The 72,089-nt window shown below is 39.3% G+C and overlaps 1 protein-coding gene and 1 long non-coding RNA gene across 2 annotated transcripts; one reads left to right on the top strand and one right to left on the bottom strand.

The window, feature by feature from the left end:
* Positions 1-6,364: 6,364 nt before the first annotated feature.
* On the bottom strand, positions 6,365-6,616 carry LOC121972434. Its single transcript, XR_006109344.1, has 2 exons — positions 6,512-6,616; positions 6,365-6,422 (listed from the first exon to the last, which is right to left on the bottom strand). It is a non-coding gene; the product is annotated as an uncharacterized LOC121972434 (long non-coding RNA).
* Positions 6,617-40,889: 34,273 nt separating this feature from the next.
* LOC121967954 (probable gamma-secretase subunit PEN-2) lies at positions 40,890-54,863 on the top strand. Its single transcript, XM_042518492.1, has 2 exons — positions 40,890-41,242; positions 54,545-54,863. Exons 1-2 carry the CDS (start codon positions 40,978-40,980, stop codon positions 54,703-54,705), a joined length of 426 nt encoding a protein of 141 aa, XP_042374426.1. The 5' UTR covers positions 40,890-40,977; the 3' UTR covers positions 54,706-54,863.
* Positions 54,864-72,089: the final 17,226 nt, after the last annotated feature.

Genomic DNA, 72,089 nt, shown 5'->3' with positions numbered 1-72,089 from the left:
GATTTCATGATACGCTATGTGCTTATTTTATGATATGCTGTGTGCTTGATTTCATGATATGCTATGTGTTTATTTTCATAATATGTTGTGTGCTTAATTTCATGATATGCTATGTGCTCAAGTTCATGATATGCTGTGTGCTTAAACTCATTATATGCTATGTGCTCAAATTCATGATATGCTATGTGCTTAAACTCATGATATGCTATGTGCTCAAATTCATGATATGCTATGTGCCTAAACTCATGATATGCTATGTGCTCAAATTCATGATATGCTGTGTGCTTAAACTCATGATAGGTTGTATGCTTAATTATGCATGTGTTCATGATATGCTGTGTGCTCAAAATCATGATATGTTGTGTGCTCAAATATACATGCTTTAAGCTATGCCTAAAAGAGTTGCTTCCCTATAAGTGGGATCAAGAGCACTCTTCATGACATGAATATGACATGAGTGATATGGACTATGTAAATATGACATGCTATTTTACTTTTAAGGCTTGTACCAAGGGTGGGCTCCATAAGCGCCCCGGGGTCGATGGACTAAGAAACAGGCCTCGTTAGGGATGGGCTCCTAAGTGCCCCTAGGTCGATGGACTAAGAAACGGGCCTAGTATATGCCTTGTAGGGTTCAAGACTTGCTACCTTGGACCTACTAGGACGCGCGCATTTATGTACGTGGTACAAGCCGGGATCCCCTCTTATGTTGAGATTATGTTTAAGTATCTATACTATACGTTTTAACAAGACATGATGCATGTTTTAAAAGTTCACCTTGCATACACTTTATGAATGTGCCATGATGAGTATGATGATCATGTTATGATATGCCATGCTACCTTGTGTTTATGCCATGATTATGCCATGATATCTATGATTGTGCTCATGATACGTATGATGATCATGTATGATATGCTATGATACTTTATGCTTTGATATATGCTTTGTGATTGTTGACATGCTATACGGATTTTGTGAGTAGGAAAGGAACTTACTGAGCCATGAGTGCTCACAGCTTACTTTCTTGTACCACAGATAAGGGCAAAGGTTGGATGAACTGGGGGTGCAACAGGAGGGGCTAGCAGGATGTGTGTGGTAGTGACTGGCTAAAGAAGAAAAGACCTGCTTTCATTAAATATGAATTGTGCTTAGTTGATATTTTTATAATTGTAACTCCATGACATTTTATCATGTTAATTCCTATATGTCTTGAAATAATGTAAAGTATGACATATGGATTCTGTGTTTCAAAAATTTACAAGTAAGACTTCCGCTGTAATAAGTTAATAAGTTGTTAAGTAGGGTAAAGTAACCCCCCGTGGCCTTAGCAGGAGGGGCGGGGCGCTACAAGGGCTGTGACAACCGTGCACTCTGCCGTCACTGCTCCTGATGAGTGACCGAGTGGACGGGATGCTGTCGGAGTACACCTATCCTCCTACTCCAAATCATAAATGGGGGAGCGCAATGCTCTCATCTCCCGGTACACCATGACGGGGAGGGATCCCTGACGTGCTACCACACTGCGTCACACTACCCATGAGCGGACCAACGGAGCACCGAACAGAGCAAAACTGACGTGCTACCACGCTACGTCACGCTACCCATGAGCGGACCAACGGAGCACCGACAGAGATGAAACTGGCGATGTGCTCAACAATAATGGAGCAGACGATCGCGCAGCATGCAATCATGCGAATGGTGCATGACACTAAGCATGGCTAAAATCCTGAACAGCATAACAATATCCATACATAAATATAAAATGTGTACCATAGGAAAATGAATCAAATCAAGGTACACAGACCAGATAAGGTATAAAAAAAACCCTAGGTCCTGAACATGATAAATAACATGGTTATGTCACTACCTCTATAAATATGCACAATCAGGTAAATACTAACATGAGGTGCATGGCAAATAACAAACAAGCATGTAACAGGTCAGGTAGTGATCAACCAAAGCAAATGAGAAACATAATCATTGCTATATGTTAAAAACATTATTATGCATATCAAATGACATAAAGTCAAAGTACCCGCCTCCAATAGAAAGGTCCAAATCCGACATCGAGATGCTCGTCTCGCGTCAAAGTCTTGTGGTATCAAACATAATGTCTAGTTTAGCTAATTCTATCATACAACAATTAGCCCAACTAAATTCTAATCCAATTAATCAATTAGGGTTAACTTCATTAACCCTAATCATTCCACCTTCTAATTAGGACTTACTATAACATAATCCATCATAGATTCAACACAAAAACTCACCTAAATCTGTACTTACCCACTGCTAGAGAAGGTTATAGCCAGATCCAGTGGCTGCAACAAGGTGAAATTGCTTATCAACAACACACTTATTTTATTTCATCAACAACATGAATCACTTACCCTAACCCTTACCTAAATCACAGATCTCTGCTATTGATCCACAGCCAAAGAGGTGCTGTCGGAACCAAGACAACCAACAGTACAAACCTACCCTGCCGGAACAGTGTTGTGGTGGTGACTAGGGCAGAGGGTAAATTGCCCGACACTTGGCTGAGGAGGAGTGGCACCCAGCGATCTCTTGCTCCGAATCGATGTCTTCTCTGTGGAGGAGACCAAGCACAAGAGAGATAAGCAAAAAGGGTAGAAGAGCAAGGACAGGGTTCAAGCAACCTACCTCAGTCGCCTACCCACGCTCTCCGCTGTGATGATCTAGGGCACAGCCAAGTGGAGGCTCGGATATGGCTGTGGTGACTCTGTGCCGGTGATGAAGAGCCTCGGCAGTGGCACGCAGAGGAAGAACTAAGACTCACAGAAGGACGGCGATGTCGCGAGCCGAGGGAGGAGGAAGTCGGTCGGATGTGGACCCAACCTAGGGCACCGGAAACTGGCCGAATCGGGCGGCGGTGGCTCGGTGGACCTGGTGGTCGGCGCTCGAAGAAGAGGAGAAGGAAAGGTCGGCGCTAGGGCTCGGATCCGGATCGGAGTGGCAGCGGCTCTTGATGCGATTTGGGGATCTCCACTGCGACGAGGGGCGACGAACAGTGGCGAGCGGAAGAGGCAAAACCCTTGGCCGAGTGGTTTTGTACGCGGAGAGGGAGAGAAACTGCCGCGACATCGGTTAGGGCACGCGAGGAGAAGGCGCGGGCGGCTCGGCACGCAGGGAGGAGAAACAGAGGAAAAAGAAAAAAAATGATTAAAATAAAAATGAAATAGGAAAAGAATAAAAGAAAATCAAACTTCTCCTCGCTTAAATAGGTAGCCTAAACAAGCCTTTTCGGGACCCACTTTTATCCTCGTAAATTCGGCCATAAGAGCTCCGAAAAATTCCCGAAAAATTTTCAAAAATTATGAAAAATTTCCTTATTATTATTCTCTATTTTTCGGTATTTTACAGATGGTGATAGTAACTCAAGCAAGGTCGAAAAAGAAAATTCTAATGAGGAAAGAGGCATCATCAAATGAATCATCGTGATCAAGTGATGACGAGGTAACCTCCCCTAAATTGGACATTGTATTCAACTATTTCATGTCTCACAAATGCATTAGCTAAATAAAAAAATAAAGTAAAACCACTGGAAAAGGAATTAAAAATCATTAGTGAGGAGAACATATTATCCTCCACTTGCAAACATCAAGAGATATGTTCTACTCAAGTTTCAAAGATAAGGAAGAAAAATCTTCCTTTTTTTATAAGTAGAAAATTATATAGCATAAGTCAAGAGTACAAGAGCTGACCTTTAGGAGTAACTTATGTCTAACAAAGTGTTAGATCAGAGTACACTCCCAAGGACCAATATGTTGACGCCAAATTCGAAATTCAGATATCGTATTTCTACACTCCTATGCACAGTGAAAATTTAAAATTTTATTTATGATTTAACAATTAAATCAAATGAGTGTTCGTATGATTTTTAAAGCAAACATAAGCATGATCTTTATCTAAGTATGCATTACAATCTAATCGTATAAGTAAGATCCTAAAAATATAACAAAGATAAACTATCAATTGATTGATTCATCTAATGCTCATTTAATCATTTTATTTAGACATGCTAAACTATATAAAATAAACATATTAGATCATTTAAGCATAACCTAAATAAAACTATTAACACATACATCAATATACATATGAATCATAGTACAAGTATAAACATACCTTTCAAACAACTTGTGTTTGGGGATGACTCCAACTATTCCGGTTGTAGCAAAATAACTCCTCGTTGTTGCCACGAGCGCGTACTTCCTTCATCTAATCCGGTCCATGATTAGAGTCCTCTTTCCAATACTTGATCGCATTAGAGATCAAGTGTCATTTTTTATCGAGACGGTCGAAACGTCTTCCTCAAAGATGAGGAAGGGGCTACCCAATTATCCCTTCACAAGGGGTTGTCTAATAGCCCTCAAAAAGGGGCTTTGCCTTCTAAAATTCTGCAAAAAGATGGGCAGTGACAATGCTTTTCGAAGAGAAGAAGCAACAATAAGGAGAAGTGACTTTTTGATGGAAGAGAAGAAAAAAATCTCTATCTTCTTTCTTTAAAAAGAGGGCTACCTAAATCCTCCAAGGGAAGAATAGGTATCCGAATTTTCAAAGAAAAGAGAAGAAGCTTCTTTCTTCGAATTCTTCTAAGGAAAAATGTAGAGGTTGCCCAAGTAACAATTCTTCATGGGAGAGTGAGAGATCTACTAGAATTAAGGTCTTTAAGGATACACATAAACGCCTTTATAGTATACTTTTAGTGACACTAAAGGTATGGTGACATCACCAAAAAATGTATTGAAATACGGTGTTAGCATAGACCCTCTAGTATTCCTGACATTTGTATAATGTCATTATAAAATATTTATGCTAACTACAAAAGTATTTAAATATAGGAATATAATGACAATCGAAAATGTCACGAAAAAATATTTCATGGACATTTATGCATGTCTTTTTATTATCTAAATAAGGACAAATATAAATGTCACTTAAACTAATTTATATTGACAATTATAAATATTTTAAATTTTTATATAAGGACAATAAAATATGTTAGTAGTGATAATTTATAAGGGTATTTTAAACTGTTATCTTATATAATCTATAATGACATTATTAAATGTCAATTATAATATTTTATAAACACATTAAATAGAAACATTTAGAATACACCACAATAAATTATTAATATTTATTCAGAATACAAAACATTCATTACATAATAGAAAAAATTACACATCATCATAATTTAACCATCATCACAATTCACCACAATAAGAATAGAAACGTTTTACATCCAAAATATCCAATTCATTCACCATATCATCACAATTCATCCCATCATCACAAAAATACAAATGCAATACTAATGTAAAAGTATTGAATCCAATGCTAACTAAATACTAACAAATCATTGAGTTTTAAAACTAACAAAGTCTTATAAAATAAAAACCCAACTAATTTACTATCAACCATCTACAACCATTATATGAAAAATCCAAGTACCTGTCACCTACAAATATAATCAATAAATTTGTATAAGTAAATTAAACAATGAAAATATAAACCTAATAAACATAATTTAAAAGATTAAAAATTATACCAAACGAGAAGCATATAAAGTATTATTCTATATGCACTAATAGAAATCTTTGCTTATTGCCAACTGCAAATATATTTTATATTTATTTAAAATTTTAATAACATGATAAATATAAAAAATTAATAATATTTCACTAAAATCTTTAAATCATACCAAATGATAAGGCCAAGCTATCAGTCCTCCAAGTGTATCCTCAAACCTTTATAAAAGATTATAAGGTCTAATTAAATTTTCTTCGGGTTCTAGGACGACTAGTACTTGTACTTCACACCAATTTGGTCCTAGTTTTTTGTCTCCCTACTATATTATTTGGATTCATATTGAGGAGCACTCCTTTTGCCACAATTTTTATTGAATTAAATAAACTTTTGATCAAGACAGAACTTCCAATCTACATGAAAGTGAAAAATATAGCAAAAATTTTTCAAGATGTGTGGAATATATAATAAAATAGAAATTAAAAAAATCTTACCCGTAAGGTTGGATGAGATGGAATAGAACCTTGTGGATTACTACTCGATGAAGTGTGTTGACTATTATTACAATTTGAAAGTGGATTTGTGCTTGATTGTTCAGAAATCTTTGTTTCTAACATTGTAATATGTTGACCTTGCTTTTTGATTTGTTTATTCATCTGTTCTAACTTTGCATTCTGTTCCATAACTAGTCGATTGCATGTGCCACGACTAGAAACTACTCCCCATAAATCAGATGGGCTAATACCATCACCAAGCATACGTACTCGACCAGGTCTATCTGGTCTCATGATTTGAGCAAATATATCATTCGGGCTCACTTGATCATTGTAATCTTCAGGAAGTTGATTTTCTAGTTCTTTCATTGCAGCCTTCAAGACATGTTAATACTTAGTTAATACATAATGATAATTAAAAAATACTTTAAAATAAAATAAATGAAGAGTATAAAGTATCTTACCAATCTTTCTTTTACAATATTACTTGAGGGACTTCCATTAGCATGAGTAAAACAGACATGAAATAATTCAACTCGTGTTGGAGGATGTCCCTTTTTTTTCTGAAAATATATTTGGCTACTAATTTCTATAATCAAATGTACATAAAATTATAATATGATAAAAAGATCTACCAATGTTTGTTGCATTTGAGAAAAAGATGTCCTTCCCATGGTCATTATCCTTTGCTTTCTAGCATTTTTATTATTTTCACTTCTTTCCTAATATATTAAATTACACATAATACATAAAATAAAAGTCTAGTAACATTATATTCTAAATAAATAAAATACATACCTTTGATTTTTATATGATCCAAAAAGTAACTAGTCTCATATATTATTCTACTTGAGCTCTTTCATCTCTTTGGTGAGGTGTAAGTGTGAACACAAATCCGCATGTTGGAATTGTGTTTGCACGTTGGTTATTTTGTTGTGATGATGGCTGGTATCTTGCATGCTCTCATGTTGCATGCAAGTGAGTGTGGAGTTTTACCTCAACTGTTGAGGAATCAACTCCCATAATTTTGTATGTTTTGACAATTTTCTTTGAGAGTTTCTTGCCTCTCAAAGTATATTTATACATCATGTATCTATTTTCCGAAAAAAAAAAGTAGATGACTAAATAATGGACTAAAGTGGTGTCTAACGAAAATGAACTATAAAACCTTAAAATTTACTATGGACACCACATCATATAAAGCCTTAAAATCATATACACTTGAAATCTTCTACCTAGTACTTAGTTGTCATTGCTTTATGTCTTTCTTCAATATTAACAAGATATAGGTTCCATGATTTCACCCAACTTGATAATAATGGTCTAAAAGAAAACCAACTTGACCCTATTGAAGTTGAATGCTTGTAGGAATATTTGAACAAAACTAACAACTCAAGTTAATTGGAAGATGATGTTTTTTATCCAAGGATATAGTTGAACTATTTTTCTAATTTAGGATGAGTAGAAAAGTAACTTAGTAGAAGTCTCCAACTCAGCCATAATAATAAGGTAATTTCATAGAACTAACACCTCTAGGTTGAGCTTGATGTTGAGAAGTAGAAGTATTGAGAATAAACATGAGATGTAGAGGTGATCAAGTTGAAGAAATTAAGAATCTCTAAAAGTCTTACAAGATCAAACATTTGTACTCTTCTTGTGCAAAGAAACTAAATTATGATTACAACTACAAGCAATACAACCACTCCATGGCTCTATTGTCAAACCTTCCAAAGGATGTCTTTAAGCTAGTTATGTTTTGTGCAAAGCACAAGATATAAGGGTGAATTTGGTAATGAAGTGTACCTTTAGGTGATGAGCAGGGGCATAGTTGACATCATTAGCCAAGTGGAGCAAACTAAAGAATCCCTAGATCTCATAACACTCACTAACATTGAACACGTTACATAAGAAATTACATAAGAAAGAAACATATCCATCAAAATTCAAAGAAAATAAACCAACCACACATACAAGTGAAGCTTGTTAGATATGGACTGAAACTTAAAAACTATTATTATATATACCTGTTTGATTCTGTAGAAAGGAGCAAGGTGACTATCAAAACTTCCAATCCACAACCTAAAAAAAACAAGAAATGAATAAGAAATGAGTTAGGAGCATAAACAAAACAACACTTCCAATCCACAACATAAAAAAAAAATTTACAAATCACAGTGAGAGCATATTAGGGAGCCGCGATGACGAGAATGGGTTTGGGAGGAGACAGGCAGAATCACGGCGTGTAGGCGGTGCTATGGAGGAATCGTGGTGGCGACACACGATGGAGGTCGGTGGTGGCACAGGTATGTGTGAGTGCAAGAGCAGATTAGGGAGGAAAAAGGGAGAGGAGCGGCAACGACGAGAGCAGATTAGGGGGGAGAAAGGGAGAGGAGCGGCGATGACGAGAGTAGATTAGGGAGGAGCAAGGGAGAGAAGCAGCAACGACGAGAGCAGATTAGGGAAGAGAAAGGGAGAGGAGCGGCACTTGAGCGTGGGTGAGCGGCGAGATAGCGAGAACAGAGAAGAAGAAGGAAATCAATCGGTGCGTGAGGGAAGTGTGAGGGCTTAGCGTTAGGTTAGGGCAAAAACAAAAAGATGGCTTAATTATTAAGTTATTATTAGGATGATATATGGTGACATTGATGAAATCTGTCACTATATATTGTCTAAAATGATATTTTTATATTTAAAATAATCCTTTTTGATAAATATCATTAAAAAATATTTATAGTGACATTTAAAATTAAATGTCATGAAGAAAGTGTCGTAATATGTTATATTTCTAGTAGTGAAAGCTCTTAATTTTAATTTCTTAAAGAGCAAGCCAAAAAAAAAACATAGAGTGAGTGGAGAGAATGAGTGGGGGAAAAAGATAACATGGAGAGTGGGAAAATGGAAAAAAAAAAATTCTTTTTCTCATGTTACATTGACCATGAAATCTTTTTTATTATTTTTTTATTTTCTCATGATGCAATTTTAATTGTAATTGCATTTTCTTTTGGGCTTAAACTTTCAAGGTCCCATATATTTTCCATCTTTATCTATTAGATTTTTAGAACTTTTTTAAAACCTAATACTGCGAGTCTATTGTAATCATATCAACGATCCAATATCGTTGATGTGACAAACACACTTGCTCGCTATTATAATAATATAAATTTAATTTATAGACTTTGTGTGGAACTCTTCCACTCTCCTTATTTTCATTGACTAGATGTCATTTTAACATTTGATCATATCAAACTTTATTTATCAATACACAGTTTGATCACATCAAACTTTATTTGTCAAATTCAACTGCTTGAATTTGACTTTCTCAACGAAAAATAGGGAAACCAATACTTGTGTGACCCTTAATTGTTCAGGGATACAGCTAGTCGTGGGTTTACAACTCTTTATGATTCATGACAATACTTGTCTTTTATTCGGACATACCCTTAATAGCCTCATCCTATGATCAACTACTTAATTATAGGATGTCAGAACTAATTATGATTAACACCGAATGAATCATGGTAAGAGTGTCAAGTAGCACAGCCTCATGATTCCCTAGGTATCACTGAATAGTGCCGGTAAGAACTAGTCGATTATGGTTAACATATAGTCCGGTCTCTTCATCTCATATATCCTGGTCAAATATACAATCATTGATATATCGAGGATTATATAATGATTTGACAACCATATGATATATCTTATAGTGATATCGCATATGTAACTAGGAAACTCCTTTTTTAAAGTACACCTTACAGCTCTGATCAGAGACTTTATATGCTATAAAAATAATATATTACATAGGATATTCACACCTGTGGGCATGTGATGAATCCCTGACTACAATACACTAACTCCTTTATGTTTCGTTACTACACCCAATCTCACTACCTGATGACCCTAATAGAGTCAGTAAATGAGTCAAAGTGCAGCCTCAGCAAATAGAGTCTCAGTATTATCTCGGGTTATAAGGACTACTAGTGTACAATCACCACCAAAGACTTATCCACTCGATAAATGATAACCACTTGGAAAGTCTGTGTGAGGAATGTTCAATGAACTTATCATATGATTACCCATCTGTATGTTTGAATATCTCTATGTCCTTACCAATGAAACATCATACACTACATCACAGATGCTAGTTTCTAGCTCAAGCAGCCTTTTATCCTTATTTATTAGGTGGCCCAATTGACTAGGAACATATTTAGAATATATAGTAAATATTGATATATTTCATGATGACCATCATATGTACCACCATATCTCACTATAGTATATTCAATAACTTTATCTATGCATATAGCATGGGTATAAAGATAAAGTAATGCCAACTTGAATTGAATTATATTAAAATAAATGTTATTTATTTATAAGAGTTATAAAGCCCTAGCCAATAGTTGGCTTTACAGGGCACCTTCTCTAACACAATATACTTGACTAATGAACTACTCACAAATTTAAACCCATCATTCCTATGTTTTTCCTTCCACTACCTTAGCAGTCCCCTAGTGTCGGCTTCGCGGATATGGAGAGAGGTAAATACAGGTATACAGGTCATAGGCGCATGATGGGGCAAACCCTAGGTCGCCAATTCCTAAGAATCAGTCCCTAGTCATTACGCCAGAGATGTTATGTACTCACCGTCTGTGCTATGCCCTGGGGGCCATACTGTATCATAGAAGACAAGGCATGGTGATGAGCCTTTATCAACATTCTACTTCCATGATAATATCTCCCATAGACTCATCATCCTCTAGTAGGTGGGCATCTCAGGTTGGATATGAAGCCAGCCTCTAATCCTCCTACATAGTCTGCGACATGAGGAAAATGAAAAATATATAGATGCTCTTGTGTCTCCAACACCTATCTGCAAAAGATGCATTGCCAATCCTCCAAATACTCATGTCTATCTCTGGTGGGACGACATCTTTGTGCCAACATCCAAAAGGAAACTGCATGACTTGGCTGTAGGTAAGTCTTTCACACTATCACGGTCCAAGACTTCTTAGGATTATAATGCCTAAAGAAGTCACATGCCCGGGCTACCCCTCCATCCTACACAAACCAAGATGCTAGCCACTGTCTAATGTCCTCTAGTACCCTAATAACCGAAACTATAAGATCTTGTATCTGTAGCAATCACTTTATCAAAGGGGAATATAAGTGGGCTGCCTCCCAGTCCATATAAACTCTCCATTAAGATTACAAGTTGAGGATTTAAGAAAGACTTTAGGAAAGTTCACTTTCATCTCTAAATATTGGATATGTGAAGCCTGATCCAACTAAGATCAAGGGATGGGTTGTTTCTGTTGGTGTGGTTAGCACTAACGGTCTAACTCAAGTTTTGATGAATAACAAAATATGTTAAGTTAGTTTCATTGTGATCTCATATTTTGACTAAGTGTGTAGGAGAAGCTTAGCTAGGTCGACAGGCTGACTAGATAGCTGGCACGAAGCCCGACTAGGTCAACGGGTCGACCGGATAGTTGGCATAAAGCCCAGCTAGGTCAACGGGCCGACCGGATAGCTGACATGAAGTTCATCTAGGTCGACAGGCCGACCGGATAGCTGGCATGAAGTCTAGATAGGTCGATGGGTTGACCGAATGTTTGACACAAAGTCCAGCTAGGTCGACAGGCCGACCGGGTAGCTGGTACGAAGTCTAGATGGGTCGACGAACTGACCGAACATCTGGCAGGTAAGTTAAGGTAAGTCACTGGAGGAGAGTGACTTGGTGAGGACTCGTTCTCCATTTGAGGGAACAGTAGGCGTTGATCCAACTTAGAACTATTTTGGGAATCTAAGTCGAGATCGCGACTAGATTCCGGTCTCGGTGAGACGGAATCTAATTATTATCTTGTTTTATTATATTTGTGCTAATTTTTGTTTTGCAGGGTAGTTTAATCTTTGTTTTTCCTCAGACTAACATTTTCTTGCAGGAAAAGGAATTTTTGGAAAATGGTGGTTCGGGCACCCAGAAGGGATCCGGGTGCCCGGAGTTGGTCCGGTGCCCGGAACTGGTCCGGGGGTCTGGAAGGCAAAAACTTATCCTGTCGCAAATATAGAGCGTGCTGATTGGCCGGGCCTACACCACGGTCCGGGCGTCCGGAAGGGGTTCTGGCGCCCGGAGCACTCCTATATAAGGAGCCTACCTCCAGAGTTGAAATACAACAACTTCTTCCTACGACTATTACATTGCGCACTGCTCCTACGACGCTGCGAGGCTGCTCTGACAACCTATAATTCGATCTTATTATTTTTCTATTGTCGGTATTTCATGTTTATTCCTGTACTTAACTTTGTAATCAATTTTTGAACTGCTAGTGAATTGCCCAACGAAAGCACTCGACAAGTGCGGACCTTGGAGAAGGAGTCGACGAAGGCTCTGAACCAAGTAAAAATAGTTCGTGTTAACGTTGTGTTTTGTCTTTCCTTTCCACTACTTACTCTAATTCGATAACGAATTTTCGATCGCTATTCATCCCCCCTCTAGCAACTTCTACGATCCAACAGTTTCCTCGGTGTATCCATAGCCAAGTTCTTTTGGTAGGTCAAATGTGTGTCAGGTCAGATCCTCTTGGGTCGTCAATTGTCGGGTTGGGCTTTTAGCTGGTCGATGGTTGTCCAACCAAGCAACACAAGGACTTTAATGAAGGTCTCCAGCGACTTGGCAAGGGAAACTGAAAGTACTGGAAAAAGGTTAGAAGGGAGGGAAAGACAAACCTTAGCCAGACCTCTCAGACGCTCAAGTCAAATTATGAATTACCTTGGTTGGATCCTCTCAAGTCAAATTATGTAGTCATTTGATTTATTTTGTCAACTCATCTAGTCTTCCCTTGCCTAATATCCATTTCACTTGATCTATTAAGACTTTCTCTTCTGCCTAGTGTCCGGTACTCCTGACCTAATTGGGTTTTTCTTATTAAGTGACATGTATACTCAACACCCAAGTTAGATTCATAATGCCTAAGTTTAAACTCTTTATCATACATCAAAACACAAGTTCAATCATCTAGTATTACCTGTACCAATAGATGGTGCATCCACTACTGTAAACTAAGCATATGGATCCTCCTCAGAGGCTCCTCCCTAGAGACGATGATAGAATGATTTGACCCAATGATTGTACCGAGTGCCCTATGAACCATAATAAATACCATTGGATTTCACATTTCACCCATAAACCTTGGCTGAAGCACTTGGTTGCCTTCATAGATTTGGAGGGATGTTTTTTATCCATGACCTGGTGAGAGTAGTGGCATGATACAAAGTAGTGGGCAATCCACCCATGGGAAGACACAACATGAGATATCATTACCTATTTCCCTTGCTTCCTTGCCAATTGGCCCCCTTCTCGGTGGCTTTGTATTCTCACTAGATGTGTGATATGATGCAAGATTGATGCAAGAGGATCCGAGTTTCAATAAAGTCATAACTTTTGACTCGAATATCAAAATGAGACAATTTTGGTTTGAATTGAAGCTCATTCAGAGACATAGATTTGTTACTTGGTGGAACCCATAATCGACTAAATTTTAGATCCAAAAAATGTCATTTAGGGCATTTTTAGAGGTCCCAAACATCTTTTTTACTATTTTTAATCATTTCTATTTTTTGATCTTTAGGGTATTTTTGGTATTTTCATCTTACAATTAGGGTTTTGGATATATATAAACATCTTGTTTAGTTATTTAAAAATAATCTTTGTTATTAAATAAAATTTCTATTTTTGGTAAAAAATCTAGAGATGATAGTTTCTCTTTGTTTTTTGATTTTTCTTTTTATTTTCTCTACAAATTCTTTTTCTCTTTAGCCCATAGAATAATCGTTATTTTGTCTGGCATCAACATGTTGCACCTCCTTAACATTAATATACTTCTTAGTTCATCCCAAAAGCTCATCATACCCAATTGGAGGTTTATTCACTAGTGATTAAAAGAAATCCCTATCCTTCAACTCCTATGAGAGGGCACTAATTAATTTTCGGGTAGTGAAAGGAACATCCAAGATGATTTTGATAAATTGTTGTATATACTTCTCGTAATATCTTCAATTATTGTTGTTTTAGATTAAACAAACTGAGCGGTGTTTGTTGATACTTCTTGCAACTCGTAAAGTGGTGCAAGAAAGATGAATAAAATTCCTCAAATGATCGAACAGTGGGTTGTTTGAGAGCGTTAAACCATTATTGGGCTAGACCAACTAAGGTTGTTAGAAAGGCTCGATATTTGATTGTGTTGGAATATTAATGAAGTAAGACCACATTCTCAAAATGACACAAATGCTCCTTGGGATTAGTTAATCTATTATAGTCCCTGACTTGAGGAGAACTGAAATGGGGAGAAAAGATTAAGAGAATAGTTAAATTTTTGACTCAGCCCCTATTCAAGGCTACTATATATGATATACCTTTTCTTTAATAACCGTTAACTTGCTTTTGGTAAACGTTGCTACGTAATGGTTGTAACTGTCACCTCATAATTGCATTCCCCACCTTTCCTCCTTTCATTATTGATCCTACCCATGTCGAGCCTCATTTGCCCCTAGGACAATGTCCTCTAACTTTCTTACCTCCTCTAAGGCTTGAATTTCAATGACATTCAAACTTGGGTTCTCATTATAAAACACTTGATTTCCTAGGAGCAATCCTTAGGGGTACTAGGATCTAGGACATAATGAGTCCTCGGGGTGCTCGAGCTTTGGATCAATCCTTCAGGTAATTGAGCTCGGGTAAGTGTTTGGGGTGCTCGGACTCGAGATCGAACACTGGGGTATCAAACTACAGTGCTATTTGGATGAGAGGTCAATGATTTTGGGCAAAGACATTAGACCCGAAGATGATTGATTAGGTTTTTTTATAGAAGATATGAGATAAAATTTGGTAGAAGTGCATTGTTTCAATTTTTTGCATATATAATTAGAAAATAATGTGATTTCAATTTGATGACATATGTTTTTCTATATCAATATTTAATAGGAAAAAAAATTGATACAGAGACTGAACATATGTATATAATGTTCATATATGTATATTGTTTTCCTTTCGAGGATACGAGTTGATCAGACATTGATAGAGGAGGATCGGAGAGGAGGGCAACTTGAAGGGAATTGGGCATTGATGAGTGATAATGTTGTGATATAAGTTGGATGATACAAATTATGGAGGATACACAAGAGGTTGGAGCTAATTTTCTTCAGGAGGACAAACACAAGAAGATTACATATGAGTAAATCTGCATTAATGTAGAGGGAGTTGATGGACTATGTGCATCATAGTAGGAGACTTTACTAGTTACAGGTGGAGATTGCAAATAGGAGATGATGTGGTTCAACTAGACACATTCATGGCGCCAATAGAGGGTTGGATGGAGAGTCGAAGGAGTTGGACATGTACACTGGCATATCATATCATTAGAGTAGGATGGATGGGTTTAGGCACATGACTGGTGGATCAGTGCTGACTAGAGATCGTATGTATGTTGTACACTTCACAAGAGGAGGTTCTATTGGCGTAGCGGGGCCGGCAAGAGAGGGTGAATTGTCTATAAATAATAAAAAAAATCGTTCCCGATCTTTCAACTCAGATTAGTAGCACAATTATATAAGTGAAATTGAACAACTAAAAATAAAATAGGCTAAAGAATTACTTAGTTACAACATAAGTGGTTGTTAACCCAAAGCAAAAGAAAGCACTAAAAAAGTCTCCTTCATGTAGGCGGAGAAGTCTCTTACACTAGTTGAACGCTTAGAAATTTGCTAGGAAATGAATACAAGAGTTATTGTTAATTTTCAAGGTCCAAGGGTCTTTTTATAGCCCTTGAAAAATATTATCCACAGTTTAGAGGTGCCTTCAAAGTTGTCTAAGGTGCCTTCCATCGGATAAAATTTATCCTCCCGAGGATAAAACATTATACTCTGGTAACGACTAGGGAAGGCGCTTTCTATGGACTGGAAGGCGCCTTCGCACTATGCATCAAAGGTGCCTTCTAAGCCATGGAAGGCGCCTTCCATAAGGCAGATCAGTTCTCATACGCTAATCTCTTCGTGTGGGTGATGCTCTTGCTAACTGGAGTTGAGCTCACCCGAACTCAACTCCGACCTTCTCCTCGAGCAGACTTCCTCACCGACTTCTCGTCCCTCCGATGTCGCACACGTTCTTTTCATCCACCGGTGTACTCTTCCACAACATCTCGTCCCTCGGATGCACCAAGCCTATCCACTCCTTTTTCCGTGTCATCCTTCTCTCGAGCTATGTCTTTCACTCGACTTCTTGTGTTCCTAAGCTCCTGCACACTTAGACATAAGGATCAAGACTTAACTTAACTTGGTTGACCACATCAAAACTACTAGCGGTACTTACAATCTCCTTATTTTTGATGTGCATCAACCCAAGTTAAAGTTAAGATTAAACAAAATAATAACATAATTATGTAAATAAGTTGCAATTAAAATAAAATATTACAATGAATTAAGCAAGTTAACAAAATTGTAAAATTCATACTTTAAAAGAATTAAGCAAGTTAACAAAGATAAAAATGTCTTTACTCCTTAACTCGTACATATTTTCTCCCCCTTTGAACATATAAAAAAATAGGAAAAATAAAATAAACTGATAGAAAATTTTAAAATAATTTTCTAAGGGTACATAATACAAATTATTAGTAAACTAATATTTTTTAGAAATATTGTTCAAACATATTCTGTTTCTAATAATTAAGCTTCTATTTTGACAAAAATAATTTAAAAATTACTTTTTGATTTCAAAAAATCCTGAGAAGTTTTGTCGAATTTAACCAGACTAAGTTAGACTAGTAAAAAAAATTTCACAAAAAGATATCATTTAGTCTAATAGAAATAATTTATTTTAGTAAAGCAACTAATTTTAAAAAATAAATCCTTTTAAAAAAAATTCAACTCTACAAATTCTACTAATTTTCTTAGATATGTAAAACACATTGTGTAATGATAAAAAAAATAAAAATTTCTAAATTTATATTTTATTAAATTTTTAATATTAAAAATTTACTTTTGTAAAATTGTCACGCCCCGGGAGAGTCCCTGTCCGAAGAAAATTTTGGCAACACCTCCCCTGTACGGCTGACAATCTGAAGCATTTCTACAGACACAATATACATCAGTCATATGCGGCTGAAATATATATACAACCACACAGTTAATAATCTCAGCCTACACGGCTGGACAAATATAACAACAACCACGCAGTTATATATATTTTTATCAGCTCACTCGACTGAAATCAAAACCAACACAGCGGAAAAACATAAAAACAAGCTCATACAAAACAAAACAAAACAAAACACTGCTAGCCGACTAGGCTTACACCATACAACAACACAACACTTCGGAATAAAACCGGAACACACAAAGTCAAATATACACATATCATATACCAAGATAAAATAAACAAAAAGGCGGAGACATGTCTTCTGATGTGACGTGGGGACCGGCAGGCAGGATACTCCAAGCGACTCCATCAACAACCTGGTACCTGAAAAAAGATAGTGTCCACGGGGGTGAGTTCAACAACTCAGCAGATACCAGTTGACATGTATAGTAAGCTATAACAGACAGTAATAACTATGGAGTACAATCTCCTAGACAAAAGCAGGTAATGCATAACAGAAAGGGCTGAAGAGCACTGTACTCACCAGGGTCTCCTATCAGAATAGTCAGGTCGTCAGACCGAGAATGTCATAAATCCTGAATCCATGTCAAACAAATGCATCCATACAAATGCAGCATATAAGTGCAATAAACACAATCAGTAAATGCAAATAATGCATATGATGCCAATGACATGGTTACCCCTGACGCCAGTCAGTCATCTCACACACAATGGTGAAACCGAGTGGGTAGGGTTGTGACAACCGTGCACTCTGCCATCACTGCTCCTGATGAGTGACCGAGTGGACGGGATGCTGTCGGAGTACACCTATCCTCGTACCTCAAATAATAAATAGGGGAGCGCAATGCTCTCATCTCCCGGTACACGATGACGGGGAGGAAGCTCTGCCGGCTACCACGCTGCATCACACTACCCATGAGCGGACCAACGGAGCCAAACAGAATCCAACCGCCTGCCGGCTACCACGCTGCTACACTAAACCAGCGGAGCCAAACAGAGCAGAACTGTCTGTCGGCTACCACGCTGAGTCACCAAACCAACGAAACCAAACAACAGAACTGTCACACACCTGTCTGATATACCACTAACCCATGAGTGGTGGTGTGTACGGATACATGTAACTGGCGATATGCTCGACAATAATGAAGCATACTATCGCGCAGCATGCAATCATGCGAGATGATGCATGACACTAAGCATGGAAATAACCTGATCAGCATAACAATATCCATATATACAAAATATGTACCGTAGTATCGATGGTCAAATTCGAAGACCTAAGGTACACAGGTCAAGTAGGGTATAAAAACCTAGGTCCTGAGCATAATGAGGCATGGTATGTCACTACCATATGAGCATATATAAAATCATGTGGGTACTAACAATAAATGTATAACAGGTGAGCAAACAAGCATGTAACAGGTATCCGGTAGTGACATATCGAAACAAGAACAAACATAATTATTACTAAAGGCTATAACCTACTAAACATAACAACATGACATTATCAAAGATAAGTCAAGGTACCCACCTCCAATATAAGGATCATATCCAGTCCAAATCCGATGTCAAGACGCTCGTCTCGAATCAGACCTGTAATACATGGTATCGAAATTTAGCTAATTACATAAATGTAACAAACTAAACTAAATTCCTAATTTCATTAGGAACCTCCATTTGAATTGTTCTACACAATCCACTCAAATTAACTAACCCAAATTGGATCCAACTTACTCATTTATCAATCTAATACAAACTAATCATCAATTAACTCATCTGTTAATTACCTTAACTCATAATAAATTTAATTCCCTATTAATTACATAATAGAAATGGACTGAGCTACAATGATCAAACAAATAACTAACCTCAATATCTCAACCAGCAAACTGAAATCAGATCGATGCTACATCTACTACCCAACATTTCTTACCCAAATCTGATGTCTCAGCTGCTGAACCAAGAAACACCCTGCAGAACACAATCTCCTTGTTGAACTCCTTTCCATTGATCAGATCAAGTTGAGATCAATAATTGGGGATCACAAATCAAGTAACAACCCATCTTACAACCTAATCGAAACCTCAATCAGCAACAATGAAGAAGAGGTCCACTGATCCAATGTTTTCCTCCTAGTCCAGAACCGGAAAAATGATCATGAATCCAACCAAAATAACACATAGCAAATCCTACCCTAGTAGCTTACTGATGGAAACAACCAGGGATGCTTACTGTGTGTGAGACGGAAACTTGAGCACAAGATAGTCAAGCCGACGATAGGGTGGCATCACAAGAGGTGAGGGCAGTAGCGCTCAGGCGTGAGATCAGCAGAGGCTGGAGTCACTCAATCCGGTGATCGGCTGTTCGACCGTGGTGCAGAGGAAAGAAGGAAGAGCGGCAGTGGTGTCGGGGCTGGCTAGGGCACGGACCGGCGGTGGCTCGGCGAACTTGGTGGCCGGCGCTTGAAGAAGAGGAGGAGAGGTCGGTGCTAGGGCTTGGACGCCGGCGGATCGGGGTCGACATCGCGTCGGCCAGATGAGAGGAATCGGCTCTCATCGCTGGTGGCAGAGGGTGAGGGCGTGCGGACGATGAAGAGGAGGAGAAGAAGAAGTGGCAGAGGGGATTTGAGAGGGCTTAATCGTGGCGTGCGGCGGTTGTTTGCGACGCCGGTTGGGAAGAAGAAGACGGCACAGAGAGGTTAGGGCAAATGGCGTCGGCGCGCAGGGAGGAAGAAACGGAGAAAAGAAATAAGAATAAAAGAAAAAGGAAATAAAAAGGAAAAGAAAAATAACTTTTCCTCGCTTAAATGGGGTAGCCTAAACAGGCTTTCCTTGACCCCGTTTTTATCCCTGTAACCTGAGCCATACGAGCTCCAAAAAATTTCAGAAAAAATTCTAAAAATTCCAGAAAATTCCCTTATCATTATTCGCCACTTCCAATATTTTACATTCTCCCCCACTAATAAAAATTTGGTTCCCAAATTTCGTTATCTACCATCAACAAATACTAACAACAGATAAAGAGTATAATTGTTGAACGGTAAATTAAATCACATACCTCAAGTGAAAAGATGTGGGTATCGAGCTCGGATAGTATCCTCGAGCTCCCAGGTAGCCTCCTCGTCCGAAAGATGCTGACATTCGACTTTAGCCAACCGGATAGTCTTGTTCCGCAGCTGACGCTCTTTCCGATCCAAAATCCGTACCGGAACCTCCTCATAAGTGACGTCAGGCTGAACGTGAACTGAGATATCTGTCAGCACATGTGTCAGGTCAGGTATATACTTCCTCAGCATAAACACATGGAATACGTCATGCACGCCTGCCAGGGACGGCGATAGTGCCAGCCGGTAAGCTACCGCTCTAATTCTCTCCAAGGTCTGGAAAGGTCCAATATATTGCGGAGCTAGCTTTCCTCTAAGGTCAAATCTCTTCACCCCTTTCGTGGGTGAGACACGCAGAAATACATGGTCGCCAGTAGAAAACTCCAGGGTCTGCGTCTCCTATCATCATAACTCTTCTGGCGGTCCTGCGCCTCTGACATCCTCCATCTGATAATACGGACTAACTCTGCCTCATGCTGAGCTCTATGAGGTCCCAACAGCTGGGCCTCCCCAACCTCATCCCAGAGGGTGGGTGTCCGACAAGGCCTACCATACAACGCTTCAAACGGTGCCATCAGGATAGCCGAATGAAAACTGTTGTTGTAGGCAAACTCTACCAATGACAAGTGGTCATCACAACTGCCTCCAAAATCCAATACACATGACCTCAGCAAGTCCTCTAGAGTCTGAATGGTCCGCTCTAACTATCCATCTGTCTGCGGATGGAAAGTTGTACTGAAACAGAGCTGAGTGCATCGGCAACCACATTAGCTTTCCCCGGATAATAGCCAATGGTACAAATCGTAATCTTTCAGGAATTCCATCCATCTCCTCAGTCGGAGATTAAGTTTCTTTCTAAGTGAACAGATATTTGAGACTCTTATGGTTAGTGAGAATCTCAAATGTAATACCGAACAAATGATGCTGCCAAATCTTCAAGGCAAAAATAATGGCGGCCAGCCACAAGTCATGTACTGGGTAGTTCTCCTCATGCTCCTTCAACTGCCGAGAAGTAGGAGACTACCCTGCCATACTGCATCAAGACAACGCTCAAATCCTGTAGAGATGCGTCGGTATAGAGCACGAATCCGTCCTCTTCAGAAGGTAAAACCAAAATCGGAGCGGACACTAGTCTTCGCTTCAACTCCTGGAAGCTGGTCTCGCAATCCTCAGTCCAAGTGAACTTCACGCCTTTCCTGGTCAGGCGTGTAAGTGGCATAGCAATCCGAGAGAAACCCTCAACGTATCTCCGGAAATATCGAGCTAAACAAAGAAAGTTGAGAGCCTCCTCTATAGACTCCGTCTACTCCCAACGGTAACAACCTCTATCTCCTGTGGAACCACGGTATACTCCTACTGATGACCGTGTGTCTCAAACATCTCACAGAAGATAACCAAAATATGCACTACTGATCTTCACATATAGACGTTTCTGTCGAAACATCTCTAGAACTATGCGAAGATAGTGTGCGTAACTCACCTCGGATCTGAAATAGATCACAACATTGTCAACAAAGACAATAAAAATCGATCCAACATCCTAGGAATACCAAATCATCGAGTACATGATAACATCTAGGGCACTAATAGCCTAAATGATAAAACCAAGAACTTATAATGTCCATAAATCAGACATCCTCAACCATAAGATCCTCGACAATAAACACCAAGTAATAGATCCTCCAGTGTGAGAGCAACGCTCCATCACACGAAATACCACATATGTGGGAACAACGCTTTATCATAAGAAATCCTCAATATGTGGGAGCAACGCTCCACCATAAATAATCCGTAATATGTATCTGCAATAAATATGGGAGCAATGTTCTGCTACAAGCAATCCGCAATATGTGGGTGCAACGCTCCATCACAAACAATCCATAACATGTATGGGAGCAACGCTCCACCACAGCCAATATATAAGTGCCCAAGGCACCTAACTATCCAGCTAGAGACTGCACGAGATCTCTCTACCACAGATCACTGTGGGTAGCCTAGGGTATAACAACCTAGTAAGCAAATCAAATCCATAGTCAACTCTATCATCATCCTAGTGGGTCGGTCACCCACTAATAGGAGAATTAGTTGACAGGGTAATACAACCAATAACATAATGTAGACACTCAACATTCTACATTCAACATAGGTAGAATCATCATAATGCTACCAACCATATACCTGGCACATGTATACACACAACATATGTATGATCGACATAATCCTCCAATTAGTACACACCAAACATACTCACAACATAGGTATAAATCATCGTGATACCTCTAATAATGCATATCGAACCCGTGTGCACATATATCATCGTAAGTATAATCGACAATACACGTCCAATAATACTCACCAAACATGTGTACACATATCCTATGAGTATAATCAACATATACTTCCAATAAAGCATACTAAACCCGAGTGCACTCACAAATCAAACATAATCAACAAGTTACCTCGAATACTACACCAAACACATGTGTACATATCACAACACCAATTAATCGACAAGATACTTCCAATAAACCAATCAGACCACTCGGGTATAATCTACTAGAAACTCACAGCAATCATAACTGGAAAAGTATACACTCACTACATGCAATTTGACCGTCCATCAAAACACTCCCACAACACATAACAATCATATGTACACGCAACAAAGATAGGAATAATCAGCATATTTGACCCAATCAACCTGATATTCCCTATGCTACATCTAAGTTATCCAACCAGGTACATAAAGTCTAAAAATTAAAGTACCCATAGAATATGATACATCGATCCTCTATAGACTGACCAAATCGACAATGATATACGGCTAATTCAGTCTTTTCCACGTCGGTACAAGCCCTGTACTCAAATGTGCTCAAAATATCCAACTAAACACAAATAACCCAAAGATACGAAGTATGACAATCCCCTACTGATCGAACCAATAAAACTAAATCGGTCATCTACTAACTAATCAAGAATACCTTAATCCTCCACAAGCAACTAAGTTATATCAATCCACGACTACCCAAGTCGACAAGCATAAATTAGTATTATATTGACTAATCTAACCAGAGTAAATCAATCATTTACTGATGAAGCTAACTAAAGTATATCAGTACTCTACTGGCTGAGTCAACAAAAATATGTACTTACTAGTTATTACCTAGCACCTAGCTAATAACAACAGAGACTGGTATGTGCCTCCATCTCTTAACCAACTAGTAGTAATAGAAGCTAAAACTACTGGTGTTATGATATAAAAAGTCTCCTAAGACTGTAATCCTTGATCTCTATTAGGGTTGACAATGATCAGTGGTTTACCTAATACATAAAATATATGCTATATTAGCTAGACAGGTACTAATAAAAAATGATAATACATGTCATAAACTGTAATAGTCAACAGTGCATATACTAACAGAAAGGTAGGATAACATATACCAACATACCTCCTATAGCTTGGAGATGTCCTGCTGCTGCCAGGTCTCAAAACCCGAAAAGTCACATCAAGAAAACTAAATCACGAAATCTGAAACACGGAATATACAACTCGTAAACCCTGCTCTGATATCAATAAATTGATATCAGATAAATCTCGAAAATCCAGAACATATAGCAAGTATCGTATACCTGCTCTGATACCACTAAATTATCACGCCCCGGGGAAGTCCCTATCCGAAGAAAATTTCGACAACACCTCCCCTGTACGGCTGACAATCTGAAGCATTTCTACATACACAATATACATCAGTCACATGCGGCTGGAATATATACACCACGCAATTAATAATCTCAGCCTACACGGTTGGACAAATATAACAACAACCACGCAGTTATATATATATCAACGAAATCAACCCACACGGCTGAAAAACATAAAAACAAGCCCATACAAAACAAAACACTGCTAGCCGACTAGGCTTACACCATACAACAACACAACACTCCGGAATAAAACCAGAACACACAAAGCCAAATACACACATATCATATACCAAGATAAAATAAACAAAAAGGCGGAGACATGTCTTCTGATGTGACGTGGGGACCAGCAGGCAGGATACCCAAGCGACTCCATTAACAACCTGGTACCTGAAAAAAATAGTGTCCACGGGGGTGAGTTCAACAACTCAACAGATACCAGTTGACATGTATAGTAAGCTATAACAGACAGTAATAACTATGGAGTACAGTCTCCTAGACAAAGCTGGTAATGCATAACAGAAAGGGTTGAAGAGCACTGTACTCACCAGGGTCTCCTATCAGAATAGTCAGGTCGTCAGACCGAGAATGTCATAAATCCTGTATGCATGTCAAACATATGCATTCATACAAATGTAGCATATAAGTGCAACAAACACAATCAATAAATACAAATAATGCATATGATGCCAATGACATGGTCACCCCTGAAGTCAGTCAGCCATCTCACACACAATGGTGAAACCGAATGGGTAGGGCTATGACAACCGTGCACTCTGTCATCACTGCTCCTGATGAGTGACCGAGTGGACGGGATGCTGTCGGAGTACACCTATCCTCCTACCCCAAATCATAAATGGGGGAGCGCAATGCTCTCATCTCCCGGTACACTATGACGGGGAGGAATCTCTGCCGGTTACCACGCTGCGTCACACTACCCATGAGCGGACCAACGGAGCACCGAAGAGTCCAACTGCCGTACTACTACGTTGTGCCACGCTACCCATGAGCGTCACAACGGAGCACACGGAGCCAACAGCAGAACTGTCACACACCTGTCTGATATACCACTAACCCATGAGTGGTGGTGTGTACGGATACATGTAACTGGCGATGTGCTCGACAATAATGGAGCAGACTATCGTGCAGCATGCAATCATGCGAGATGATGCATGACACTAAGCATGGAAATAACCTGATCAGCATAACAATATCTATATATACAAAATATGTACCATAGTATCGATGGTCAAATCCGAAGACCTAAGGTACACAGGTCAGGTAGGATATAAAAACCTAGGTTCTGAGCATAATGAGGCATGGTATGTCACTACCATATGAGCATATATAAAATCATGTGGGTACTAACAATAAATGCATAACAGGTGAGCAAACAAGCATGTAACAGGTATCCGGTAGTGACATATCGAAACAAGAACGAACATAATTCTTACTAAAGGCTATAACCTACTAAACATATCAACATGACATTATCAAAGTTAAGTCAAGGTACCCACCTCCAATATAAGGATCATATCCAGTCCAAATCCGACGTCAAGACGCTCGTCTCGAATCAGACCTGTAATACATGGTATCGAAATTTAGCTAATTACATAAATGTAACAAACTAAACTAAATTCCTAATTTCATTAGGAACCTCCATTTGAATTGTCCTACACAATCCACTCAAATTAACTAACCCAAATTGAATCCAACTTACTCATTTATCAATCTAATACAAACTAATCATCAATTAACTCATCTGTTAATTACCTTAACTCATGATAAATTTAATTCCCTATTAATCACATAACAGAAATGGACTGAGCTACAATGATAAAACAAATAACTAACCTCAATATCTCAACCAGCAAACTGAAATCAGATCGATGCTACATCTACTACCCAACATTTCTTACCCAAATCTGATGTCTCAACTACTGAACCAAGAAACACCCTGCAGAACACAATCTCCCTGCTGAACTCCTTTCCATTGATCAGATCAAGTTGAGATCAATAATTGGGGATCACAAATCAAGCAACAACCCATCTTTTAACCTAATCTTACCTCAATCGAAACCTCAATCAGCAACAATGAAGAAGAGGTCCACTGATCCGATGTTTTCCTTCTAGTACAGAACCGGAAAAATGATTATGAATCTAACCAAAATAACACATAGCAAATCCTACCCTAGTAGCTTACTGATGGAAACAACCAGGGATGCTTACTGTGTGTGAGATGGAAACTTGAGCACAAGACAGTCAAGCCGACGATCGGGTGGCATCACAAGAGGTGAGGGCAGTAGCGCTCAGGCGTGAGATCAGCAGAGGCTGGAGTCGCTCGATCCGGTGATCGGCTGTTCAGCCGTGGCGCAGAGGAAAGCAGGAAGAGCGGCAGTGGCGTCAGGGCTGGCTAGGGCACTGACCGGCGGTGGCTCGGCGAACCTGGTGGCCGGCGCTTGAAGAAGAGGAGAAGGAGAGGCCGACGCTAGGGCTCGGACGCCGGTGGATCGTGGTCGGCGTCGCGTTGGCTAGATGAGAGGAATCGGCTCTCATCGCTAGCGGCAGAGGGTGAGGGCGTGCGGACGATGAAGAGGAGGAGAAGAAGTGGCAGAGGGGATTTGAGAGGGCTTAATCGTGGCGTGCGGCGGTTGTTTGTGGCGTCGGTTGGGAAGAAGATGATGGCGCAGAGAGGTTAGGGCAAATGGCGTCGGCGCGCGGGGAGGAAGAAACGGAGAAAAGAAGTAAGAATAAAAGAAAAAGAAAATAAAAAGGAAAAGAAAAATAACTTTTCCTCGCTTAAATGGGGTAGCCTAAATAGGTTTTCCTGGGCCCCATTTTTATCCCCGTAACCTGAGCCATACGAGCTCCGAAAAATTCCATAAAAAATTTTAAAAATTCCAGAAAATTCCCTAATCATTATTCGTCATTTTCCGGTATTTTACAAAAATAATTCGTAATAATTCAGTTAATATTAAAAAAATTCTAAATTTTTTAATAAGATAGACAATGTCTTGGGTTTTCATAGAAAAAATAATAGATCTTAAATATAAGTCTAAAAATTATTTTTAATTTTTAAAATATCATTTTCGTTAATAAATTCATAGAAAATAATCTATCGGTCAAAAAATTATAAAATTATTTTATTGATAGAGACTATTATAATTTATCAAAAAAAAATAAAATTTTCAAAGGTATGTGTATGAAATAATTTTAAATTTCAAAATATAATTTCCATTAATAATTTTATAGAAAATAAATCAATGGTCAAAAAAATTCAAAAAAATTATGTTTGTAGATCATAATTCCATTTTGCATAATAAAAAGTTTTAGCAAAAATTAAGAGTGGAAGATTAACAAAATAATTGATTTTATAAAAATAACTAAATTAAGCAAATTAATGCATAGATAAGATTTTGAGCAAAGAGTATTATTTAAAAAAATGTTACTAAAAAATTAAAAGAGATTTTGGAATCCAATATACGTTTCTTCTTATTAGGTTTACTAAAAATTTTGATGGCAAATAAATCCTAGAGATTTCTTGATTTGTACCTGATGATTTCTAATGTACTAGTTAATTTTATCATACTTTCTAAATTTTAATTTTTGAAAGTCGTTAGAACATGCATGGTTATTTTTCTATTTGTAATTTTAATTTTTAATTTTATATTTTTAAATTATCAAACATATCTAATAAGCTTGAATTTGCTAAGCTTAATTTTAACCTAGCATTATCTTTTTCTAGTTGTACTATATTCTTAGATAGCATCTTAATAAATTCAAAAGCTTGCTTGGGAGATAGTGCACGTACCTCACTTATCTCGTGTTTTGATACTCCCCCTTCACCGTAACTTTCTTATGAGGATTCTCTCCCTTCATCAATGTTTATCTCTGAGCTGCTTTCATCTCTCCTTAGTGGTCCGCCAATAGGGCTAGTCCGGCATATTCTTCAACTTCTAACTCCGATGATGACTCGTGTCATGTTGCTTTTAAATTTTTGTGCCTTGATTTTGGTTAGCTCTTTCTTCTTCTCCTTCGTCTTCAGCTTTAGGCAATCATCCTTGATATGCCCTTCTTCATTACAGTTATAGCATCAGACCTTCTTTTTGCTCCAAAATTACTTTTTCTTCCGTGACTTAAATTTATTAGATTTAATAAACGTATTAAATTTTCTTACCATTAATGCTGCTTCAACTTCATCGATGGATGCTTTGGAGTCTTGATAATCTGTTCTTAACTTCAGGGTGATTGTTTGACTTGACTTCTTTACTTCACACATCTAGATTCGTGAAGTTCTAAAATGGAAAATAAGCTTTCTAATGTACAAACCTCTAGATCTTTAGAAATATAATAGGAGTCTACTATAGATGTCCAATCTTGTGTCCTAGGGAAAGCATTTAACGCATACCTTAAAGAATCTCTATTAGTTACATGTTCTCCAAGATTTGTAAGTCCGGTGATTAACTCATTCAGCTTGGCGTGTAGTTGTACTATTGACTCTCCTTCTTTTAGCTGGAGGTTAGTCAGTTGATTCTCGAGTAGATCTCATTTAGCGAGCTTGGCTTCGGACGTACCTTCGTGTAGCTCCAGGAACTTCTCCCAAAGTTCCTTTGCTGATTTGTAGGCGCCAATTCTACAGACTTCCTACGGAGGTAGCATGCTCAACAGATGAAATGCGGCTCGTCTATTTGCTATGAAGTCCGCTTACTCTTTCTTTATCCATAAATACTCTTCTTTTCTAGCTTCTTGTTGATCCTTGGGGGCTACAAAATCATATTTTATAATTAAAAGAATCTCAAAATTTGTCTTAAAGAATACCTCCATTTGACATTTCCATTACACGAAGTCTCCTTCGAACTTTGACGAATAGATGCTCAGTCCGACCATCATCTTGGTGCTTTAGTTGGTGGTTAGTCTTGCTGAGACGATCTAACTCTGATACCACTTATTGGCACAGCGGGACCAGCAAGAGGGAGGGGGTGAATTATCTATAAATAATAAAAAGAAACCTTTCCTGATCTTTTAACTCATATTAGTAGCACAATTATAGAAGTGAAATTGAATAACTAAGGCTAAAGAATTACTTGGTTATAACGTAAGTGATTGTTAATCCTAGGAAAAAGAAAGCACTAAAAAAGTCTCCTTCATGTAGGTGGAGAAGTCTCCTACACTCGTTGAACGCTTAAAAGTTTACTAGGAAATGAATACAAGAGTTGTGGTTAATTTTCTAGGTCTAGAGGTCTTTTTATAGCCCCTAGAAATATTATCTGCAACTTAAAGGCGCCTTCAAAGTTGTCCAAGGCACCTTACATCGGATAAACTTTAGCCCCCCCCCAAGGATAAAACATTATCCTCTGGTAATGGCTAGGGAAGGTGCATTCTATGGACTGAAAGACGCCTTCACACTATTCATTGAATGCACCTTCGAATCCATGAAAAGCGCCTTCCATAAGGTAGCTCAAGTCCCATAAGCTGATCTCTTAGTGTGGGTGAAGCTCCGGCTAACTAGAGTTGAGCTCACCTGAACCCAACTTCAACCTTCTCCTAGAGCAAACTTCATCCTCGTCTTCTCGTCCCTCGGGTGTCACACACGTCCTTCTCGTCCAACGGTGTACTCTTCTACAACATCTCGTCCCTCAAATATACTAAGTCTGTCTTTTCCTTTTTCTGTGTCATCCTTCTCGCTAGCTATGTCTTTCGCTCGACTTCTTGTGTTCCTAAGCTTCTGCACACTTAGATACAAGGATCAAATATACAGGATCTAACTTAACTTAGTTAACCATATCAAAACTGTCACATGATACTTACAGTTACATCTTCCATAGGAGAGGATTGTAGATTAGCTATTTGGAGAGCGGAGGAGACTTAGTAGCACAACTTATTTAGACTGATGGATACATGACGTTTTGCACTGGAGGGCCAGAACTATCAGAGGTTCAGTTGACAACTACACACATCATAAGAGGAGACAACAATAGATGCATTAGGGGGATAGGGCCACTTACATGTGTTAGGATCCTTTGTACTCGTACGGCTAGAGAGGGGGGGTGTGAATAGCCGACCCCAAATCTTTGCTCGTTTCTTTCTACAAATTAGGTTAGCAGCAGAAATAACAAAAGGAAACGAAAACAAAACAAACCAAACCTCAACTCGTCGATGTAACGAGGTTCGGAGATGAAACTCCTACTCCTCGGCGTGTCCGTAAGGTGGACGAAGCCTATCAATCCGTCGGTGGATGAGTCCCCGGAAAACCGGCTAATACAATATACTCCTTGTGGGTGGAGAAACCTCGCCACAATATTCTTGCAACAGCAAGAAAGGAATACAACAAGAAATACAAGAAGACAAGAACAATAAATGTAAAAACACAGGTTTTCTTGCCTCCTCGCCGACTGGATTCGTTGAAGCAGCAGCTCCTCAGAACACCTACAACAGCAGGATATCCCAGTCGAGAAGCTCACGCGAAGCTTGTGAAGAAGAGCTCAACAAAGCTCAAGCACGAGCAGCGGCACGAGAAGAAGAAGAGAGGAAGAAGAAGTAGTGAATGAGCACACCATCAATTTATCCACAGAAGACGGTGAAGAAACTAGTCGTTGCGTCAAGAACGGCTAGAACCCTGATCGGTCTGCGACCGATCGCCTAGCGCGTGAAGCTTACATTGTCACCGATCGGTCCCGGACCGATCAGGTGTCGCGATCAAGCCCTGATCGGGCTGTGGACCGATCAGGGAACCTCCGATCGGTCCATAGACCGATCGGGCCCTCCTCACGCCATCGATCTATGCCGATCGAGTGCCCCATGAATCAGTGGATCGATCGGCAGACCGATCCACGCAAGTTGCGTTGCCTCCGATCGGTCTCCGCACCGATCAGATTATAATCGATGAGCTCGATCGATTCGATCGGTCACCCGGGCACCGATCGAGGCAAACCGATATATCCGGATCGGTCACCAGTCCGATCCAACTCCTAGGTTTAGAGTGCCCTCTCTAACCTAGTTCGGAGAACGAGCTACCGAGCCCTCTCCGACTCCATATGCCAAGCTTCACTCACTTGGACTTCTCAACACCAGATGTCCGATCACCCTTGATCCATCTGGATCTTCCCTTGCCCGGCTTTACTCACCAGGACTTTCCACCTGGCTTCACTCACCAGGATTTCCACACTGCCTAACATCCCAGTTAGGACTTTCCCACTGCCTGGCTTCACTCACCAGGACTTTCCAACTGCCTAACATCCCAGTTAGGACTTTCCCACTGCCTAGCTTCACTCACTAGGACTTTCCCCGTGCCAAGTCTCCATACTTGGACTTTTCCAGTGCCAAGTCTCCATACTTGGACTTTTCGCGTGCCAAGCTCCCTGCTTGGACTTTTCCGTGCCAAGTCTCCATACTTGGACTTTTCCAGTGCCAAGCTCCCTACTTGGACTTTTCCGTGCCAAGTCTCCATACTTGGACTTTTCCCGAATCAGGTCAACCAGGTCAACCCTGACCTACGGTTGCACCAATAATCTCCCAAACATCTATTCTTGTCCCACATCAAGAATAGAACTCTCTCACGAGTGTCAAACATCAACATGCAACACAACTAGGTCAACCTTGACCTAAGGTTGCACCGACAATCTTCCCAAGTCAAACATCAAAATACAACTCGAGTCACGTCAACTCGAGTCGGGTCAACCAGGTCAACCTTGACCTAAGGTTGCACCAACAATCTCCCCCTTTTTGATGTTTGACAAAACCATAATCAAGTTAGGTTAAACCGATAACCTTAACTCAGGTTTTCCAATGTTCTTCCTTGAACATTCTTTCCAAACTCCAATATTCTCCCTTGAACGTTTCTCCCCCAAACTTAGGTTAACCCGATAACCTAACTTGGGTTCCCCAATAATTCTCCCCCTTTTTGACACACATCAAAAAGAATTCCAATGTTCTTCCTTGAACATTCCTTGACATTCTTCCCCTAGCTTAGGTTAACCCGATAACCTAACTTGGGTTCCCCAATAATTCTCCAATGACTACTCTCCCCTTTTTGACACACATCAAAAAGAAAAAGGAGGGTATCAAGGTCAAGAGTTTCTTCCTAATGAAAGTCCCATACCTTTCATTTGAAACTCTTAATTTCCCCCTTGATACTAAACTCAACAATCAACTTAGTGATAATCCCATATCACTAATCCTTAAAAGTCTTTTGGAGTAAAAACTCCCCCTAAAAGTCAACTCCCCCTTGACAATTAGTACCAAAATCCCGGTCAACTCCCCCTTGACCATTGCACCAACAATATCTTGGCGAGTTTCAAACCTTTAGAAATCCACAAAACCCAACTTCCAGCTGAAATTTCGGACCAACAACTGAAAATCAGAAACTGGCACGCACTGATCGGTCCCCAGACCGATCAGGGTCCCCAGACCGATCCACCCTTCACCGATCGCACTGGATTGTCACCGATCGGTCCGCAGGCCGATCAGAACTTCCCTGGATCGGTCCCCGGACCGATCCATCCACTGAAATCAGAATTTCTAATTTCCCCTTCCGGAAATTCATAAACTCCTAATAAATTCCAGAAAATTCCAAAAATCGTAAAATTTTGAGGATACATTCCTCATATCATATATTATCATGGAAAAATAGTTTTCTATGAAAATAACTTCCATTTTTCAATCTTGATACAAAGTTCAAAAACTTTGAAATATTTCAAGTTTAACTCAACTTTGTATCACAATGTTCAATGATGAATGCTATCACTAAGATGGCTTCATCAAGGTTTTACAAATCAATTTCAAAATGATTTTAAACCTTTTAATTTAGGACCATAATCTTAGGGCTAAATGTACATGACTTGTACACAAGCTTTCCCTATGATCCTCCATTTCTTGAATTAGGCTCATCTAGGTACAAGAACTATGCACCTTGATCCTAACTCATGATCCTAATATCTCACACACATCTAAAGTGTATCAAACACATCCATGTCAATTTTGATGTGAGATATGGGTTTAGGTATCTTAGACTAAGGTCTCATGCATTTTCTAAACACAAATTTGATCTCAATATCAAAATGTGTTTTTCATCCTTAAATCAATTCAATTGATTATTAATGCAAGAGATGATGACATGACATAAAATGATATCATAAATGGAAAACATGTGTCAATGTCATGATGTCATGGCATAAAGTATGAAACTTAACTAGAGCATGACATATAATAACCTAAGCATTATCATGACATTTCAAATGATCATAAATTAAATATGATGTCATGACATGGCATATGGCAAACAACCATGGTAAGTTAACACAAATAAAATACCTAGATTACCTATCTAAGTATCCTTAATCACTTAGCTAACTTAAATTCTAATCCTAGATTGCCAAAAGTGCTCCAAGAAAATGTCAAAACCCAAATTGGCATTTCTTGATCTCTTGTTTGATTTATACCATTTAAAATTCTACAAGAGTAGCATTTCTAAATTAAGGCCCAGATTGCCTTGATTACCTAAGAGAATATCAAAATCCCAATTTGATATTTCTCTAGGTTTTTCCAAATTGTGTCAATTTAAAGTAAGATTAATATATTCTCACTTTGGCACACTTTACTCTTCCAAGGAGTGAATGATAAAGATTATTCCATTTCATTTTCAAAGGTTCCCAAAAACCTTGAAAATGCTCCTTGAGTGTCAATTTCCTCAAAGTTGGGTTAACTACCCTTCTTATTGGAGTTGACACTCTCTAACCCATCTATGGAGTAGAGAAGATGCTCCTAGGAACCCAATACCTACTTGAGCTCATTGGGTTCACTAAATATTCACTAGGGATGACTTCCCTAGCAACCCTCCTAATGACCCTCTTAGGCTTTGAAGCCTTGGTCATTTGGGTCTCATCAAGGTCAACTATAGGGGTGACTCCCCTTGTAACCTTGGTAATGGTCTTCCTAGCCCTAGGTTTTATTCCATAATCGAATGGAACATTGTGGTAAGTGGGCTTGACCACTTGGGACTTAGGTTTGTGACCCAAACCTTTCTTGTCCTTGGGCTTTGGTTTTGACCCTTAAACCCTAGAGATGACTTCTCCAAGTTCTTAAGAGCCTTTTCCAAAGTATCAAGTCTTGACCTCAAGACTTGATTCTCCTTCTCTAATACCTCAATTTTTGATTTGTCATTTTTCTTTGAGGTATTCCTAGGCATGTGTCTAGTTGTTTTGGGGTTTCTACCTAGGTTCTCCTTAGCCTTAGATGAGTTAATTCTAGGGTTAGCATTTCTAGAATTGTTCTTATCTAGGCTAACATGCTTGGCTCCTAAGCACATGTATTGATTCCTAAGGTTATCATGCTTGTTATTATCGACAAGTGCAATAAAATTCCTAGCATGCATTTTATTAGAGTTGCAAAAATGAACCTTAGAGGTTACCTTAGGGTTTGCCTTAGCTCCCCCTATCAATGTGCTCGATCTCTTGCCCTTGTGAGGTTGCCTCCCCCTCGGACAATGACTCCGATAATGTCCCCTTCGCTTGCATTGGAAGCACACCACGTGCTCCTTGCCCTTGCGTGTCGGGACTCCGGCTACCTTGACCTTTGGCGCCGGTGGAGTCTTCCTAACTCTCTTTGGACATTTGCTCTTGTAATGTCCATACTCCCTACACTCAAAGCATAATATATGTAATTTATTTGAAACTAAAATGCTTGAGTTACCTAGGGATGAGGGTGGATGCGAGCTCTCTTCTTCATCCCTTCCGGAGGTAGAAGCTTCTTCTTCTTGCTCCGAACTTGAAGAAGAACTCTCCTCCTCTTCTTCCTTAGATGTTGAGTAACCCTCAACTCCTAATTCTCTATCTCCATGAAGTGAGCTACTTGATGACTCACTTGTCTCCTCTTCATGACTTGAAGTGGAGTTCTTCTCATGAAGTTTGGCCAAGTTGTTCCACAACTCCTTGGCACTATTGTATCCTTCTACCCTACACAAAACATCATTAGGTAAAGAAAATTCAATGATTTTCATTACCTCGTCATTGATTTCGGATTGTCGGATTTGCTCTTTCGTCCACTCCTTCTTCTTGATAGGTTTTCCTTCCTCATCCATCGGAGGGGAAAACCCTTCTTGTACACAAAACCAATTTAACATATTAGTCCTAAGAAAATACATCATCCTTACCTTCCAATATGTGAAGTTGTCGTGAGACTCGTAGAAGGGTTGAATCGTGACATCTTCTCCATAGAGATCCATCTCTAGCTTTGCTCCCACGGGTGTTGATCCGATGAAGAGCGGCCTCGCTCTGATACCACTTGTTAGGATCCTTTGTACTCGTACGGCTAGAGAGGGGGGGTGTGAATAGCCGACCCCAAATCTTTGCTCGTTTCTTTCTACAAATTAGGTTAGCAGCGGAAATAACAAAAGGAAACGAAAACAAAACAAACCAAACCTCAACTCGTCGATGTAACGAGGTTCGGAGATGAAACTCCTACTCCTCGGCGTGTCCGTAAGGTGGACGAAGCCTATCAATCCGTCGGTGGATGAGTCCCCGGAAAACCGGCTAATACAATATACTCCTTGTGGGTGGAGAAACCTCGCCACAATATTCTTGCAACAGCAAGAAAGGAATACAACAAGAAATACAAGAAGACAAGAACAATAAATGTAAAAACACAGGTTTTCTTGCCTCCTCGCCGACTGGATTCGTTGAAGCAGCAGCTCCTCAGAACACCTACAACAGCAGGATATCCCAGTCGAGAAGCTCACGCGAAGCTTGTGAAGAAGAGCTCAACAAAGCTCAAGCACCAGAACAGCAAGAGAAGAGAAGAGAAGAGGAAGAAGAAGTAGTGCATTTCGACTCGACCCCTTTATACCGCGCGAAGAAGACAATGAAAAAACTAGCCGTTGCAGCCTTAGAACTCTGATCGGTGCGGACCGATCGGCCTAAGGCGTGAAGCTTCATTTGTCACCGATCGGTCCCGAGACCGATCGGTGTCGCGATCGAAGCCCCGATCGGTGCGTGGACCGATCAGGAACCTCCCGATCGGTCCATAGACCGATCGGCTTCGCTCCTCACGCCATCGATCTATGCCGATCGGTGCCGATCGATCGCCATGGGTGGATCGGCCGCGACGATCCACGGCTTTTCTCGCAAGTTGCGTTGCCTCGATCGGCTCCGGCATCGATCGATTATAACCGTGAGCCATCGATTATTCGATCGGTCACCGGACGATCGGCAACGCACATATCCGGATCGGTCACCATCCGATCCAACTCCTAGGTTTAGAGTGCCCTCTCTAACCTAGTTCGGAGAACGAGCTCACCGAGCCCTCTCCGACTCCATATGCCAAGCTTCACTCACTTGGACTTCTCAACACCGGATGTCCGATCACCCTTGATCCATCTGGATTTTCCTTGCCCGGCTTTACTCACGGGACTTTCCACCGGCTTCACTCACCGATTTCCTGCCTAACATCCCGCTTAGGACTTTCCCACCGGCTTCACTCACTGAGAATTTCCAACCGCCTAACATCCCGCTTAGGACTTTCCCACCGCTCGCTTCACTCACCAGACTTTCCCGTGCCAAGTCTCCATACTTGGACTTTTCGGTGCCAAGTCTCCATACTTGACTTTTCCGTGCAAGTCTCCATACTTGGACTTTTCGCGTGCCAAGCTCCCTGCTTGGACTTTTCCGTGCCAAGTCTCCATACTTGGACTTTTCCCGAATCAGGTCAACCAGGTCAACCCTGACCTACGGTTGCACCAATAATCTCCCAAACATCTATTTTTGTCCCACATCAAGAATAGAACTCTCTCACGAGTGTCAAACATCAACATGCAACACAACTAGGTCATCCTTGACCTAAGGTTGCACCGACAATCTTCCCAAGTCAAACATCAAAATACAACTCGAGTCACGTCAACTTGAGTCGGGTCAACCAGGTCAACCTTGACCTAAGGTTGCACCAACAACATGGCCTTAGTAGGTTGTGACATGATGCCATGTTGGATGGTGATCGATTGATTATGAGACTAGTATTCATGTGAGGGTTGGTATGCATGAGAGTATAAACATATGTATATAGTTTTATATATTGTTGTAATTTATCTCAGGTAAAGGTTGACCAAGTTGATTAAGCTCAGATTGACTCGAGCTTGAGTTTTGATGATTGACAATATATAAGAGAGAGGTTAAGTAAATTAAGGGAGGACCAGATACTTGACTTGAGAAGTCCTAACTAAGATTAGGCAAGGGAAAGTCCTAACTAAGGTTAGGTAGGTGAGAAGTCTATTGGACCGTTGGCGACCGCTAGAAGGGGGGGGGGGGGTGAATAACCCTGAAATAAAAGTTAAAATCAATATCTTATTTTTGAACTTAGCAAGGATACACAATTTGACAATCTAAAAAAATGCATAGAATAAGTAAGAGGACAAAATATTCACTTGGTTACAACCTAATGATTGTTAATCCAAGGTAGTTGAAATATCCACTAAAAATCTCTTTCGTGAAGGCAGAGTAGCCTCTTATAGATTTTGAAAGCTCAAAAACTATTAAAGAAATGAATATAGTGATTATTGTTTTGAACCTTAGCTCTAACATACTATTTAAAACATTATGAAAAAAAGTTAGTATTTGCTAATGTGACATTGGAGGCACCTTCTAGGTTGATAAAGTTTTATCTGCTATGCAACGGTCAGCCAACAATTCTGCTCAAATGGAGGCACCTCGGATATTGTTCATCCAAGGTGCCTCTAGACAATCGAGGCGCCTTGGTTACTGTTCATCTGAGGTGCCTTAGGTTCATCGAAGGCGTCTTATGCCCTGAAATTGGTAGATCACTGCTGGTGCTCGAGGCGCCTCCAATCCTCTTTGAGGCACCTCAAGTACTGTTCATCCGAATGATCAATTATAATATTGACCATTCTTGTCCTGACACTCAATTGGATAATGCTTCGATTGCCCGAAGTTAAGTTCATTCAAACCCAACCCCGACCTTCTCCTCGAGTAGGCTTTCTCCCCGGCTTCTTATCTTTCGAAAGCATCAGCACATCCTTTTAGTCTATCGGTGTACTCTTTCATAGTTTCTCATCCCTTGAATGTACCGAGCTTGTCGACTCGCTTCCCATATCATCCTTCTCGTCCGCTGCATCTTCCGTCGATTTCTTGTGTTCCTAAGTTCCTGCATACTCATACACAAGCATCAAAACTGCAGGATCTAACTTCACTCGATTGACAATATCAAAACGAATCTGAGGTACTTACAAAGTCTTCCAAGTGATTAGTCCTAACTGAAGATTAGACAAGGAAAAGTCCTAACCCCAGGTTATGCAAGGGAAAATCCTAACTGGAGGTTAGGCAATGAGAAGTCCTAACTAGAGGTTAGGTAAGGAAAAGTCTAATTGGAGGTTAGGAAATGGAAAGTCCTAGTGGGGTTAGGTGGTTGAAGATCTAGTCAGGACCTGACAATGGAAGTCCAACGGGACATTAGGAAAGGGAAAGTCCAAGTGAGTCAGGGAGGACCATACACTTGGTGAAGAAGTCCTAGAAGGTCAAGATTAATCGAATGTTCGACAATAGGAAGTCTTAATGAGTCATAGATGACTTTAGAATTAGGCAAAGGAACCTTAAATTGGGGATTAGAGTTTAGGGTTGGGGAATCAATTAGTGTATCGATTGATCCAAATCAATCGATTGGAGTGTTTTTTGGCAAGCATAAAAGGTTGTTGAATCGATTGGCTTAATCGATTCAGCAAGGGTCAATCGATTAGGCTAATTAATTAGAGTATTTTTTGTGAGAACGGAAGGTGGTTGAAACGATGAATTTAATCGATTCAATAGAGGTCAATCAATTAGGCTAATCGATTGAAGTATATTTTATGAGAACAAAAAGTTTTTGAATCAGTTGAGTCAATTGATTAGAAGTTGTCAACCAATTAGTATGATTCATCAATTGATTGGTCAGGTGAAAAAGAGTCATTTTACAGATTTGAATGATCGAATTCCGACATGACAATCAATTAGGGGTAAGACCAATCGATTGAGAAGTATCTTCCAACCTGAAAGAAACCCTAAAATAGGGGGCTTCGTGATGTTTTCAACCCTGATAATTCTTGGGAGCTTTGGAGCAAAGTGTTATTGCATTTTCATCCACTAAGAGATAATCCAAAGTAGGCAAAGAGCAAGCAACACAAGGTTCTTCATTATAAATCCTAAAGTCATTTTCGATTGTATTTGTGTTTGTGTTCTTGTTTTATTGTTGTGTTCTTGTGTTCGAGTTTGTAAGAGACTTCTCCGCCTTTGAAAAATTTTCAAAAAAGAGTCATTCATAGTAGAGTGAGGAGTGAACCCTTGGATTACACATCTTAAGAAAGTGGATATCAAGTAAAATCGAAGAAGTTAGTGTCGTGCTTGTTTTGTTTCAAGTTTTCGCTGTCATTCAAATTTAAAAATGCGAAACGAACTATTCACCTCCTCTAGACCATAGCATCCTAACACCATATATCTCGGGCATCTAGTTAGATATAAATTTCATCAAAAATGAACTATTATACCTAGGGATGCAGGTATGTTTCATACATTTTGACAATATCTATATTACCTTTTGATCCGGTGGTAAGGACGGGGGACCCTCATGGGCGGAGGGTCAAAGACACGTGGAGGTCAATCCCAAGTTCGCGCTTAACGGAAGCATGCCGAGCCGAACGGAAGGATGCCGGGCCGAACGGAAGCATGTCGGCCCGAACGGAAGGGTGTCGGCCGAACGGAAGGATGCCACGTCGAACGGAAGCATGCCGGGCCGAACGGAAGCATGCCGTGCCGAACGGAAGGATGTCGTGCCGAACGGAAGCATGTCGGGCCGAACGGAAGGGTGCCGGTCCGGCAGGATGCCACGCCGAACAGAAGCATGCCGGGCCGAACGGAAGCATGCGGGCCGAACGGAAGCATGCCGGGCCGACCTGACATTCGGCCAGGAGCTTCCCGGGCCAGACAGAAGGCAACCCGACCATGGGCGGGTTTCCGACGCTCATAGTGAAAAGGGTCACCGGGCCGAGCGGATAGCCCGCTCGGCCGAAGCATAAAGCATCGTTGTTGTGGAACACTCTCAACTGAGCACCCGGTCAGACCGATACTTACGCCCGGTCGGACCTATGCCTGCCGAGCGGATGAATGCTTGGCGTCAGGAAAAAGGAGACAAAGGCAAGGGGACATTAGGGAACATCATTTTCTGACAGCAGGCATGTTCGACGACCAGGCCATACATAAAATCGTACGACGGAAGGACCTGCTGTCCCACCAAAGAGGTGATCAGACTGTATAGTATGGTGTCAGGCATGTTCCTCTGACAAGCCAATGCTAAGGTATGGTATCAGGACACGTGTACGCCTTGGTAGGTGTGCCCGAGCCTCTCCACAGCTCTATATAAGAGCCTTCATACTTCGCCGGAGGTATGCATTCTTAGATATTCGAAGCCACCTCTTTGTTGCCTACTTGCCTGATTTGAGCGTCGGAGGGTCGTCGCCGGGAACCCCTTCTCGGCCCGACTTCTTTGCAGGTTCGCCGGAGCACCGTCCGACCGGCCGAAGATCTACGTCAGCGACAAGGAGAGCGCCACGTGCCCAGCGTCCATTGATTCAGTGATTCGGACAGGATCACCTTTCATTAAAAAATATATGTTTAATAGAAAAAAATATAAATTAAACATCTTATAAATTTGATATGATTTCCAAAGTATATAGAAATTTTTAAATAGATTAAAAAAGAGAAGGTAGAATAATATATATATATATATATATATATATATATATATATATATATATATATATATATATATATATATATTTGAAATTTACACGATAAAGCATATAATAATATAATCCATTGGATCGGACCAGTAGAAGGATGAACTTGGTATCCAAGCCGGTTGTGACCGGTCCGGTTTATGCATTCGCCCCACTTGATCCGAGAATGATGAAGACGACTTGAGAGAAGCGAGGTTCTCCGATCGAGGAGGGTGCGATGGAGCCGATTGACGAGGAGCGGGGACTGATCGGCCACCGATCTACCGCCGGAACGAGCACTGCTGTGGGCGAAGGAAACCCCACTCAGCGCACGTGGCCTACGGTGGACGGGCCGCATGGACTGTCGGAAGAAGAGTCTCTACGCTACGCCCGCAGCTACTTCTATTGGGGCTTCGCCCTCCTCCCCTTTCTATGGGCCGTCAACTGCTGTTACTTCTGGCCTGTCCTTAGGAACTCCCATTCTTCGCCTCAGATTCGTCCTTGTAAGCTTTCCGCTTTGTCTCGGCTATACCCCCCTTTTGATTAACGTTACGATCTTTCTGTTCTTCGTGTTAAGTTTATTTACTTAAAATTTTTGTTACTAGTAATCAGGCCAATTTGTTTCCGTATGATTTCTGTATATTGATAAGAAATTCATGGGGTCTTAAGGGAGTCTTATGATGAAATTCTTAAGAAGATCTACTTTAGATTAATAGCTTCAGTAAAGCTATAAACTTTCATTTCATTTTTTCTTTATAATTGCATATGCCAGCTAGTTTTTCATCATCTATTTAGTTGTTCTTCTGGAATTATATTCTCTTCTTATTCAAAAATCAACACTATGGGCCACGCCAAATATTTGGAGGAAAGTTGTTATAGATGAATACCATTTTGTGCATCAATGACAAGGTCCACTAGCTCCTTTGTTAAATCACATGATAATGTTGTATATAAAAGTATCTACTTTCTGAATTTTATTCAAGTTAGGAGTTAGTCTTTGAATCATCTGCTACTCAGATGGAAACTTCTACAATTACAGCATGTCATGAACTTACTTGAGCTAGCTACTTAGGGTAGTCACATGGAACTTGCCATGAGCAAATCTCAAACAAATAGAGAAATGAGGTAGTTACTTGAGCTAGCTTGGACCTTTACTGCACTGGGAAAGGAAGCTTGTATATTTAGGCCTAAGTGTAGGGAGTTCAATAAATGAAGCGTAGTCAATAGAGGTGATCAAGCTTGGTCAAGATGCATGAGGGATGAAGTTGCTCAGTCATCCGCTTGAGGTTCGCTTTGAGTTGTAAGGAATGAAGAAAGAATGATTAAATCTTGTGTATTACTATCAGGAAAGGGTTGAGCTTACTAACATGCAGTGGAGAATAATAAAAACTATCCTAATGTGAGTCAAGGTGGGAAATGACAGTAAGTTGTTGCTAAGAATCACCCAGAGCCTCAACCTCACGGGTTAATGTGGTAGATCTTCCATGAGCCTTTACAATGTTGCACTTGGACCTCTTTTATAGGTCTCTAAATAAGTGCTCATCCAATGGCAAGGTTCCATACGGCCAATGTTCCTTGGACTTTGACTGTTGATTGGCTTGAGCAGACATGTCACACCCTTTTCATTGTTAACTATTCCCACATATTTGTCCTTGATCACATTGTTAAATAATAATTGTGGACATGCGCCAACATCTCATTGGTCTTTGAAGATGGTGGCTAATTTTACCCACATCAACTACTCAACGTTTTATCAAGTTAGGAAGTGATTTCAAAGAATTTGATATGAAATATTCTCTTTGATCTTTCCCATCATGGTTGCATTTAGGACATCTGACCCCTTGTTCTCTCTCCTATTCTCTCCATATTCGTCCCCTCTATAGCAAAGTTCCAAATTTAATTTTTTTTATTTTTTATATTTTTACTGGGCCAACCCCACTTAGTGAAATAAGGCTTGGTTGTTGTTGTTGTTATTTTATACTTTTACTTGCTCCTATGGAAGATTTTTCGCCAACCTTTTCTCTAACTCAAGCCATCTCCCACATTTAACGATGCTTTTCTTGCTAACTTGGCTGGTTTTATTAAGTTTATTAACTTTGTCACTATGTTCACCTTGCTTTATAATGTAAGCTCCATTTAGCTGAAATGTGTCCATTACCTTGTTGACTTTTCTTGAGTACAACTTATTCTAGTATGCTCTCTATCAGGTTAACTCCTAGTTGGGTTGACCTTAGCCTTGCTAAATTATGGTTTTTTTTCCATTTTATCTTATAACCTTTGGTCCATTTGAATAATGTCTTTGTAAGGATTTCCTGGCCAATTAGAGCAAATTGCCTTCACCTCGACCATCCTATCTTTGCGCTGCTAATTTGGCCATGTGTTATCTAACCTAATTGAGGTGCCCTCAAGTCAAAGTCAAGCCTTTGGATTATTATTAGTTCTTGGAAAGTTCCAGCTTTGCATGCCTTGGTTGTCTTGTGGAGCCTTGGATATCTAAAAAATATACACCTTTAAAATCAAGGTTCTAAAATTCGCTAGGCACTAGTCAGACGGTAGACCAGCGCTTAGGCCGCCTAGGCGGGGACTAGACCCCGCTAGGTGGATTCCTCGGTATCCCTTGATTTATGTGGACATATGCAAATTTGAATGTTGTCAAGGTTATTATAGACAATGGAGATCTAACTATGTCTTAAACTATCTCCTGAGATTACAAAAGTAAATGCTAAATTCAGTGAATGATATAGATTAAATAAACAATAAGTGCTAAAACAACTTTTGCCAAGATCAACTAGAATGACATTTAAATGAATCATTCATTTAAATTTACAAGCAATTCACATTCATTTAAATTGACAAGCAATTCACAAACAGTTCACATCCATTTAAATTCCTCGATATCCCTTGAGTGACAGTGGGTTAATAAATGACATGAGAATATGAGATTAAATAAACAAATGTAGTTCACAAGGAGAATGCATTTCAAGAAGTGCTAAAATATCAAGTGCTAAATTTAGTGAATGACATGGATAAACTAGAATGCATTTCATCGTTGTCATATTAAGTGAAAGACAAAATAAACCATAAGTACTAAATTCACAAATGCAGTTCACAAGCAAACATCATTGTGAACCACTAAGTGCAAAAATTCACAAATGCAATTCACAAGATTACATCATTGTGAACCACTAAGCAAAATATAATTGTTGAATAACATAAGTCTTAACAAAATGAGTTCAAAATTACACAACTAATAATATATTAATATCTCATAGACTCATATTTATTATACTTCGTATTCTTAATAATATTCAATAACTTGTTCTTCATCGGACATAAATTCAATATCATCATTGTGATCCTTCTCTTCTTCTTTGGATGTAAAATCATCTTCATGAAGTTCTCTCACTCTAGAACTTCTTCGGGTTGTAGATTTTCATCTGCTTCACTTGTTTCATCAACTATTTGCCAAGTGAGCCCGGAACCTAGTTCAACTTTATTATCTTCATCACCATCCACAATCCAACTTTGTACATTAGAAGCATCTTTTGCAAGAAGGACATTGACATTCCATTCTTTTTCTTTTTTTGTTTGTTCAACAATCTAGCATTAAATTGCACAAATACTAGATTGTTCAATCTATTGACATCTAACATATTTCTTTTCTATATATGAATCTAAAAAAAAGTAAATATTATAGTTAGTAACATGAATATAAACTTTAAAAATTAATATTTTACATTTTTACTTTAATTAAAGACTTAAAGTTAAAAGTTTACCCCTTCAAATGCACTCCAATTTCTTTCACGCCCAGATGAACTTGCAGTTAATGAAAGTATCCTCAATGTCACTCTTAACAAATTGGGAGTGTGAACACCGTATGTACTCCACCATGCACATGGATCAAATGTATTATCTTTTTTTTCACATGCTTTTGCTGCCAATGCTTTTCCAAATAACCTAGTCTTCTCTCTATATTTTGCAAGCTCCTTGTTAATAATTGTATCTTATAGATCAAACTCATTGACATGCAAAAACTTCCATGCATTCAAAAATCCTCGTCGTGACCTCCTTATAAAGAGTAATAGAACTATCTTTATAGTAAAAATAGAGATTTAACAACAAAAAAAAAAAGCAGTGGTATGCAATGATATATCAAGCAGGGAAAAAAATGTCGTTTCGTGCCAGGCGGCACGGACGGTTTTTACCGTTCTGTCGCCCGGCCGAAACCGACATCCGAAACTTAGTGATTTCAGCGCGTGATACGCGCGTTGATGCGCGCCAGCACAAGCGACACTCGCGATCGATAAATCACGCGACAGAAGGAATCGAATCGATTCCTTCTGTAATCAATCGCGTGACAGAAGGAATTGATTCGATTCCTTCTGTCGCTCGTAAAAACCCTATAAAATCATACCAACGAGAGATCGATTAGCTTCAGCGAGGCGAGGCGAGTAGCGGCGAGGCGAGCAGTGGTAGAGGTACGATTTCCCTATTCGTTCCGTTTCGTATGCATCGCAGGCGGCGTCGCCGGAGGCGTCCGACGATGCCTTCGGTGCCGCCAGACCTTGCGATCTGCCGCTCCCAGCGGCGTGATCCGGTGCGTGTGTGTAAGTTTGGGAAAATAAATTATAATTTAAATTTATAATAATTCCTAAGGTAGACGTGATATTTCAAATAGACTTTTATAACTCCTAATTAAATTTTCTCAATAAAAATTAAAATATATAAAAAAATATATTTTAAAATCAAAATTTCAATTAATATTCTGAAAAATTAATTTTTAATGTTTTAAATTGTATTTAAAAATTTTAAAAAAATTATAAGAATCTGTTTAAAATTTTAAAAAAATTATAAAAATTCAGATATATATTATAATATTTTTTTATTTTAAATTTAATTTAAATTTAAAAAAAAATAAAAATTAAGATTTATATTCTAATATTCTAAAAAAATAAAAATTCTAAAAAAACTAATAAATTAAATTTATAGTTTGATATTTTTATTATTTTATATTTTAAAATAATAATAAATTAATTAATTAATTAATTTGTATAATTATTATATATAAAGTAACATCTTTATGCTAATTTATATATTTATTATAGATAATATTTTTTATCTTAGAATTAATTTAAAACTTGGATCCATGAATTTTAACTTTTTGTACTTTTGTAATATGTTTAGAAATATTAAAAGTCTTTTATTTTAAAAATCTTGATAAAGGTATTTTATCATGTTTATGATTCCTAATAAAACACTTATAAGTTTGTGCAATTTTGATCATTCTAAATTTAGAAAGGTGAATTAATATTTTTAGGAGATCGTTTCAAATTTTAGAAAGTGACTCTTTATAATTTATATATTTAATTTGTAAATTTACAATAATAAATATATTCTTAACGTTATAAAATGATGATCATTACCTAGAAATGTGTATTATTCTTAATTTTTTTTATAATGCATAGGTAATGACACCCAAACAACAATCTCATGATTCAGCTTGGAGACACGCACGTTGATTAGAAAATCTATTCCATTGGCAATGTTTGCATTGCGATATGATTGGGCGTGGCGGTGGAGTCACACGCCTAAAACAACATTTTGTTGGTGGATATCCGGATGTTTCTAATTGTCCAAAAGTTTCTAAAGAAGTTCGTCGTGCAATGAAAGAGGAACTTGATGGCAAAAAGCATTAAAGTATAAACAACAACAACAGCGTGAACTTGTTGATAGCCGAAGCTCTAAAGAACCAATCTATGATGAATTTGAAGGTCATGGTGAAGTTCCAAATGATGAAGACTTTTTAGCAGCTCTTAGCGCCTCTCGAACTCAATATGACTATGAACAAAATATACGACATAGAAGTGGCTCTGGTGCCAGTGGAAGTGGCTCAACTACTGCATCAACATTAGGAAGGAGTGCAAGTGTTTGTATTCCTTCAACACAAGGTGGTATTGGTTGCTTTTTTCCTTCTATGGGACGAAGACGTGCAGTCGATATTGCTAATATTGATCCACTAGCATTCCCAGACCAAGCTAGCAAACAAACTAGGATTGATGATGCATATTCAAAAGAGAAGAAGAAATCAATCGGTAAAAGTATTGCTAAATTTTTTTATTTTAATCATATTCCCCCTAATGCAGCAAACAACACATACTACCTTAGCATGGTGTCCAACATCCAAAAATCTGGTCCTGGTATTCAACCTTCGACTGCATATGAAATTGCCGATCCATATTTAGATGAACAAGTGGAGGAGATCAAGACTTGGATCCTCTGATGCAAGAAGCAATGGAGCTTATATGGGGTTACGTTGATGTCTGATGGCTGGACAGGGCCTACACGGATGAGCATTATCAACTTTTTACTATACTGCAATAGAAAGGTGATATTTCATAAATATATTGATGCAACTACAGACTATCATGATGCACTCTACATATATCGTTTGATGGATAGTGTAGTTCAAGAGATAGGTGTAGAACATATAGTGCAGGTGATTATAGATAATGGTGCCAACTTTAAGAGGGCTGGAGAGTTACTGGAGCAACAATATCAAACATTATTTTGGATACTATGCACAACACACTATATCGATTTGATGATGGCAGATATCGGTAAGCTTGATATAGTGAAGAAGGTAGTAAAAAAAGGTCAATCTTTAACAAAATTCCTCTATAACCATCATTGGGTTCATGGATTAATGAGGAAATTTATTGATGGAGAGATTCTGCGACCAGGAGCGACTAGGTTTGCCACTCACTTTCTTCTGTTAAAGTCGTTGAATCAGAAAAAAGTTATTCTAACACGGCCGAAGGTAAGGGGGTGCAAAAAATTATTATATCTGTCAGATTTTGGGACTATATCGCAGAGATTCTTATAGCAGTAGAACCATTGTACGTTGTTCTACGTAAAGTTGATATGGATAAGAAGCCACAAATGAGCAACGTTTACCGCCTAATTCATGAAAGAAGAGACAATCAAATGGGAAAATATATTCATTTGGCCAGTACATATTTTTTAATGATAAAGGATCTTTAATATTATTATTAATAATTATATATGTTTAATTATCGTAGGTTATTATCTCAATCCGGCATATCAATACCGTTATAATCTTGGCGCAAATGATGATTTATTAGTGGCTCTCAGATATGTAATATCAAGACTGCATACTAATAGAGAATCAATTGCTGAGACTATTAATGAAAGTCGATTATTTCGAGAGGCATATGGTTCTTTTAGCGATCCTATTGCAGTGCCATGCAGATATAAAATGGATGCAGGTAAGTATAGTAAAAATTATTACTAATTATTGTCAACAAATATAAATTCTATTTTAATTTTATTCTTATTTATCTTACAGCTGAGTGGTGGTTACAATATGGAGGATCAGCTCCAAATTTGAAAAAGATTGCAGTACGAATTCTCTCACAAACAATGTCTTCAAGTGGTTGTGAAAGAAATTGGTCAACTTTCTCCCTCATTCATACAAAAGTACGAAATCATCTTTCTTATCGTCGCTTGGAGAAGATGGTCTACGTTTATTATAATATGCGTCTTCAACTAAGAGCAATAACAGAAGAGAATGAAGAACAGGAGTCTGATGATGTAGACCCATTTGATATTGGATTTGTTCAAACTGAAAATGATCCAATGATGGATTGGTGGAGAATCCATTACTTGATGAAGCAGGAGACCCACCACAACCATCTCAATTTCTTACTCAACAAATTGAAAAAATACAAGCTAGAGGAGATATCTGTGAGGAAGAAGATAATGATGAAGCATTTGATCAAGAATTTCGATTTTCTGGATCTCGGTCTAGACATTCTCAAACATCCCAACCCCAAACCCAACCAAAGTCCATAGATAAAGGCAAAAACAAAGGCAAAGCTCCTGTAATTTTTACTAAAAAGAAAGAAAAAGGTAAACCTCCTGCTTTTACTGGAAGGGGTCCATTGAGCATTAGAGAAAATTCACTCGATGCAATTGATGAGCAAGAACATGATGACAGTGATGAAACTTCATCACCTTCAGACACTGTAGTCCGACAAGAAGTTCGAAATGAGGATAGTGATGTTGATAGCAGTGCAAGTACTCATAGAAGTGATGACAGTGGTGACACATCTAGTGGTAAAAATTATGTTCCCCCTACTCTAGCACCGAAGCCATGGACATGTGAGATAGATTACACACATGCAACTCAAGATGATGATCATGGAGTTAGAAGTAACCTTATTCAATATCAGCGTCGATATAAGGGTGACAAACAAAAGAAAACTCATAATTATCGAGATATGCGGGAGAGTTTAACTGAGATTGATTCTGGTCGAAGTTCATCATACTCGTAACCTTCTTATTATAACTCTGATGCATCATATGGTGATCCATCATACTAGAGTTCGGGGACGTATGCTTATCCTTATCCTTATCCTTATCCTGTGCTTGTTCTTGTACCCGTTCCGATTTCAGTGGTGCCAGTTCAAATCCAACATCCAGTGATGAATCGAGACACGCTGATGGATATATGGAGAAATCAATATCAATATTGCATGTTATGGGATGATTATTTAATATGGGCGTTGGAGAATTATGGAGTTGACCTAAGTAGAATGTTACAAGAACCAATGCTTCCATATGATTCACGCTACTCCTTTTGGTATTAGTAAGGTAACATATTATAATGTATCAATTTAATTCAAGTTATTGATAGATCATTTTTTTTAAAATAAAATTATATTTAATAATATTTTCTAACAATATTAAATTGTTCAATAATTGAGAATTTATATAAAATCAACATATAACTTATTTTTAAATTATACACAATGAACATATTTATCTAATAATTATTATATATAAATAAAAAAATACCGAAACAGTATCGGCACAGTACGATACTATACCGAAACCGTATTGTTTCAATCTGGGACCGAAATCTCGGCACGGTTCGAGATTTTAAACCTTTATATCAAGTCTATCATTCATTTTTGACTCAATAATCACTATGATGATAGGCTAATAATTTGATTCCACATTGTTCATGGCCACCTTGATATCTTCTTTAGCTTGAAGAAGCTCCCCATATAAAAATCCCATGGATGGAAGAACTCTCACTAAAGGAGCAAATATTTTCAAACAAAGTGTCACACAATTCTAAAAACTCAAGCTCATCACAATAGAGTATGCCAATTTTCCTTTGTTTGTTTTTGACCATTTACATGTCTCCCACAAATCACTTGTAAACATGGCCTAAAACTAGATTTTCTTCAATCAAACTTTGCAATGTGAGGAAATTTGATGCAAACTTGATAACTTTTGGCCAGACTATGTCTGTCTTCTTCATGAAACTTCTCATCAATGACAAAGTCTTATGATGAGCATAAATGAAAATGGTAAAAGATTTGGATTGCTTAATAGCCTTTTATATCGTGGAAGTTTGCCAATACATTTAAGCATGAGGTTAACAGTATGAGTTGCACATGAATTCCAAAAGATCCCAGGTCATTTTTCTCTCATCAATTTAGTTGCAATCATATTTTTGGTGGCATTGTCTGTTACAATTTAAACAATATTATGAGCTCCTACTTGTTCAACACACTTGCCAACATACTCTAAAATATGTTTAGTTGTTTGTGCCTCGTCTGAAGACTCTTTGGACTCTAAAAATGTAGTACCTGTTTTGCAATTAACACACAAATTTAAGATGCTTCTTCGTTTTCTATCACTCCATGCATAGGTCATGATCGAACACCCATTCTTCTTCATGTTTCTTCAACAATTGCTTTATTCTTTTAACTTCGGCTTTCAACAGTAGCTCCCTAAGTTAATATTGAGTTGGAGGCTTGAATCTTGGTCCAAATTGACCCATTGCTTGCGTTAGTTGCTTGAAGCTATCATTATCAAAACATTGAATGAGATTGCATTTTCATAAACCTATCTCCCAACATATTGTTGAACTTGTTGAGTTCTCTCTTTGAAAAGAGCTTCATTTATATTTTTTTTAGTGAAACACTTTACTCACACTTGAACCTACATTTCCTGGAGCAATCATTGATGCATATCTATCCATAGGGCCAAGTGCATGAGGTTTTTTAATTCCATCTATCCCTTCAATTTCAAGAACTTCTTCGTATGGAGAAATAGTTAACTTTGCTCTATAATTTTGTTCTTTCATTATTTTATTCTTTTTTATTCCTCCCTTCTAAAATAACCTGTTTGTACTTATTTCTATCTTCTTGATGTGCCTTTTGGCAACCAGATACGTTTCCAGGAATATTTACTATTTGCTCCTTGATCCTATACGCTCCACCGACATCATTTTCCCACACAACTTGCATTAAATTTGTCGAGGTTCTTAGGATCAACTAACATCCCAAACTCCCATCTAATGCCATTTGACTTTCTACTAAGACTCCCATATTCGGGTTGAGTGATGGATGCTGCTGAAGATGAATTGCTTGTCATCCCAAACAGAAAAGACTCAGACAAAACAAATCGGAACTGCCATCCCAAATAGAAATGATTTAGACAAGAAAAATCATATCGCAGACTAGTTTTGGGGACTAAAAATAATATTATGATTGTAAAATAAAAAGCAGCATTATGACAGTTCACTCACAATCTGAACTGTTGAAGTTTGCTTATCCTAATGGGAGCATGGATTCATGATCCTTTGTTCCAAGCAAAGGATTGTAAACTAAAAACAACATTATGATTGTAAAATAAAAAATAGCGTTATGACAGTTCACTCACAATCTGAACTGTTGAAGTTAGCTTATCCTAATGGGAGCATGGATTCATGATCCTTTGTTCCAAGTAAAGAGAAGATAAATACTAACTTTATATGATAATGTGATAAATCATACAAATACAATTAAAACAGTAAGAGTCTTACACGGTTACATGAATACAAACATAGACCCAATAGTTCATTACTCAACTATAAGAAACAATAAAACCATTACTAGCAATAATAGTTTAGTAAGATTTAGACCACCATCAAACGATTTACTAATTGAAAGATGCTTCACATTGCCCAAAATCATATAAAATACTAAATGGCAGTGAATAAATACTACGAAAGAAGAAGAAGGCGGAGAAAGAGAAACAACGAAAGCATCACTTAACTGGCAGCGACATCTAAACCCTAGCAAAATTTCAAAAAAAAAAAAAAGAAAAAAAAGAAGAGAAACAACGAAATGCACTCATTGGCGATCTCATCGACGAAGGTGGAGAAAGAGAGGCAGAAATGGGAGGAACAATCACCATCGGAGCTCGATCGCTCTTTTTCTCTCTGGCTTAGCGGAAGTGATGAGGAGACACTGTGGAGAGAAGTGCTTCTGCCGCCGCTGTGGAGAGGCCGATAGGAGAAGTGCTGTCGTTGCCGTCGCTACTGCGGAGTGGAGAAACAATGTCGCTCTGAAGAGGAGAAACAACGTTTTTTTTTTGTCCGCGTTTTTTTTCACTTAAGTGGCATCTAAACCCTAGTAGCACCAGGGCGCCGAACCCCGCCTGCGCCGAACAAGCGCCTAGGAAGCTGCCTAGGCTGGCCGCCTAGCACCAAGGCAGTTGCCTAGGCCGAATTTTCGAACACAGTTTAAAATAACTAGACTTTAACAACTATGTGTGCATATGCATTTATGATGTGAAGTGCATGTACATGTGCTGGCATATATGCAATGGCTTGAGATACTTCTTTAAAAATACGGACTTCGAAAATATCTAATGTATCTTATTGACTACAATTAGAATCCTGATTGATACACATTATTATGCCAAATTCTAGTTTTAAAAACTACTGATGTATCCTTCAAGATATATTAAAGACATGTTAATGAATTAATGTTATTATTTTATATACTAGGTGTAGTACATAATGGAGATGTAAACTTTCAGTTATTCACTTGGTGCCTGACAATGAAATAAAATTGGGAAAATTGCACAAATTCACTATATAACAATCTTTCTTGGACACCATCTAACTCATTCTAATTGAACTGGATACAATACTTGAGAACATGCTCATTCTAATATTTCATTTTGGTTATCCTAATTTTGTTTAAATGGTAGTCAAATTAGAACTCTGTATTGGAAGTGTCATTTATGTTTTCAGCATACTTTTTTGGGGGGCTTTCTATTATAGTACAACAATACTGATCATCTCGATCTTACTCACTTATCTTGATTTGATATGTTATGGCATGCTACTTTTCAGTGCTGCTTTGAAGATAATTCAAATGTAACCTGTTCATGCTAAAAATATTATTTTGGTTCATCTTCAACCAATTTACTTTCCAGAATTGGCATATTCAAAGATAATGATTTCCTTGAACTTTTTTTATGCTACTGTGTATCAGGTTTGTAATAATATGATGCTAGCACTATAAACATTAGGCCATTACTACTGTGCAAATCATCTCAAATTATGGTCCTTTGACACGAACAGCCTTGTTGCTGAAGAATGTGGATTGTCATGATATCTAATTTCAAATCATATCAAATGACCAATTTGCTTTCTTTACTCTTTACTTAAATGCTAGCCATAATTCACTGTTCAATACCTGAAAAAGCTTCATCGTTATTGTTGCTATTCTCAAGTTGCTAAAATATCAGACTGATTTCTGTATTCTTGAATCTAAAAATTAATCCAATTAAGATAGGTATATTCTAATCCAATTAAGATGGGGCGTATTCAATATGACTCATGATTCACAAATTTTCTAAAATAATGCATGATGAGAACCTCGGTTTTCCCTAGCATGCTACATTGGCTTATGGATAACAGTTGTCCTTGCCCACACACCCACTAAAGTGGGAAAGTGAGGTGACTCATAGGTAAGAGGAAATAATCAGAGGGATAAGTTGGAGGTTAATACTGGAGGAAGAACATTTGAGGATGAAAATGCTGGAGGTGTGGGCTCATTGCAGAGGTGAGATTGGGATGAGCTTCCTACCTAGGGAGATGTGAGAGGATTGAGAGATTGGGGTGGCAGAAGAGGACACTGGACAATAGCTGAGAAGGGAGAATCGGAGTTTGTTTGGGTAGGGGAAACCATCAGGGAGGGGAAATCACCTACTAAGAAGGGAGAACCATTAGAGATTAGGGTACGGGTTGGTGTTTGATGACTCTACGAAAGTGAGAGAAATAAATTAGAGGATGGGGTTTGTTTGGGTAGGGGAAACCATCAGGGAGGGGAAATCACCTACTAAGAAGGGAGAACCATTAGAGATTAGGGTACGGGTTGGTGTTTGATGACTCTACGAAAGTGGGAGAAATAAATTAGAGGATTGAACATTACTGACCTGGTTGCAACTATCCTAAAGCTCCTCGATCCTAACCTTTACATTTTTCAAAGACATTTAACATTGGTTGTCAAGGCATTTTTTAGTATAATTGCCATTGAAAGTGTCCAAATTTTTTCTAGTTTATCAAATTTTCAAGGTTACAACCTTCACACCTCGAGTATGGAATCCACTAGTGGACTATGTCATGAAACAGCTGATCTTTCCTGTTTAGCTCAGCTTAATGTCCTTTGCATAGCCACTAGTGGTGTTGTCCTTTATATATATTCACACATTATCTCTAATACTAAGATGGATAACATTGAAATAGTATGCTATCTCTCAATTGTTCAGATGGTAAGAAAGCAATGCTCTCATGATAGACATGAGTGAAATGTTTTCTGCATGATGGAATGCTTGTCAAATATGTTTTTTGATGTTTATATTACCCTGACATACATCCAGATATATTCTCTAAACATTATCTCTACTCATTTTAATAATGGTCCTTAATCCAGATGTAACGCGATCTGCAATTGGGTTTTCAGTCTTCTCTTTGGTCCTGGCTACATGGTCCCTGACGTTCATAATTGGAGGGGAACTACTTTTTGGTCCAGTGTGGAATGAACTTGTCATGTACAACCTGGCTGACAAATGGGGCTTGACAGGTTGGACATAAAAATAGAGCAAAACAATGCTCGCATATTATGCTCATTATCATATACTGCCTGCTTCAGTAAATCCCAGTCATCATGTTCATATGCATCATAACTGTTAAAATTTTCTCCTTTGGACGAATGATACCTATTTCAATTAAGTGGAGACAACGTTTTATAATTTGTTCTTTATTACTTGGAACATGAACTTCTAAATTTAGTTGAATATGGAAGTGTTTTCTGCTATCATGCATGAAGAAATCTTCTTGTCAGGGAGTTAGAATCAAAGCATCAACCATCAAGAACGAAAAGCTCCTTGATTATTTAGAATTTGCTCTCCCACTGAGTTTTTGTTTGTTCAGGTTCTATTTACTACTACAATTTTTCAAAGATGAACTCAATACCGATATCTTTTTTGCGTGATGTTGATATCTGTGTTTGTTCTGCACCTCACAATCCAACTTGAACAGTGCAGTTCGGCTTGTGCATGTTAGAGTTAACGTTAGAGGGTGCTGGAGTTGTCCAATAGAACCCCTGTGATTCTTGAATCACTAGGGTGTAGTAGAGGCAAAAGCAGAGTAAGTATTACGAGGGGAGAGATTCTGAACTTGAGAATGATGCCCATATTTGTGTATTTATAAGTGCGAGAGAGACGAGAGTATGCAAATATGATGACGATCTCTAAAAAAAAATAAGCTTGTTCCGACTATTTCAACTGTTTAAATTCTAGTTTAATTGTTATTAATTATTACAATGACAATTGCTGACAATCATGGAGAGGTCAATATTAGGGTTCATGTCAAGTTGAGACCGGTACTGAATAGAGAATTTAGGAGGCTGAGTTAGAGAGCTTAGGAAGTCAAGCTAGATATATAGTTTTACAACTGAATCCTTAATATAACTGGAGGCTTCATGGAGTAGATCATGAAAGTATGACGAGCTTACTTGAAGTAGGTGCATAAGCATATGCAAAGTATTTGGTCTTTTGTTATCATTATGATTTAATATCATTTTCAAATAAGCATAATCTTTTAATAAAGGAAATTTTTGCACCATAAAGGATATATTTATTATCTAGTTAAATATATAAAAACAACTTTGATTAGTGTTAGGGCATCTCCAATAGTTAAACCTCTTCATAAGTTTTTTTTTAGTTTCCAATATGTCACATCAAAAATAGAAAAATTTACTATTCTCTCCACAATAAAAAAACTTCCATACAATTTTTTTTTTGAGTCTTACATTACAAATCATACATTTTTATTTTTATTTTTTCATTTAATATCTCTATATAATTTTTACTTAATATTTTATTTAATTCTCATCTTTAAATTAATTTATTTATAATTTTTAATTAATAAATGAATAAACTTATGATTTTTAATTTAATTTAATTTATAATTTTTATTTAATATTTAATTAACTTATGAATTTTAATTTAATTATAGTCATTTGTATTTTTTTTAACTTATCAAATATATTTATTTTCAAAAGAAAAATATATAATTTAACTATTAAATAAAATATTTAATGGCTTTAAAAAAAATCAAACATGTAATATTAATTTTTCAATGATTAATATCTCCATCTTCAAAAGAAAAAAATAAATTTGAAATATCAAACCTGTTCTTAAAATAAAAAGTTCAAAGTTAATGTCTCCACTAATCAGAGTTTTTTTATTGACTTTTTTAACTCTATAAACATGTTAAAAAAATTGCATTGGAGATGTTCTTAGTTTGTGATTTTCTTGGTGCCACGTTAACAATTAGCAACATCCTCGACAGTATGCAGTGTGAAATGTGAAAATAAAAAAAAATTACAAAAGTGCCTTTTGATTAAAAATGAAACATTAAAGGCCTGTTTAAGTAAAACACCCTAAATATTGATTAATTAAGCACGTGGAATGTGAGGAAGATGTGTGACAGGTTCCAACCGCCGAAACAGGTCGGTCTACTTTTTCCACAAATTACTTTCACGCGTTACACACCACATATTTAAAATTAATTTTGAAATTAGTCACCTCACAATTAATTATCATGCTCACATGAAGTGAGATGATGAGGTATGATCATGGGATCCAGCTACCGGTCTCCACCTTCACTTCCTGCACATCAATAATGAGAGTTTAAAAAAATTCCAAGTGTGCTTAATTGTTAATGCTCTTTTTTGACTTTTTCTTATTCCTTAGTTCTCGAGCACATGCTTCTACATCTTTTCTCATATTTTCTCAGTTAAAGTAATCAGTGAAGTTTCAACCTTAAAAATCATCAAATGAAGAGCTTTTCGTGGGGGTGGAGGTTACAAAAATAAAAAAGATTTTTTTTTTTTTTTTTAATGATATGGATGTTGGCTTGGCGTGATCAAACTGGCACACTCTGAGACTTGGAGGTCTGATGGGATCATAGAAAAATTGTATGAAACATTTAAGGGATATGAAGAGCACTTAGATGATAGTGGAATGGCCTGACATGACTAGATTGATAACTCAATCGTTTTAATTGTTTGCGATTATCTTCTTCAATCCCTAGTCTTATAATTATATCATTAAATTTCATCTTTTTTCGTTTGTACTTTAGATAATTTTTAAATTCCCTCCACGAAAGTGGGAGTTTCTCAATTATCACAATAGCTTGAAAGGACTCATTTATTAGCTTGCCCTCGATATGCAAATTATGTAGAATCAACTGTAACTCTTGCACTTAAGTCATCACGACTTTAGAATTAATTATCTTAAAGTCTAAGAATTTGCTTACAATGAATTTCTTCAATTCAATATCTAGGGTGATGGCGTTGGCCCTCGTGGCCCACAACTCGGGATTAGCCCGGGTAAATCACCCAGGCTGGCTCTGCCATTGCCCCCTCTTCTCTTTATTAGTTTCGTCTTAAGATATGGTGGGGACATCTTCACGTAGGAACCTTGCAAGGTTCAACGTGATCAAGTAAAATAACATCTTTTGTTATCACCTCTTGAAATTAATATTGGTAAACTTCTCCAATTTCTCACCATATGCTAGTGGAACAGGAGTCGTCAATGATGAATATGATCCATCAAGATTGCTCCTAATTTCATCTTAAAATTGTTGGATCTGGTGAAGGTGATGCAATCTGAGCACGAGCAAAATGACAATATAATACCGTTTAGGTGAAGTCAAAACTAAAATTGGACTCTATCTCTTTAAGACAAAATTTGCTCACATACGGTGCTCATGAAATATTACAATCGTCTCTCAAGATATAACGACTTTATTTTGTGAAAGCAGTACTGCAAATTACAAGACCTTCGAACCGAAGAAGCTTCTCAACTCTCCAGAATGTAAGTATAGAATGTGATGCTTGTTTTGATTTGAATTGGATTAATGAAATGAGAAAGTAGTGGGCTTATTTATACTTTGTAAAGGGTTAGGAGAACCTCTTAGTTCAATTAGATCTCATCCATCCAATTTGAGTTGAATGATCCATATCATATTCCTTCCCAAGAAACACAATATTGTCATTCACTTGGGTTCATCTGATTCATCCATTTTGAAACTTATCATGCCCTGGAGGAGTCCTTGTCTGATAAATGGACAGTATCTCTCCCCTGATGACAATATACGAAACCTAGATATATAGCCACACGATTATATAATAATAATGCCCTCAGCCCACACGGCTGGAAATATACACAACCACGCAGTATAAAGCTTACACAACAAGAAACAAAAACATAGTAAAAACTATCCTTAGATATGACGTGGGACTGGCAGCAGGATACTCTAAGTAACTTCGCAACATCTACATATTACCTGAGAAACATAAAAGTATAAATGGGGGTGGTGAGTCCAAGTGACTCAGCGAGTAATATACATGATAGTGCATGGTTAATATAAAACATGGAGATCAAAGCATACAGTCTCAGTAAAAATAAGAACATGATCATATTGACATAATAAATACACATAATTATAACTGACATAATGAATGTACATACTAAATCTGGATCTAATACACATATTATAGTGATTAGTAAACTCACTAGGAATCAACAACAAATCTGCTAGTAACACCTGAGCAATATAAATGATAGTATATACAAGTATAATAAATGAACATGTCTAAAGCATGACAACCATATGCAACAATCATAATCCAATCAAATGAAACATATATAAGCATATGCAGATATATCTCCAAAAGATGCACCACACATCATATACATACGAGCATGTATGTGTCACTCCTGTACTCCGCTCCAGTTACCACGACATCTATGTGGCCAATCGAGTAGGACTATGATGACTGCTCGCATCTCTAGCTACCACCACATTAATGTGGCCGAGACGGGCAGGATGCAGAGTAGCTATCTAGCTACATAACAAGGAGGATGCAGGTGCTCATGGACTAACTTGTAATTAGTCTTAAAAATTCTTAGACATTATTTTAAAAAATATCCTAAAAATTTTGTCTTTAAATTTTAAATAAAATAATTTCAACACAACCTTTAAAATTCTTCCCATTTTTTTTTTAAATTATTTTAAAAAATTATTTAAAAAATTTTCTATAAATACATGTTTTCTTTAAAAAAATATTTTAAAAATTCTTAAACATGTTTTGAAAACTACTTTTGAAAAAAATATTCTGAAATATTATTAAAAAAATATTTTGAAAAATAGTTTAGATATTCTTTTGATTTAGATCAACCCTTAATGTACATAGGATGTTTTTTTTATAGTTAACAAGAATTTCTAAGGGTGTGTCAAGTTGAAGGGGAGTTCTGAATGAAAGATTACACATAATTTTCAAATTTTCAAATTTTCAAAATTAGTTTTGTAAATCTTTGAAATTATGTTTGAAAACTTTTTAGAAAATCTTGCAAAATATTTTGAAAATATTTAAAAAAAAACATCTTGCCAAAACTTTGAAATAATTTTTTAAAATCCTTTCATAAATGTTGGTAGAATATTGTTCAAAATGCATATATTTTGAAAAATCTTTTGGAAATTCTTTATGACTTCATGTACTTACCAATTAATTTTGAGTTCTTAAAAGATTTTTTTTTTAAAAAAAAACACTTTTAAAATACTTAGCAAAATAATTTTAGTATGTAACATTTTTTTAAATCCTTAAAGTACTTTAAAGATTTTTGAAAATAATACTTTATCTCAAATACTCTGAGTATTTTAAAAAATTAATATGTGTCTTAATTATATCTTTCCCAAATTATTGTTGGTGAAAATTTTAATGGAGAGTGACCTTAAGTTTATGTTCTTTTATGTATGTCAAAGGGGGAGAGTGATATTAAATTAGAAATGTTTAGAATCTCCCAAACATTGGTATAATACCTAACCTAAGAAAATTGTCAAATATTAAAAGGGGGAGATTGTTGGTGTAATCGATCTCTAGGGTTTTAATATTTGACAATGTAACCAAGTATGGTCAGTGATGCAGATATTGATTAAGGGTAGAGGAGTAATTAGGGGAAGGGGGAGGGACATTTTGACCATTTTTCTGTAGCAATCCTTCTTAGGGCACTGTAGATAGCAAAAAGAGGGGGGCTTCGTTTTTGAAGGGGTGTCGCCGGTTCCTCACAGGAGCTCTCCTCTTCCTTCTTCTCTCCGCCACCACGACGAACCGACGGGGAGAGAGTTTCTCCTTCGTATCTCACCGCCACCGTCGCCCACCTAAGCTTGCATGCCCACGCAGGCGAACGCCCCCGACGCCACCTTCGCTGCCTTCCTTCCTCTTCTCCTCTCACGTTCCTTGTCGACGCCGTCGCCACCAAGAAGAGAGGAGGGGGGGGGGGGGGGGGGGGGGGCTCCTTCTTTGTCCCTTGCCACCACCAGTAAGGGGCGACCGTCTCTGAGGTCGCGTTTCCTTCTCCACCGCCATTGCCACCTCTTTCGGAGGACCCAGGACAACGACCAGGGAGCGAGGTCGTCGGACCCTCCTTCCTCTTCTCCCTCCATGCCATCAGCCCCCTCTTCCCTCACCTGAGACGCGTAGCAGCCCAGGTGTCACTCCTTTACTACCTCAGCTACCATTGCAACCTCGCTGGCCAACAGCTTAGCTGGTCGTCAACCCTTTCCCACCACACACACTGCCTTTCCCTCTACCGAACAGCGCTGGTGCCAGCCAAGAAGGCATCACCTCTGTAAAATACCGGAAAAATGACAATTATTAATAAGGAAATTTTTCGGAATTTTTAGAAATTTTTCGGGAATTTTTCGGAGCTCGTATGGACGAGTTCACGGAGATAAAAACGGGGCCCGAGAAAGCCTGTTTGGGCTACCCATTTAAGAGAGGAAAAGATTTATTTATTTATCTCTTTTTCCTTTTCTTATTTATTATCTTATTTTCTTTTTATTTCTTCTCATTCTCGCCGTGCTCTCTTTTCTCCCCGACGCCGCCCGAGCCATCTCCTCCTCTCTGCCCTAACCGCCGGCCGGCGGTTTCTCTCTTCCGAGCGCCGGCCGCCTCCTCTGTGCCGGCCACCCCATGCCCTTGCCGAGTTTCCTTCTGCCGTTTCTCCTCTCCCTGCCCTAATTGGCGCCGCAACAGCCGCTGTTGAGGGCCTTAATCCCTTTGCTGCCGAAGCCCTAGTCGCCGGCGACTCTGCCACCGTCGACCACCCGGAGCTCTAGCCTTTGCCGTGGAGTTCCTAGTGCCGGCGACTCGCTTCGTGCCCTAGCCAGCCCCGGCCGACCGGCGATTTCTTCTTCCTTTCTCTGGTCCGACAAGTTGCCGCCGGCCGCTTGACCTCAGCAGAACAGCACCCAAATTCTTCTGCCCTGGGTTCTGCCGAGCCTCATTTTCCTCTACCTTCTGCCCAACGTCCATTGCTGACGCCAAGATCCAGCAACCATCTGCTGTGCTTCAGAATCCACTGGCGGGTCTTCCTTCTTCGCCACCAGTCGCCGGCAGAGAGGAAACAAGGGGGGTATTGAGTAGGTAAGGCATGTTAGGTATTTGGATTGTTGATTTGGGATCCTATGTTGGATTTGTTGGCTGATTACAGTGGTATTTGTCACTGATTTCTCACAGCAGCTTCTTCGGATCTCGGCATTAAGTTCTCCAGGATTTGAGCAGTGTTGAGGCATCGAAAAATTTAAGGTAAGGTTCTTGTTTAACGTTGTGGATTTAGGTTTTTGCTGTGGAGAAGTTAATTGATGACCAGTTAAGGTTGATCAATAATTAGGGTTTTCCTAATTGAATTAGGTATATTGGTGATTATTATTTAGGGTTTTTGCCCTAAATAGTTTTAAGGATTTATTTAGCAATTCATTGGAATTTTAGCTAAATAAAAGTATATCTATTGGTATTACAGGACTTTGACGCGAGACGAGTATCTCGACGTCGTGTTCGGACCAGATTGGACATTTCCTATTGGAGGCGGGTACTTTTGACTTTTGTTGTCTTTGATATGCTTAGTAATGGAATTAACATGTTTCATTAATTATGTTTCTTATCTATTCCGGTTAATCACTACCCAAATCTTGGTACATGTTTGATTGATTGATTTGTTTTACATCCCATGTATACTTTACCTGTCTATACATGCTTATAGGGGGTAGTGATATGCCATGCTTGACCATGTTCAGGACCTAGGTTTTATACCTTCTGTATACCTTTGGATTCGTTGACCTATGATGCACTTTTCTATATATATGGATTAGGTCAGGATGTTTATATGGTTATTGCCATGCATCATTTGCATGATTGCATGCTGTGCGATAGTCCGCTCCATTATTGCTGAGCACATCGCCAGTTACATGGATCTGCACACACCACCACTCATGGGTTAGTGGTCGATTCAGGCAGAGTGTGTTGCAGCAGGGACTCTGTTAGGCACCGTTGGTCCGCTCATGGGTAGTGTGACACAACGTGTTATCCGGCAGGGATTCCTCCCCGTCATCGTGTACCGGGAGTTGAGAGCATTGTGCTCCCCCATCTATGATTTGGGGTAGGAGGATAGGTGTACTCCGACAGCATCCCGTCCACTCGGTCACTCATCAGGAGTAGTGACGACAGAGTGCACGGTTGTCACAGCCCTACCCACTCGGCCTCACTTTTGTATGAGATGATCGACTGGCGTCAGGGGTGACCAGGACGCATCATTGGCATCATATGCATGATGCATTTATTGCTTGTGTTTGTGGTTGCTGCATTTATATGCTGCATATTGTTTGGATACCTATGTTTGACATGCATACAGGATCCCTATACCACTCGTACTGTTGACCTTATACTCAAGACCTGGTTAGTACAGTATTCTCCTGTTTACTTCAGATGCATTTTTATCTTTCTTATCAGGAGACTGTACGCATGATTAGTGTTAGGTGTTATTTCTTTACTTTGCATATCAATTGTACCTGCTGAGTGCTGGACTCACCCCGCCTCCATTGTTGTTATTTTCATGTTGATGCTGTCAGGAGGGTGTTCCAGTCGCTAGTCCCCACTGCACGTAGTGCTACTCCTCTGCTGGTTTTTGAGTTGTTGTTTCATTCTAGCTTTTCGCTATCAGACTTTGTTTTAGTTTTGTTTTGGACTTACATATGGATATTGTATGGAATCTTTTCGTTGGATGGACTTTTAGTATGATTTGGATTTACTCTACTACATGCCTGCCTGTACGGCAGAAGAGGTAAGAAAAATCGGATTTGGGCTTTACGAGTGTAGTTGAGTAGGGTTGATTTCGAGTCAGAATATTACTATGTTGTTTATTTTTATTAACTGCGTGGTTGTGACAGCCAGAGGCTGAATACATATATAAACTGCGTGGTGATTGATTTTATTTACTGTCGTTATTCCAGCCGCCTGTGGCTGAGGTATTTGTGAGATGTAGAAAAGTTTCAGATTGTCCACCGTACAGGGGAGATGCTGCCGAAATTTTCTCGGACAGGGACTCCTCTGGGGCGTGACAGCCTCCCCTTACACCGACAGCCTGGACCTAAACCCTCGCCACCGACTTCGCTGGCATCCCTTCTCTTGTTGCAACCCCCCTCGCTAGCAGCCGCTACATGCCGGCAATCCACGTGCTGATTCCAACCTCGATTTAGCTTTGTATGGTTGTTGTATTTTGTCCTATGCACCGTTGTCACTATCTAGCTCCAATGTGTTTCGGCCATCGAGCCATTGTGGTGTTCCAATGTCGTGCCAATGCGGTGTTCTAGCCTTCATGCCGTTATTCATATCTCGACGTGCGTGTCGATCTCATATCCCGGCCTGCGTGCCGATCTCTTATCCAGGCCTGCATACTGATGTCTTATCCTGACCTACGTGTCGATGTCTTATCTCGGCCTACATGTTGAGGTCGCATCTGATTTTATGCCATCGCACCTGGCTCCGCGTTGTCAGATCCAACTCCTCGTCCGACGCATTCGTTTACTCTTTCGGGTCACAACAACTCGAGCAGCATCCCATCCAAGGGTGTCCCCCTGAGCCAGGGTACGTTTTCCATACTCTCTCCTCATTTATCTCATTATTATATTATTATCCTGTTACTCATATATTCGTTGGATCTGCCTCAAGCCTCGGGGTACCAGGGACCGGGGAAACCCGGTCGCTGACTACAGGTAGCGTTGACCAGAGGACATTTGATGACTTGGTCAACATAGAAGCCATCTCAGCACACCCCTCTCCGAGACATCGTGACTCGGTCAACATTCCATCCACCTCATTCAGCGGTCCATCTGACTCAGATTCTGGATAGGATCAATTTGGCGTCGTCTGTGGGAATCTTCTCCACCTGTTCTGGAACGTGAAGATGGACAACGTTGGGAGGTTCTCTGTCATTATCACGGTCTTGGAGGATCCTGACAAATGTATTATCTTCTACCCTCACTCCATGGCTATTCGGGAGTCGAGAAATTGAGTTGGAGCTTCAGTTGGTTGACAGGTTAGTTTTTCTATTATATTTTTTCCCTGACTCCCCGGGTATTCGGGAATCAAGGGACTGAGACAAACCCTTAGCCGGTTGTCACGACTCCCCGATCAGGTATGTTACAGGCTCTGCTCCCTTTTTACGGTTATAGGGGCTGCTATATCTCCTTGATAAGAGAGTAACATCCTAGTTCCTTGATCAAAGACTAGGACCTTTGATTTTTGATCGGACACTAGGGAACCAACTCCCCGATCAGACATTAGGGGGACAACTCCCCGCTTATACGCTAGGGATACAACTTCCTGATCAGTGATTCGCAGTACAACTTCCTAATCAGGATCTAGGGGCCTCGCTCTTTGATTATAGGCTAGGGTCCTTACTCTCCGATCAGGGACTAGGGGTCCAGCTCCCGGATCAGGTGTGTTATAAGCTTTGTACCCTTCACCATGAGGCTCTGCATCCTCTTATTTTTACAGGCTCTGTACCCTTCACCATGAGGCTCTGCATCTTCTTACTACTACAGGCTCTGCACCCTTCACCATGAAGCTCTGCATCATCTTACTGCTATAGGCGCTTCACTCTATTACTGTTAGGATCGATGGACGCGGCTAGAGAGGGGGGGTGTGAATAGCCGACCTCAAATTCTTCGTTTCTTTCTACAAGTTGACGTTAGCGCAGCGGAAAATAAAACAAAGAAACAAAGACAAGAAGATCAAACCTCAACACGCAGCGATGTAACGAGGTTCGGAGATGATACTCCTACTCCTCGGCGTGTCCGTAAGGTGGACGAAGCCTATCAATCCGTCGGTGGATGAGTCCCCGGAAAACCGGCTAATATGAACTCCTTCTGGGTGGAGAAACCTCGCCACAATAACTTTGCAACAGCAATAAGGAGTACAACAGTAGAGAAAGCAAACAAGAACAATCGAAATGTAAAACCCTTTGCTTGCCTTCTCGTTGTCGACTGGAATCCTGATGAAGCAGCAACTTCTCGGATCCAAGCTCAGCTAGAAAACCAGCAGGAAGCTCACCCGAAGCTTCAAGGAGAGCTCGAAAGCTCGCAGAAGGAACGAAGAACTTGCGAAGCAAGAAGCAGCCTCAGAGTCGCTCGACTCTTTTATATCTGAACACGCAAACCCGTGAAGGCGAAGAAGACAGAAGATCGAGATCTGCCGTTGTTACCATAACGGCTAGTCTGACCGATCAGCTCTAACCGATCGGTCCACTATCCGATCGGTCCTTGGGGCCGATCAGCTAAGCTGACCGATCAGGCTATGTCTTGATCGGTCCAGAAGACCTGATCGGTCCCGGGACCGATCAGGCTTCCTCGATCGGTCCAGGACCGATCGGCATGCATGTCCTTCTTTTCTCGAGCTTCTTGCCTTCGATCATTGTTTCTCGATCGGTTTGCGACCGATCGATAACACTCGATGAGCTACTGTTTGTTACTGATCGGTCACCGATCGATCCGATACCGATGTATCACTGGATCAATCCACTGATCGATTCAGAGCTTGGTTTTTGCCCAAACCAAGTCTCAAGCCTTCCAAACCAACATCCGGTCAACCTTGACCTGTTGGTACATCATGCTTAGCATCCGGTCACTCCCTTGACATGCTAAGACTCCCCAACAAGTGTCCGGTCAATCCCTTTGACCCACTTGGTCTTTCCAACACCAGATGTCCGATCACCCTTGATCCATCTGGATTTTTCCCTTGCCCGGCTTCACTCACCAGGACTTCCCAACTGCCTAGCTTCACTCACTAGGACTTTCCCTTGCCTGGCTTCACTCACCAGGACTTCCCAACTGCCTGGCTTCACTCACCAGGACTTCCCAACTGCCTAGCTTCACTCACTAGGACTTTCCGACCGCCTGGCTTCACTCACCAGGACTTCCACCTAGCTTCACTCACTAGGATTTTCACCTGGCTTCACTCACCAGGATTTCCCAACTGCCTGGCTTCACTCACCAGGACTTTCCGAACTGCCTGGCTTCACTCACCAGGACTTTCCGAACTGCCTGGCTTCACTCACCAGGACTTTTCCAACTGTTTGGCTTCACTCACCAGGACTTTCCGAACTGCCTGGCTTCACTCACCAGGACTTTCACTTTCACCTAGCTTCACTCACTAGGATTTTCACTCTGCCTAACATCCCAGTTAGGACTTCCCAATCAAGTATCCGGTCAACCTTGACCTACTTGACTCTTCTTCATTCAACCTGATCAGACCTTGATCAGTATCTCTCCGCATGGACAACTGCACCTGCATTGTCCATGTCTACATGTCTTTATGTTTTGTCAAACATCGAAACCATGACCAAGGTTTACGCTTGGTCAACTAGGTCAACCTTGACCTACTGGAAATTGCACCAACAATCTCCCCCTTTTTGATGTTTGACAATACCTTTAAGTTAGGCTAATCCAATAGTCTCAACTTTCCTCATGCCACTAGGTAATGAAACATAAGTTACAACCTTACATTCTCCTTCTAAGAAGGCAACCTCCTTCTTAGATAATGAAGGCCTAACTTAAACCCTTCATTCTCCCCCTATTGGCACACATCAACAAACTCTCCCCCTGAAGAGTAAGTTATCGTTGTTCACAACTTCACTCGTCGTGATCAACAATCTTCCACTAACTCCAATGTTCTTCCTTGAACATTCTCTAGACATTCTTCCCCTTTTTGACACACATCAAAAGGAGTGAATCAAGGTCAAGAGTTTCTTCCTAATGAAAGTCCCATACCTTTCATTGAAACCCTTAATTTCTCCCTTGATACTAAATTCAACAATCAACTTAGTGATAATCCCATATCACTCATCCTCAAAAATTTCGACGAGTAAAAACTTCCCCTAAAAGTCAACTCCTCCTTAACTAATAGGTAAAACTCCCCCTAAAGGTCAACTCCCCCTTGACTAATAGGTAAAACTCCCCCTAAAGGTCAACTCCCCCTTGACTATTGCACCAACAATGTCTTGGAGAGTTTCAAACCTTTAGAACTCTAAAACACCACTTCCATAGCTGCAATTTCAGACAAATAGTCGAAATTCAGCAGGTTGGCACGTCCTGATCGGTCACCAGACCAATCAGGCTCCCTCTGGATCGGTCACAGTGATCGATCCAGGCTCCCCTAGACCGATCAGAAACCCTTCTGATCGGTCCACAAACCTGATAAAGGTCTGATAAGTTCTGATTTCTCTCCACGAAATTCAGAAACCTCTAGAAAATTACAGAAAATTCCAAAAATTATGAAATTTTGAGGATACATTCCTCATAACATATACTATCATGGAAAAATAGTTTTCTATGAAAATAACTTCCATTTTTAAATCTTGATACAAAGTTCAAAAGTCTTTGAAATAGCTCAAAGTTAACTTATCTTTGTATCAACTTGTTCAATGATGAATGCTATCACTAGAAAAGCTTCATCAAGGTTTTTCAAATCAATTTTGAAATGATTTTAAACCCTTTAATTTAGGACCACAATCTTAGGGATAAATGTACATGACTTGTACACAAGCTTTCCCTATGATCCCCAATTTCGAATTAGGCTCATCTAGGTACAAGAACTATGCACCTTGATCCTAACTCATGATCCTAATATCTCACACACATCTAAGGTGTATCAAACACATCCAAGTCAATTTTGATGTGAGATATGAGTTTAGGTCATCTTAGGCTAAGTTCTCATGCATTTTCTAAACAACAATTTGATCTCCATATCAAATTATGTTTTTGTCCTTAAATCAAATTAATTGATTATAAAAGCAAGAGATGATGACATGGCATATAATGATATCATAAGTAAAAACATGTGCCAATGTCATGATGTCATGGCATAAAAAATGAAACTTAAATAGAGCATGACATTTAACTAACCTAAGCATTATCATGACGTTTCAAATGATAATAAATTAAATATGATGTCATGACATGGCATATGGCAAACAATATATGGCAAATAACATGTAAAGGTATAGAAGATACCTAATTCTAGCCTTAATTGCCATTTTTGATAGTTTTGATCATTTTGCCATAGGTTCTATATTCCTAAGTGTAATAGACCTAGCATCTTATACCAAAGATTTTTAGATCACTATGTGCCAATTAGATTGACTCTAGAAAACTCCTCAAATTTGATTGGCACATTCTAATCACCTTAGGAATAATTCTTAATTTCATTTTCAAGGCTTGATTATACCTTAAAAAATCCTAAAGTGCCACCTTTTGCCATGATTAGGTTAACTACCTATTCAAGTAAGGTTGGCACACCCTAAACCATCTAGCGTGATGGAATCACGCTCCTAGGAACCCAATACCTATTGGAGCTCATTGGGTTCACTAAATATTCACTAGGGATGACTTCCCTAGCAACCCTCCTAATGACCCTCCTAGGCTTTAAAGCCTTGGTCATTTGGGACTCATCAAGATCAACTCTAGGGGTGACTCCCCTTGTGACCTTGGTGATGGTCTTTCTAGCCCTAGGTCTTGTTCCATAATCAAATGGAACATTATGATAAGTGGGCTTTGATTTTTGACCCTTAGACCCTAGAGTTTACTTCTCTAAATTTTTAAGGGTCTTTTCTAAAGTGTCAAGTCTTGACCTCAAGACTTGATTCTCCTTTTCTAATACCTCAAATTTTAATTTGTCATTGTTCTTTGAGGTACTCCTAGGCATATGTCTAGTAGTTTTGGGATTCCTATCTAGGTTTCCCTTAACCTTAGATGAGTTAATCCTAGGGTTGACATTTCTAGAGTTGTCCTTATTCAAGCTAACATGTTTAGCACCTAAGCACATATATTGATTCCTATAATTAGCATGCTTATCATTATTAGCAATTGTAATAAAACTACTAGCATGTGTCTTATTGCAAGAATGAGACTTAAATGTTACCTTAGGGTTTGCCTTAGCTCCCCCTATTGACGTGCTCGGTCTCTTGTCCTTGTGAGGTTGCCTCCCCCTCGGACATTGACTCCTATAGTGTCCCTTTCGCTTGCATTGAAAGCACACCACGTGCTCCTTGCCTTTACGTATCGGGACTCCGGCTTTCTTGACCTTTGGCGCCGGTGGGGACTTTCTAATCCTTTTTGGACACTTACTCTTGTAGTGCCCAAATTCCCTACACTCAAAGCACATTATGTGTAATTTGTTAGAAATTAAAATGCTTGAGTTACCTAGGTTTGAGGATGGATGAAAGCTCTCTTCTTCATCCCTTCTGGAGGTAGAAGCTTCTTCTTCTTCTTGCTCCGAACTTAAAAAGGAGCTCTCCTCCACTTCATCCTTAGATGTTGAGTGACCCTCAACTTCTAATTCGACACTTCCATGATGTGAGCTACTTGGCTCACTTAACTCCTCTTCATGGCTTGAATTGGAGCTCTCCTCATGGAACTTCGCCAAGTTGTTCCACAACTCCTTGGCATCGTTGTAACCACCTATCTCACACAAGACATCATTAGGTAATGAAACTTCCAGAATTTTCGTTACCTCGTCATTGATTCCGGATCGGTGGATTTGATCCTTCGTCCACTTTTTCTTCTTGATAGGTTTTCCTTCTTCATCCATTGGAGGAGCGAAACCTACTTAGACACAACTCCAATTCTAAAGATTAGTCATAAGAAAATATTTCATTCTTACCTTCCAAAACGCGAAGTCGTCGCGATCGTAGAAGGGCGGGATCGTGACGTCTTCTCCAAAACGATCCATTCTCTAGCTCGTGCTCTCCCGGGTGTTGATCCGACGAAGAGCAACCTTGCTCTGATACCACTTGTTAGGATCGATGGACGCGGCTAGAGAGGGGGGTGTGAATAGCCGACCTCAAATTCTTCGTTTCTTTCTACAAGTTGACGTTAGCGCAGCGGAAAATAAAACAAAGAAACAAAGGCAAGAAGATCAAACCTCAACACGCAGCGATGTAACGAGGTTCGGAGATGATACTCCTACTCCTCGGCGTGTCCGTAAGGTGGACGAAGCCTATCAATCCGTCGGTGGATGAGTCCCCGGAAAATCGGCTAATATGAACTCCTTCTGGGTGGAGAAACCTCGCCACAATAACTTTGCAACAGCAATAAGGAGTACAACAGTAGAGAAAGCAAATAAGAACAATCGAAATGTAAAACCCTTTGCTTGCCTTCTCGTTGTCGACTGGAATCCTGATGAAGCAGCAACTTCTCGGATCCAAGCTCAGCTAGAAAACCAGCAGGAAGCTCACCCGAAGCTTCAGCAGTGAGAGCTCAGCAAAGCTCGCAGAAGGAACCAGGAAGAACTTGCAGAAGCAAGAAGCAGGCCCTGTAGAGTCGCTCGACTCTTTTTATATCTGAACCTGCAAACCTGTGAAGGCAGAAGAAGACACAGAAGACCGAGATCTAGCCGTTGTTACTCACAACGGCTAGTCCTGGACCGATCAGGCTCCAACCTGATCGGTCCACACTGTCCCTGATCGGTCTTGGGGACCGATCAGGCTAAGCCTGGACCGATCAGGCTATGTCCTGATCGGTCCAGGAAGACCCTGATCGGTCCTGGGGACCGATCAGAGCTTCCTCTGATCGGTCCAGGGACCGATCAGCATGCATGTCCCTTCCTTTTCTCCCGAACTTCTTGCCTTCTGATCGTTGTTTCCTGATCGGTCTGCAGACCGATCAGATAACACTCAGTAGGCTACTGTTTGGTTACTGATCGGTCACCAGACCGATCCAGATACCCAGTGTATCACTGGATCGATCCACTGATCGATCCAGAGCTTGGTTTTTGCCCAAACCAAGTCCCAAGCCTTCCAAACCAACATCCGGTCAACCTTGACTTGTTGGTACATCATGCTTAGCATCCGGTCACTCCCTTGACCTGCTAAGACTCCCCAACAAGTGTCCGGTCAATCCCTTTGACCCACTTGGTCTTTCCAACACCAGATGTCTGATCACCCTTGATCCATCTAGATTTTTCCCTTGCCCGGCTTCACTCACCAGGACTTCCCAACTGCCTAGCTTCACTCACTAGGACTTTCCCTTGCCTGGCTTCACTCACCAGGACTTCCCAACTGCCTGGCTTCACTCACCAGGACTTCCCAACTGCCTAGCTTCACTCACTAGGACTTTCCGACTGCCTGGATTCACTCACCAGGACTTCCACCTAGCTTCACTCACTAGGATTTTCACCTGGCTTCACTCACCAGGATTTCCCAACTGCCTGGCTTCACTCACCAGGACTTTCCGAACTGCCTGGCTTCACTCACTAGGACTTTTCCAACTGCCTGGCTTCACTCACCAGGACTTTCCGAACTGCCTGGCTTCACTCACCAGGACTTTCACTTTCACCTAGCTTCACTCACTAGGATTTTCACTCTGCCTAACATCCCAGTTAGGACTTCCCTGTCAAGTATCCGGTCAACCTTGACCTACTTGACTCTTCTTCATTCAACCTGATCAGACCTTGATCAGTATCTCTCCGCATGGACAACTGCACCTGCATTGTCCATGTCTACATGTCTTTCTGTATTGTCAAACATCGAAACCATGACCAAGGTTTACGCTTGGACAACTAGGTCAACCTTGAC

The sequence above is a fragment of the Zingiber officinale genome, chromosome 1B (genome assembly GCF_018446385.1).
Source record: "Zingiber officinale cultivar Zhangliang chromosome 1B, Zo_v1.1, whole genome shotgun sequence".
Classification (NCBI taxonomy): Eukaryota; Viridiplantae; Streptophyta; class Magnoliopsida; order Zingiberales; family Zingiberaceae; genus Zingiber; species Zingiber officinale.
Note: the sequence above shows the minus strand (reverse complement) of the source record. Positions and strands in the feature narration are given on the sequence as shown.

Bases quoted from the DNA above. Each gene is read 5' to 3' on its own strand.
- LOC121967954 (XM_042518492.1), top strand. From the start codon at position 40,978: ATGGAGCCGATTGACGAGGAGCGGGGACTGATCGGCCACCGATCTACC. The intron at 41,243-54,544 runs GTAAGCTTTCCG...TCCTTAATCCAG, and splicing joins TTCGCCTCAGATTCGTCCTT to ATGTAACGCGATCTGCAATT.